The sequence below is a fragment of the Balaenoptera ricei genome, chromosome 21 (genome assembly GCF_028023285.1).
Source record: "Balaenoptera ricei isolate mBalRic1 chromosome 21, mBalRic1.hap2, whole genome shotgun sequence".
NCBI lineage: Eukaryota > Metazoa > Chordata > Mammalia > Artiodactyla > Balaenopteridae > Balaenoptera > Balaenoptera ricei.
In genome coordinates this window covers 32,903,316-32,973,423 of record NC_082659.1, presented here as the reverse complement: position 1 = coordinate 32,973,423, position 70,108 = coordinate 32,903,316, and the positions used below count along the sequence as shown (strand labels likewise).

Sequence of the window (70,108 nt, the reverse complement as noted above, 5' to 3'; positions counted from 1 at the left end):
AGGTATTTTGTCCACAATAATTATCCCTGCCCCGCCAATGCCATAAGTGGGCACCATTAGGCTTTCTTTTGGTTTAAGGACGACAAGGTCCCTGGCATGTACATGCCTACCTGGGAAGGGGAACACATGGAGAACTGTTGGGTCCCTGACCTTCAGGATGAATGGATTCCTTAGGTCAGCAAATCTGTATGCTGCCAGCTTCTGAGTGATCAGCGCCCAGGGCTGGATGGATATGGAGTATTTTTAACAAACATTTAATGAGCTTGTCAAGTGTGCAAAGGTCTAAGCTGGAGAGCTGGAGCTGGGGGATAAAGATGAACACACCTTGGTCTCTTGCTGTAGCTGCTCAGAGGGTCCTGCAATCCAGCAAAGAAGCATCACCAATGTTCTGCGGATGATGAGGGCTGTTTGACAGGCATCGTTATGCTTCTCAATGCATTACCTCCTTTAAATGCATTCATACAGCCTGATGAGATAGCTAGTAGGATCCTCACTATTTTAGGCTGAGGAAACATGCTCAGAAACATATATACATAGTGTTACAAATCAAATGAAGGAGATCTGGGGGATGGGCAGGAGGTGGCGAGCCGTGGGGGGGCAGACTTAGCCAGACTCCAGCATCTGTGTTACAACTGCAGGGCTATGAGGTGTGAAGACCATTCTAAACCCTGACCCCAGGAGTGAGGTCAGAAGGAGAGAAGCCAGTCAGACCCTGGGGCAGGAGAACAGAGCAGGTAGGAGTCAGGGCAGACCCTGAGGGTGGGCCCAGGGCGGGTGGCAACCTCAGACCCGCATGGCACTTGGTGCCTGGGAGGCACTTGGTCAGGGCTCTTGGGATTTGCTCCTTTTTTCTCATCAGTAAATTCTGGGAGCAGGACCAAAAGAAGCAACGGTGGAGGCTTACCAAATCTGTGGGGTTAACTCAAGCAGACCGAGCCCGGGTCCCCTCCCCATGGGACCTGCTGGCCCCCAGATGTACTAGAGAATCAACCTAATTCCTCCACTTGGAGGCCATGATAGATTTTGATGCAGCCTAAAACGGTGTGGAGAATAAAAGCCTCCCCTGGTGGATCCTAGGATGATGCATGTGTGTGTATGTGTGTGCACTCAACCAAGCTCCCTCAGTCCCATGCAAACATGCGGGGGCCCCCTTTTCTTGGAGGTCAGTGACAGCCCAGCCTCCCATTCACAGGTTGGAGAAAGGGGATTAATCTTCCTGACATGGCCGGGGTGGGAGCGGGGACTTGGGGGCCAGAATCCCTCAAACTGGGACATCCCTGAGAGCAGAGAGATCCTTGTCTTCTTTGGCTGGGTGAATAAGCTTTCGTTATTAAGCCCAGGACATAAAAAATGTCAGGGGGGCTTGAAGAAAATCAAGTAGCATTACAAGAAGCAAATATCATCTCTCCCTTTTCTCCTTCCTGCTTTTTTTGGGGGAGGGGGAGGTAGGGTAGACACGGAGGGGACTCTGTGCCCTTGGAGGAATTTTGCAGTGTTTTCCGAAGACAGACACCTGTGTTCCCAGCAGAAGGGGCAGAAAGGGCAGGCCTGGTGAAGTCTGAACTTGTGCGCGGAACATAATTTATACGGCCAACGGCTTGTACAAACTGGCAAGCTGGTGAGGCCTCACCTTTCTCCAATGGAGTTCTCCTTCACCTGGCTGTTCCTATCTCCCCTGTTCCTCTCTGTTCACCTGGGCTCTGCAGTCACAGCCTGGGAGATCGGGTCCCATCCATTTGGAATGAGAGGCAGGATTGCGAGTGAGGGGAGGGGGAGGGGGTCAAGCCCCCAGACCCATTGGTTACAGAGACTTAGGACCCTGTGCCTGCACCCTCCTGACTCATGGCTGGTGGCCCTCTCCCCACCCCCAGCTTTGCCCCAGCTCCAGGCTTCCCTCTCCTGGACCGCCCAGCCACCTCTTCTCCCGCTTAGCCTAGCCCCGATGTAATCCAAGGTAGGTTCTGTCTCTTTCCTGAAGTCTCCAGCCAAGTCCAGCTAAACGTCAGCCCCACACAACGTGATGCCTGCTGGGCCCTCACTGCTTCTCTTGCCGGGGGGCTGGAACCATCCGAGCTCCATTCGGCTCTCCAGGGAAATGTCACTTCTTCAGAGCGGCCTGATCTCAGCCCTTCAGAGCTAGTCATCCTGTTTTGCCTTTTTCCCCACAGCACTTCCCAACGTCTTAACATCTTGCTTCCTTGTGTGTTTGTTCTTTTCTTGCCTCACTCTACTGGAAAGCCAGGCAAGAAGGCGACTTGATGCCTTGTTCACTACAGTGGTCCCAGTGCCTAGAACGATGCCGGTTTGCCAAAGGATTAGAGATGCTCAGGGCAGCAAAGCGGGCGGAACAGACGCTGGAGCGGTGCAGATCCAGGACTTGGCTTGGGGTTCTCACCTCCACGCCGTGGGTGACCCCGGGGAAGATCCAGCAGCCTCCCTGGGGCTGGACGGCGGCAGCCCTTCTTCCTGTGATTCCAGAGCCCCGGGTGTGGTGGGTACGTTTGGGGCTCTCGGGCTTGGCCAACAGACGTGCCTTGGCAGCCGGTGCCACGCACGCAGGGCACGGGTGCGCCCGGGGCTGCAAGACTCTTTATGGAGCCGCTGGAGCAGGCTTCGTTAGCGAGGGGAGGAAAGGGAAACAAAGGGCAGCCTTCCCAATTATGAATAAGGCAGCAGCCCCATCCATCTTAATGAGACAGGGCGGAAAAAACCAGCGGCTGGGCCGTCAGTACACAATGGGATACAATAGAGACCTGGCTTTCTTTTTCAAAAGGAGGACAGAAAGAGACACAGACAGAAGGGAACAAGCAGCCCAGATTGGAACGCGGGTCCAAGCGTGCACCTGCGCGCCCCTCGTGGAAGGAGTCCTCTGCGCTGCAAACACAGCTGTCGGAAAAGTGCCGAGGGTGCCGTGGTCCTCTGCTGGGCGGGGTGAGGCAGCCTCTCTGGCAAGTGGGCGTGGAGCGGCGCCCAGCCTAGCGAGGGCCTTCGACCCCTGGGTGCACGTGGCCCAGTGCGGACCGGTGGCACACGACCTGTCACCTAACGCGGGGCTCCTTTTGATGCGTTAATCTTTTCAGTTAGTAGCCCCCCTCCTCCTACCCCTACCCCACCCCGGCCACTGTGTCATGTCAAAGGTTTTCTGAGCCCCGGACCTGGGTCCTTCTACTTGTCAGCTGAGTGACTTTGGGCAAATTGCTTAAGGTCTCACCCTCAGTTTCTTCAGAACTAACTTACCTCCCAGACTTGCTGAGGTTCTACTGCGCTCATCTGTGTACAAACGATTGTCAAAGTGTCTGACACAAAGAAGGCATTGAGTAGATCTTCACGGAGTCAGAATCTGAATCTCATCTCAGCTGGCGGATAGGCAAATGAGGTCTCCGGGAGGCTGGGCTACCTTGAGAGTGGATCTGCCTCGTGTTCACCCTGATCGCTCCCCGACCAGCACGGAGTAGCTGAATGAATGACCAAAAGGCCAGAACTATAATAACTTCATCAAGACACGATGCTGATCAAGGGTTGGTCATGCCTTGAAAGGTGGGGAATCGTCCTTCCTTCTGGAGAATGTTCCCTGGAGTCTGGAGGCCCCACCAGCCCTGGGGGTCCCTCCCCCTCTACAGCAGGTCCCCCAGGCTGCGAGGTCCAGCTTGAGCGCCGGCCGTGCTATTCTCCTTCTGGTTGAAATTCTCCATCTGTAGGAGACTGTGGGAAGGAAGAAGGAAAGCAGCACACATGGGCGTCAGAACCTGGATAAGTGGGCGGCGCAGAGGCTGGACTGGAGCCCAAAGCACTCAGGTGGGGCTGCAGAGAAGCTGGTCTCTCTAGCCACGTCTACTTAGGTCGAGGTGTCCTGGGTGGGATAGGGAAAGCATTTCGATGTGGGGGGAAGGGGAGGGAAGAGGGGCAGTTGGGGGGTCTGGTGACAGGCTGCAGAGTGTCCCAGGGGCTGTGCCCGGCAGGGGGCCTACAGGCAGGGCAGGAAGTTCCTGGGGAGGACGGGCCCCAGCACTCCCACGCGGCCGTCCTCCAGAGGAGCCAAGGCTAGATCCCAATTAGAGCCAGGACTCCTGCAGTGATGGCTGTGTGCTGCCAGCACCCTCATTAGCTTGGCAGGAAATCCCTCCAGCCTCGCAGGATCCCGCCACATGCCCAGACACACTCCCCGATGTCCGAACCCCCGGCTCTCCGCCTCCCCTCTCTTGTTGGGTGACACCCCACTGGTCCAGCATTTCCTCAGAACAAACACCCCCAGGACTCCGCAGGAAACGCAGGTCCTCCCTGTGGTGCTCAGGGCAGAGTTCTCACCAGCCCTCCCCTCCCGGGACACAGTCCAGTCCAAATGGGAAAGGAAAGGTGTGTTTCGCGTGGCAAGTTATTACAGGATGAATTCCTGCAGCCTGGAAAGGGCAGCTGTCAAGTGCTCTCCTGATATGACAGGCATATGACCTTCCAAGGCTCCCCTCTTGGCCCCTTCCCGTGGGTGGGTCACCTCGGGCAGAGCTTGTGCCATGCCCGGCCGTGGCCAGGAGGGTGGAGGGGACCGAGGCAAGTTTGCTGGGAGGGAGCTCAGAGGCCCCGCATCCCCCGGGGACCATTGCATGACCCCCGAGCCTGCTTCAAACCCTCCTCTGCTCCTGCCCAGAGTTAGAGCAGGTGGACGAAGCTCAGGGTCTCTTCCTTAGGTGATGCAGAACGCAACGGAAAGATGTCCAGACTGGGCCTGGGATGCCCCGGGAGGGCAGGCAGTCCACACAAAGCAGATGGGGGTGGCGAGAGGTCTTGGGGGGCAGTGAGGAGGTCACGTGCACAAGAGTGAGTAAGGATGCACAGCAAGAACCTTGCACGTAGTAGGAGCTCATTAAATACCTGTTGCTTGATTGCTGGCCCCAGAGTTCTCACACCAGACTTCACTTCTGTGTGGTCTGGAAGATGCAGATATGACTCTATATGCATCGTGAACTGGACAATGGGGGCAATTATCCGGAAAATGTGAGCCGTCACTCACCCCATCCCACACGAAATCTTTTGCAATAATTACCTGACATTTCAAATGAAGCAGGATTTTTAAAAACCTATGTCATCGGGACTAATATTAGAGACTTCACGTTGTTCCTTTTGCTGAGAAAAATAGTTATGCTGGTCTCTTTGCCTATCCTTTTTACTTTAAAGTTAATATCTATACTTTCACTTTTTATTCCCCCAAAGTGATATATGATCATTGTAGACATTTTAGAAAGTGACGAAAAGCCAAAAGAAGATAGTTTCAATCACCTTTGATTCCAACAACCAGAGACAATGAACATTTCAGTGTAGTTATTTTCAGTTTTTTAGCTGTCTTTTTTCCTTCTTTCCTTCTCTCCCTCCTTTCTTTTTTTAAATTGAAGTATAGTTGATTGACAATATTGTGTTAGTTTCAGGTGTACAGCAAAGTGATTCGTTTTTTCTTCAGATTATGTTCCATTATAGGTTATTACAAGATACTGGGTATAATTCTCTGTGCTCTACAGTAAATCTTTGTTGCTTATCTATTTTATGTACAGTACTTTCTATCACTCCCTTCTTTCTTTTCTTTCCAGTCTTTTGGCAAAATTTGAATCATACTGTAGATAGGTTTGTATCCTATATTCTCCTCATTCATTCATTCATTCATTCATCATTAGTTCATTTGTTCATTCAGCAAGTGTCTCTTTCTTGAGTGCTTTCTAGGGACCAAGGCACTGTTCTGTGAGATGCAGTTGTGAACAAAACTGATACAAATCTCTGCCCTTGGGAAGCGTTGGTGATGGTAGGGAGGGAGACAGACAATAAAATCAATGAGAAAAATATGTGGGTGTTAGAAGAGCATAAGAGGTGGGTAGGAAAATGAAGCAGGAAAAGGGGGTGGTCACGGTGGAGAGTCTGGGTGCAATTTAAATAGAGAAGACCTGCCTGAGCAGGTGATTGCCTGAGCAGGTGATGTCTGGGCTGAACTGGCAGGACATATTCCCTCCCGAGATGTCCCATTTTCAATACCTAAGCTTTGGGTGCTTGGAATGACTTTCTCAGGTGCACCAAAAAATCTAGGCAAAATTCTTGTATCTTGCATATTGATAAATGCAGAAGCGAAGAAGAAAAATGCAAAGAGAAGTGCTCAAAGCTTATGGCCGAGTCGTGCATCTTTCCCAGGGGGGATCAGAGCATGTCCACGGCAGAGAAGAGAAGGAGCTGGGAGAAGGCAGGGCTGGTGAGGGCGACGCCGTAGCACCCACTCTGCACTGCCAACGAGGTGGCTCTCTCATCTCCCCATTTGGACACAGTTGTTATAGGAATAAAAAAAAAAAATCACATCAGCGGGGACTTCCCTGGGGGTCCAGTGGCTAAGACTCCAAGCTTCCAATGCAAGGGGCACGGGTTCGATCCCTGGTCAGGGTACTAAGATGCCGCATGCCGCGCGGCACGGCCAAAAAACTACAAAAAACAAAACAAAACAAAGTCACCTCAAAACCGCTGTATCTCTGGTGGTGGCTTTGCTTTTTTCACATTGATCTTTTCACACCGATCTTTTTCACACTGATCTTTGTTAGTTATAATCATCACTAATATTTGCCCTGGGCTTTTGGGTTTTCTGGTGTTTTCGGAGTTCCTAACGCAGTATGAGATGTAAAGTAAAGGAGGCATGGCCAGAGTTTTCTTTCTACATAAAATTTCAAGGTTTGAAGGGGTCTAGAGCCTAAATCGCCCAACTGCCTCACAAATTAAGGTCCTGTGGCTCAGAGGGACCGAGAGGTAGGTCCCTCTGCTTGGTCAGGCTGGAAAACTAGACTCCTAACATCACAGGGTTGATGTTATTACAGCACCATTCCCTTCCAGAAGCCAAGCTGGTTTTTCCTAAATAAAACTCGCAATACTTAAGATTGTTCTGGAGTTAACCACTGGTAGCAGGCCTCTCAAATTAAACAGAGAATCTGCCTTGCCTGTGGTCGGGGTGGCAGCGTGGCCACCTGTCTCAGGAGCAGCGCGGCTCTGACCAGGATGGGCATGGGCCTGGCTGACTGGCATCAGCTGCTGGGCTCTCTCTTGGCCACTGGGATGCTTTGAGAGTGGGTCCCAGGAAGTAGCCTGCGCTGGTGCCCATTAGCCAACCCCTTCTGAAGCCCTGAATATGGACTTTGTCTGGCGGCCTCCATTCTGCTCCGAATGGACTAAAGCCAATCATTTGGCAAAAATCAGCTCAGTGGCCGCCATTGTTCTTAAAGAGGCAGAGCTGAAAGGGCTGTGGGACTAATGTATTCTATTGTGCCCCTTGGGCTGGCCTCTGAGCGTGGGGAGAGGGCTGCATTCCACAGACGCCCCTCCCCCAGCGCCGGAGCTGCTCAGGCAGCCTTTGGGGCCATGGGTGCCTCACCTCCCAGGGAAAATCAGTGGGGGGAGGCACCCCATCTGGAACCCCTCGGGTGGAAAGAAAGGGTCTTGAGAGCAGCCAGGAGCCCAGGAAGCGAGCCAGGGATGGGAGTGGAAAGGTGGGGAGTTTCCACGGAACCAGGCACATCACGCTGGTGGTCCAGCCCTGTCTCCCTCACCCCCGCTCTGCAGGGCACAGGCACCAATCAAGCAGCCCCTTCTCCTCTGCAATCCATTTCCCATCAAGAACATTCCACCTCCGAGGACAAGAGGGGTCACCAGATTTGTTTTGAGCTGCCTACAGATCTCTGGTTCCAAGGTCAGTTATGCCCGAAGCAAGAGAAATATGATGTGTGAAAGATAAGGAGGGAAGGGCTCGGAGACGGAGAGCCTGGGCTGACACATTTATCATATATGCCCTTTTAAGCACAGAGAAGGGGTCTGTGTGAATCTGGGGAGACTACTTCTGGTTCCCTGTGTTTTTGCAAAGCTGGGCCTCCATCCCAGGCTTCCCCTCACCTTGGAGGGCTAGAAAGGACCTCAGCCAGGGGAGGAAGGAGGCAAGGCAGGGTGTGGTCCGCTGGTTTAGGTCTTTCCTAACAAGACAGAGGTTTGGAAGTGTGATTCCTCTGGACTTCAGCACCACCGGGTTCTTCCTCCCTGCCACCCCCTTTAATCTTTTACAAGTGTAATTATTCTCGTGACAGCAACCCCTCAAACTTTGGGGGCGGTATCGGGAGGCTGAGAGCTTCCTTGTTTAGGGTAGTCAGGGGTGGACAAAATGATGGGGTGGGGAGAGAGAGAGAGAGAGAGCTGTCTCCCAGCCTGACAGAACGATGGACCTGAGGAAGATGGGGTCTCTGTGTGCTGCAAACCACAGTGGGGGTGAGGCGGGGTTCTGGGGGGCTTGTTCTGGGGCCAAGTTCCTAGCATGTCCGTTGGTTTCCCTGAGCTGCTGGGCAATAGGTGGGCAGATGCAGCTCCAGGATAAAGCATGTTGTCCTGACGGAGTGTGACAGCCCATCACCCACGCTCTTCCTACCACCACTCCCCCCAACTTTGCTCTGCGTACACTGGCCCCCTCAGCCGTCTCTGATGTGTGTCTTTCTTTCCCATCTCTACGGTTTTAGGGGTCTGGGGATACATCTTAGAAGACCTCTCTTCCCCACAGGACCCAGCTCAGGCAAAGCTTATGTCAGGAGAAAAGAGAGGATGGAGTTAACCCCCAATCTGAAATCCCCACTGATTATGAGGGGGCGATTTCCTCGCAGTGGAGATGGAAATAAAACCCCAAATCTGGGACTGTGGGTGAGTTAAAATTATGCAGGACGCCGAGCATGTCATCCTCCAGAAAGAATATTTTATTCTCCTATCAAGGCGCCAATGATGATGGCAATAAAAGAAAACATAAGTGATAGTAGTAAGGATTATGTGGCAATTCAGGAAGTGGTCGGTTATATATTTATGGACCAAAGTGGCTGGAAAACTTTTCTCACCCAAGGAGTTCATGCAGAACTTGAAAAGCACTCCAAGGCTGAGAGGCTGTACTTGGGAAGTTGTTACTGATGGAGCTTATACTGTGTTTTAAGCAGTTTGGTTAATAGACTACAGTTAAAAATCAAGAACAAGGGGGTTTGATGGACAAATTATGCTTTCCTGGGGGTTGGGGATTATGGCTTTCTTGCAACACTATAAGTGTTAGAAGGACCCATAAAAGGCCATGCTTGTCTAGCGACAGATATTTAATATGATACAGCCTGGAGCTGTTGGAAGATTACAGAAGCCTCCAGATGCGCAGCTGCTTATATTGCAGCGCGTGGGGAAGAAAGCGGGGTCTGTTTGCCCCTGGCTGCTGCAGTCAGCCTCAGGGGTGCCAAGGGGCAGCGCTTCTGTGCTGCCTGCCCTTTGCTTGGTAGCACCCCTACAGCACTGCTTCCTTTAGAAAAGAGAGTTGCCTGTCCACCCTTTCGGCCTGTGAACTTGATTTCATTGTTGAAGGATTGTCTGAATGCTCTGTATTTGGGGTGGCTGACGAGCCTCTCTGTGACTTAGTCTCCTCTTCTGAAAAGTGGGGATCCATAAGCGTTGATTGCTAAATCAAGGAATGCACAGCAATGCGGGTGCCCGTGTGTGACAAATCCACTGACACCTAGAAATAGGTTTTTTCTGCAGCCATAGGAATTGAAACAGGAGAAAGACAAAGCAACTTCCTAGCCTTGGATGAGTTTCTTAGGATGGTACTTCTCAGTCTTAAATATGCATAATATGCATATTAGAACCTTGTTAAAATGCACATTCTGATTGGATATGTCCAGGGTGGGGCCTGAGGTTCTGCATTTCTCACAAGATCCCAGAAGCTACTGATGCTGCTGGTCCGGGGACCACACTGTGAATAGTAATGTCCCAGGAGACAGTAAAACTTGGAATGTTCAGCCTTCGAGCTTACTGTCTGCTGTGAGAGCCTCTAAATGAGAGACCTGTATCACTTAGGTTTGTTTCTAGCTGTATGAACGAGAAAACCCAAATGACTTTGGATTTCAACAAGTGAGGCAGGGAGATTGTAGGTCCCGCCCAACAGGAATTCCAGGGTAAGCCACTCAGGTCATTGCTTATGATCCAGGTTCTTTCCGTCTTTCTGTCCCTCCACTCTAGTGTGTGGTCCTTTATCCTCATACTTGTGGTCTCATGGTTGCAAGATGGCTGCTGTACTTCTTGGTATCACATCTGAATTCCAGGCAGGCAGAAGAGTGGAGGGAGGGTCAAGGTGCATGCCTTCTAAAGTTATCTGGGTTTTTTGGGTTTTTTTTTTCCCCACTGCCCAGCTTGTGGGGTATTAGTTCCCCAACCAGGGATCAAACCCAGGCCCCCTGCAGTGGAAGCATGGAGTCCTAACCACTGGACCACCGGGAATTTCCTAAGGCTGTCTGTTTTAAAATGCTTTCCAGGGTGCCCCAGTTACCAACCTGCACTTACTTCTTACTGCTCAGAGCTGGATCATAGGACCCATCTCATTCAGGGATCCCGTGTCTACATCATGGCAGGCAGTGGGCTAAGTACGGAAGATACAAGGACCAAAAGGATATAGCTTCTGTCCTCAAGAAGCTTCTGGAGGAGCTCCAGACATGTAAACAAGCAAAGAGTATTTGAGGAGGGCTGCTTGGATAGCCATGGTGCACAGGGACAGAGGACTGCCCTGGCCACTTCTAGCAGGGGGACCCTGGGGAGTGGCCAGCCAAGAGAAGATGGGGAGCTGAGTCTTGGGTACCGACTTGGGGGACAGCTGGCCTGATGCATTCTGGGAATGGTACATCTTCTCACGCCTCTATGGGAACCATCCCAGTGCTGGGATGAAGCTGGCACGCCTGTAGGGCTGCACAGGTGGTTTCTGTCTGGCATACAATCTGATCAGTTGTGCCACACTGGGTTTTAAATATTTTTAATATCCCCCCTGGAAAGACCACGTAACTCTCAAGATGTTCAGGCGCTGAAGAGGACCACAGACAGAACTCCTGCCTTACATCCTGGACCAGCTCTCACACAGCCCTCTTCCTCTCTCTCTCCGGGGTGTAGTGAGCCCCCCCTCTTTGCATGGCTCCCAGTCTTTTCTCCCCTAGAGCATTTCTTCTGGTCATCCACATGCTGCCAGGTCGGCCACACATGCTTTGTTGGCAGCTGCCTGCACAGAGCACTGTAGTCTCCTTGGCAACCCAGGACAGGCCGGGTCACCCTTCCTTGCAGCAGTTCCAAAGCCCCCACTTCTGACCCCTGCAGGCACCCGCTACTCCATCCCACTCTTCTCTGGTTCTAGGACTCACAGGAAGACACCTCATGTACCTGCCCATGCTCCAGACCTATCTCTCCATCGCTCCCTCTTTCAAAACCGCACTGCTGGTGGCGGTCCCGCCACTCTGAGCCTCCGGGTCTTCTTCTGAAAAATGGGAATAACGAACCGCTGTGCCAGCTCAGAGGCTTCCTGTGAGGTCCAAAGGCGATAATGCGGGTAGACTGCAAACTGGGAAAGGCTGAAGAACGGCAGCTCACTACTGGGGCTAGGGGCTAGGGGCCGGGGGGCAGTGTGCCTGAGCTCAGGGGAGCAGGGCCTCTAGGACGCGATGCGTTATTCAGGCGGAGGGAGACTGGGAGAGGAGACCCCCCCCCAGCCGCGGATGGAGATCAGGGGGTGCGCGCCTTCAAAGCACATGTGTGGTCACCACACCTGATGGGCGTTCGCTCATCCTCTCCCCGCACCTCGTTTATACCAAACCCATGAGAAAGGCGGCTCGGGGCTCCTTGGGGAATATGTCCCCGTTGACCGTCCCCACCCCATCCCCGGAAGCAATCCCAGCGATTTACGGGCCTCCCGAAGCCTGTGTCACTTCACTTTCACTGCCCGGATCACCAGAGGGGGGCGTTCCTAAAGACCCATTTTCCCTGCTCTGTGATGTCCAAGCAAAGCCCGGAGCTCTGAGCCAGGACCTGGCACTAGGTCCCACCCTGCGGAGCCCTCTCCAGCTTCTCTTTGCCCCTCCTCCACTCCCAGGTGCTGTCAGAGGCTCCCAGGAACCCCGGCCTTCTGGGTACCAGACCCTGTTTTTAACAGGGTTGTGTTAGGATCAGTGTCCCCGCAGGATTTGCAGGAAGTTCTGTTCTCCTCCGGAAATCGGCCAGTACATTCACCAGCTCGCCCACCTCCCATGCCCATCTGCAACTGAGCAGGCTACTTGGTGCAGGCCCTGGGGAGAGGTGAGTTGGATATGTGTCTGTCCCCAAGGCCGGATGTGAGGATCAGAAAGATGCAGGAGAAAGGCTCAACCCGCCATTGCTGGCTCTGAGGATGGAGGAGGGGACCAGAAGCCAAGGTATGTGGGCAGCCTCCAGAAGCTGGAAAAGGCAGAAAATCCCAGGGCCTTCCGAAGGGACACAGCCCTGCCACCACCTTGATTGTAGCCCAGAGAGGCTTCTGACCTCCCAAGCTGTAAGATGATAATACATCTTACAAAAGTCCCACACTCTGTTTACAGTCTTTGTATAAGGCGCTGAGGATCAGTTCCTCTGCAGACGGAGAGAACCATGTGAGTTATTCATTCTTACTTACTGCCTTAGTTCTCAGGAAACACAGTGTAAAATCGATGCTCTCTTAGCCTGGGTCTTTCACACATCTGCCTCTCTCTACTACATATTTATGCATTTATTGGGGTGCAGAGCCTTATTGAGCACTTACTGTATGCCTGGCACCATGCTAGATACTGGGGATGCAAGGATAAAGGAGCCAAAATAAGATCCTGACCCTCCAAGAGCTCCCAGTTGTGTAAAAGACACCCCAAAGCAAGCAGTTATAAAAGGTCAACGGGAGGAGAGAGCGGTTAATCCGACTGGGGTGGAGGAGGGAGGTGATGGGCCAAGAGGGGGGTCAGACAAGGCTGCTGGGGGGAAGCAATGCTAGAAGGATGAACAGGTGGGTTTGCCACATAAAATACAGGATGCCGATTTCAATTTAAATTTCAGATATACAAGAAATAATGTATAGTGTAAGTATATCCCATGCAATATTTGGGATATACCTATACTAAAAAAATTTTTTTTCTTGTTCATCTGAAATTCAGATTTTACGGGGGTATCCTATATTTTCATTTGCTAAATCTGGGAAGTTTATGAGCTGGAGTTTGTACGAAGGTGAAGGAGGGTGTTACTGACAAAACAACATGTGTAAGAGGGAGGGACTTGAGGGACACTGGAGGGCAAGATCCTGATATTCTGCTGGAGTCTGGGCTTTTTCCTGTGGACAATCAAAAAGTCTGTGAGGGTTTTAATCAGAGAACCAGCCCATTAGAGATTTTAAAAAGTTATGTTAAAAATGTGTGTTTTAGTTCCTTCTTTTCTGGAAGGTGGTATATGAATTCTACAATGTATATATATCTATAAATAAGGTAGTATATTCATAAATGAATACAAATTGCCAAGCCCAGTCTGACAATGCCTCTTCTGGGGAGTGAGAGGGTGGGTCTATCTGAGCAGTGGGGCAGGCAGGGGCTGTGTGTCCGTGGCCTTGAGGTAGATTAGGGTGGGCACTGATGCTTGGGTGGGCTAGGGAGGAGAAATGACAGGGAGCAGAATTTCCCTTCAGGAAAGGAAGAACATTCTAATGAAGTTGCCTGAACCTGGTGGCTGTGTCCCCAAGAAGTGAAAGGGTCCAGTGGTGGTGGCTCGGTGCTCAGCCAGCCCCCATCAAGAATGGTGCAGAGGTTCGGGGACTTTCCTGGTGGCGCAGTGGTTAAGAATCCACCTGCCAATGCAGGGGACATGGGTTCGAGCCCTGGTCCGGGAAGATCCCACATGCGGCAGAGCAACTAAACCTGTGCACCACAAATACTGAGCCTGTGAGCCACAACTATTGAGCCTGCGCTCTGGAGCCCGCGAGCCACAGCTACTGAAGCCCGCGCGCCTAGAGCCCGTGCTCTGCAACAAGAGAAGCCACTGCAACGAGAAGCCCGCGCACCGCAACGAGGAGTAACCCCCGCTCGCCGCAACTAGAGGAAGCCCGTGCGCAGCAGCGAAGACCCAGCACAGACATAGATAAATAAATAAATAAATTTATTTTTTTAAAAAAATGGTGCAGAGGTTCACCAATACTGTATTGGACACTTAAGAATGCATTTGGAGCGTAGCTCTTATGTTAGGTGTTCTTAGCACAGTAAAAAATGAATAAAAAGAAAGATGCAGAGGGGTGCTTGCCCGGGAGGAGGTGGGGCTGGACTATGCCTTTAACTCCAAATGTTTATGATTCTTCCCAGACATTCCCAACCCCAGACAGCAGGTCAGGCCAATTCTTGAGTCAGAGGGGATTGGGAACCTCCGGGCATTTGCACCTCCACAGAGGCGGAGCGGAAAAGAAGCTTGTCCAAGTGAGAACATTTCTGTGCTTTGTGGTGTCTTGTATGGAATGCCAGTTTAAACGTTGCAGACTGTAGAACACAGGACTGTGTGCCTCCCTGACACTGGATGTTGAGAATCCACATACTTTATTTCCTGAGGTAGCAGGGCAGGCATTAATAGCCCTGATTTACAGATGAGAACTCAGTGCAGAGAGTCAAGTGTGGGTCATCCGGCCTGTAAGGAGCAGAACTGGGGCCATACTCCGTATATCCTGGGTCAGAATGCAGTCCCATCACCACCCAGCCACAGGCAGGAGACCCTCCGCCCTGCACTCCCACTCCAGGATGATGGAGAGGACGCTGAGTGTACCTCTGGAGAGTGTCATCAAAATCACTGATGATATGATAATGAAACAGAATGGGAGAAACCGGCCGGAAAGGTCCACCCCGCAACCCTTGTTTTTTTGGAAGAGGGCAGGAAGGAGCTCTGTGTGTCGGCACCGGGGAGGCCCCGCAGTGACCCTGCGTGGCCTGACATTCAGCTTTGGGCGACCCGGGAGACTGAAGAATGCCCCCTTAAGCTGGGGCTATGAAGCAACAGGGAACACACTTCCACTTTTTTGAAACGAAAAACACAAGTTTAAAGGTGTATTTTGCCCCTGTTCATTCAAGGAGGAAAGATGTGCCTGGCTCACAACTCCCATACTGGAGACCCCTGGTTTCTGAGAGCTCTGTCATGTCAATAGCATGTTTAAAGAACCTTTGTTCTAGAACTTTCTCCTCCACACACACACATTCTTGCCACTAGGGCAAGGGAGACTGGGCTTTGAAGTGCAAAGTTTTGACAATATGACAAAGCACACACACAAACCCAACAGCTGCATGCACCTCTAAAATATGAAGTCTTCAGGCTGTTCTGCCTGGTGCTGTTCTGGGGGAGGGGGAGGGGGAAGGAGGAGGAGAAAGAAGAAATTGTGTTTATTCTTAAAAAGCAGTAGGTCAACTTAGGGTAAATGTTCAGGTATCAAAAACAATAGCTAAAGTGTTTAAAATTTATTAGTTTAACAAACTTGCTAAATTATATTATTCAATTTAATGTAAAATTTATTAAATGATAGCTGTTCCACATATTTTTTAGAATTTATAATATTTGTACTGTTTCAGTAAATTTTCACCAGAGTTGTCTGCTCAGAGCTAATCATTTATTCAATTTTCCACTTACCCTCTGAATTTCTGGATTTAGAAATCATTACATCTCTTGTTATATGTGAGATGACCTTATAAAAATTAGTGCTAGCTTCCTCCTCAATTTCAAGAAAATCAAGACATTTTCTTTAAAAACATTTTAAAAGATTACCTGGGCAGTCATGCTCAGTGCAGTTCCAAACTCCACGGACACTGATTGGTGGTGGGCAGTCATTCTCCAAAATCCTAGGTGTGAGTTAAAGTCTGTCAGTGAGACTGAGACTTGAGCCTTTCCTTTCCAGCTGGGCCTTGAGAGGAGCCAGAAATGTACTGAGTTTAGGATTCTGGGGTCTTACACCCACACTCCCTGTATTTCTCAGGACAATCATGTCCCTGGCTTACCCCAAGAGGCCTCTCGCTAAGGCCATTTGCGGGTGATCAATGGGAAACAACCAGACCTAGGCTAGGCCCTCCCATGAACGGATTTGTGAGATTTACTCCTGACTCGAGACCCCCCCCCCCGCCCCAGGACTGGTGGAGGTGTAGTCACTTGGACTAGTTTCCAGAATTTTCATGGTGGGCAGACCCAAGTCCTCCCACCATTTGGGGAAACAGTGCAAACATGAGTGAGAGCTGGGCAAAGCCTGGATCCAGAGGTGACAGGATGTTATCTGCTAACACAACTCTTTGCAATGAGTGCGTAAACAGACACATTTGTCTTGGGACTGAGGGCCTGCCTGGAGGAGAGAAAAGGACCCCTACCAAACTGCATTTTTCTCTAACTGCCCCTTGAATTGAGTCACAGTTGCCTGGTTTCCTGAGGTCTATTCTCTGTCTGTGAGGAATGTCTTCCCCAGCTTCTGGGGCTGAGCATTACCAATTGTTTAGGGATTAACCCTTTGCCACCCAAAGTCTTGCTCTCCCGCCATCTCTTTGCCTCCACGCTGCCCCTCTTGTTTTAATGCACCTTTCATTAGCTTAGAAATGACAGAGAAGTTGACCATCGGCAGTTGCTTCCTGTGTGCACAGTGGAATCACCATCTCATTAGGGGCACCAGGGCTTTAAGAAAATAGCCTCGCTTCTTCAGAAACTCTAGTCGTTTGACTTGGAATCTGTTCATCAAGAAATTTGGTCTGCAGAATCCAAAGCAAGCTTCCCCAGAGCTTTACAAACAAGCTGGCCCAGCAAGGCAGCGCCTTCTCCGGTGTCTGCCTTGAGCTCGGAGCTCTGTGGCCATTTGCCACCTGGGGTGGTGCCACACTGCTCAGATGTGGTCTGCAGCATTCTTGGCCGCCCTCCACCCCACATTTCAGGACACAAGCAGTGTGGAGACCCAGTTAACCTCAGGAACTGCTGTTGCTGTCTTCTGCCCCTGGGGTCAGTCGTGGTCACACTTCAGATCCCTGAAGTTTGAACCTCCCTCTCAGGGTCCCGTTTGAAACATACAAAGAATCCCCAGGAACTCTGAGGTGGCAGTGGCAGAGGGACTTCATTTCCTGGGGGGCTGGATGGGAAGGGTGGGTTGTTTCTGCTAAGACTTCCCTCTTGCCTCCTGCTTTAACGGAACCCTTGGTTTTTGACTTGAGGTTCCTGGGCCAGCTCTGAATGTAGCATGTGTGCCTGAGTGATGGACTTGATATTTACACAAGCCACGCTGATAAGTGCACATGTGTTTTTAATGTTTTGGCTTTCTAGACCACAAACATGTCAATGTGCATATGCATGCACACACAGACGTGCTCTTGGGCTGGGCCTTGAGTAGGGCTCTTTTTTTTCTTCTTCTTTTTCTTCTTTTAAACTGTTCTCCCAAAGTTAACACCTTTGTTAGCACCCTTTCCTGCCACACTGCCTCCGGGTTGTCGGAGGGCCATCATCCGGTTATCCCACCTGGAAAGGCGCTGCCTTTTTAAGCCAGCAAACAGCCCGACGACACCTTCGCCTGGCCCTTGCGGGAGCCGAGCCCCACGGGCTGGGGATTAAAAAGCAGACCTCCCTCGCCCCAGCCTTCCTGAGCCCCGGTCTGTCGGAAACGGCCCATCTTCGTCTGCAGCCACAGAGAACAACACCGAGGAGGTGGGCTGCTACGTAAAGTTAGGGAAAAGTGTTTAAAAAAAAAAAAGTCTTGATTATCTCATGGACTTGCAAGTACTCTTAAGGTTCCTTACTTTCCTGCCATCCGACTCAAGTTAAAGCAGCATTAAACATCGTCTTTACCCACCGCACGCTTCTCTTCGTCCCCAGTCTCTCTTCCTTTTTTCTTTTTTTTTTTTTCTTCTTTTTCTCGTTTCCCCCCCCTTCTTCCTTCCTTTATTTATTTTTTGGTTTTGTTTTTTAAGGGGTGTTGACCTGCGCTGAGTTCTAGTGAGCCGACCCCTCCCGCCCGCGAGCCGATTGGCCGGCCACGCGGGTGACTGACGGGCGGGCCCGGAGCGCTCGCGGCGGCCGGCGCTGATTGGCCGGCGCGGCTCGGAGGGCTCGGCCGCGGGAGCGCCGGACACTCGGGTCCCGCCGCCTCGGGAGCCGGGCCGCACTCGGGCCGCGCGCTCGCCTCCCCGCGCGAGCTCCCCAGGGTCGCCCCGCCAGCGCCGGGCGCGGGTGCGGACGGCGCCTTTTGTGCCTAGGGGCTCCTGGAAGTTCGCGGCGGGACGCGCGCGGGGAGGCGGCCGAGGACGCCCCGCGTCGCAGGGGCCGGGGCGCCGAGCATGGGCGGCGGGCGCTGGGCCGCGGCGGGCGCGCTGCTGGCGCTGGCCGCCGGGCTCCTGGCCGCGGGCTCGGCCAGCGAGTACGACTACGTGAGCTTCCAGTCGGACGTCGGCGCGTACCAGAGCGGGCGCTTCTACACCAAGCCGCCGCAGTGCGTGGACATCCCGGTGGACCTGCGGCTGTGCCACACCGTGGGCTACAAGAGGATGGTGCTGCCCAACCTGCTGGAGCACGAGACCATGGCCGAGGTGAAGCAGCAGGCCAGCAGCTGGGTGCCCCTGCTCAACAAGAACTGCCACATCGGCACCCAGGTCTTCCTCTGCTCGCTCTTCGCGCCCGTCTGCCTGGACCGGCCCATCTACCCGTGCCGCTGGCTCTGCGAGGCCGTGCGAGACTCGTGCGAGCCCGTCATGCAGTTCTTCGGCTTCTACTGGCCCGAGATGCTCAAGTGCGACAAGTTCCCCGAGGGCGACGTCTGCATCGCCATGACCCCGCCCAACGCCACCGAGGCCTCCAAGCCCCAAGGTGAGGCGGGGGGGTCCCGGGGCTGTCCGCGCTGCGCCCCGGGACTGGGGACGTGCTCTCGGCCGTGCCCGACCGCCTTGAGAGCTAGCGGCCCTTCCGAGGTGGTGCCCGGCGGGGCGAGCCCCGCGCGCACCCGGTCCGGGTCCTGGAGCCGCTGTCCTGGGATCCAGTCTACGCTGAAACAAAGCCTTAGCTCTGGCTCCCAGGAGAGCTCTTCTGCCCCCCGCGAGGGAACCGAGTCCCTGTCGGAGTTTTGAACCCCCCAGACGGGATGCGCCGGGGGAAAAAAAAAACCAACCCAAACCCCAAATCTGGGAAGCTCAGAAAGGCCGAGCAAATGCTAAGGTGCAGCTTTGTTTATTTTCTTAGGTTTGAGGAGGATTTTTTTTTCTTTTTTTTTTTAAACGCTTTCCTTAGCTAGTTATTCAGCCAAGTAGGTCCAGGACTGGTGCAGAAACTGGCCGAGAAAAAAAGTTTAGAAATTGCGAGGCTTTCTGTTTCTCTACCCCTTTCAGTTAACAGCTTCGGGAAGGTTTGGGCGGGGGCGGGATGGAAAGGCTCTTCTCCCTCATTCTTGCATACCCCCTGCTTCTCTCATTTACACAAATCCTCAGGTAATTAGAAAGATAAAATTGTCATTAGCTCATGGCTCAGCTCCCCTTGGGGAGCGAGGCTCCGCAGATTGGAGGCTTTCCTAACAGCCCCAGGGATGAGCCGGAGTTTCTTCTCTGAAACCCCTCCCCCTTAAAGGGCAGTTCTTGGTTGGGGGGGGGGGGAGGAAAAACCATCCCGGGGAGGCAACAAAACAAGTTAACAAGCAAAGAAGCCAAAACAAAACCCCACAGAACAAACCAGCCAACGAAAACAACCCAGCACTGTGGCCTGACTTTTAGAGGAGTGAATGCAACCCTAAATTCTTCGGAAGCGGAGTTGCGGCTCACAGAGGTGGAGGTCGTCAGGGATGGGGAGCCGTACCCAGGGCGCTGAGCAGAGCGGCCCGCATCCCAGGGGCTTTTGAGGAACGGGTTTAGGGTGGGGGGGGAACCTGCTGATTGCTGACTCAGCACATCTCCAAGGGATGCCAAAGCACAAATGTCCCCCGAGGGGCGTACTCCCCAGAGTGAGGCCGGGGTAGTCCCGGGAAAGGGCACCCCGAACTTTGAATGCCCTGGCTTATTCCAGGGAAGGAGGAGATGGCCCAGAGGGGCGGGTGTGGGGTGGCAGGTCTGGCGGGTGGGCAGGGTAGCGGCCCGCCTTCAGGGGCAAGGTCTGGGTCCCACTGCTCCCCCCATCCTGGGGAGCAGAGTTCACCTTCGGGGAGGCGCAGCCCTTTGAGAACGGGAGCTGAGCCGTTACCTGGAGCGGACAAAGCGCGTTGTGTTCTGTCCGGGTGGAACCCACGGGATTTTCCTTCTCCCCGTCCTCACTGCCGGCGGGCAGACTAGCCCAGCCCTGCCCCCGGAGGCCGCGGCCAGCTCTGCTGGGGCTGAGTCCACCCCCACAGTGTCCCTTTCTGGTACCATCAGCGACAGAACCCTTCTGAGGCGGAAGCCTTTCCGATGGGAAAGTAGGGGTGCTGGCTGGGCTGCCTACTTATGATACGTGCTGTCTTCTTGGAGCCTTTGACTCCTTGGCTGCTGTCCCACTTGGCTGCTCCCAAAGTCTGCCCTTTGTACCATCTCCTCTCCTCCCTCCATCCCAGGAGTGCTCAGGTAGTCACCGTCCTGAGACCGGCTGCACACAGAGAACAGTTACGACGGGACCAGTCCCGTGTGGGACTTGGGACCCGGTTCTCCCCGCCGTGTTTTTGGTGACAGGCTCTGCGGGAGGCTCCGCTCCTGCCCAGGACTGCGGCCCCTCAGTGGGAGGGACCCCTTCTAGGAGTCAGTCCTCTGGGGCCGCGTGGCCATTGACTGTCAGCTGAGCCCAGAGGTGGGAGGGCTGTGTGTGTGTGCGCGTGTGTGTGTGTGTGCGTGTGCGTGTGCGTGCGTGTGTGTGTGTGTGTGCGCGCGTAGGGCAGGTGGAGACGGACCAAACTCCTGGTCCTCGTAACCTTACAGCTAGCTGGTGGCTCCAGAATCAGAACTGGTACTTTTGGAGGAGACCAAGTATACATGCCCTACTTTTATTCTTTATTTCTTTTTATTCTGTAAAATTAAAATGGAATTTTCGAGGCAGCAGCATATCTCTGCGTGCCGCAGGCTGCTTCCTGTTCACATACTTGGACAAGCACCGTTTGGGGGTATTGGGCAGGCCTTTGGGGCCGCATGTTATTAAAGATAAACTTGATAATGAGAATGAGTCAGAAGGCACTCCCCCACACCCCCAAAAGGCTGATGCCCAAGCTGCTTCAGCATCTGTTATGGGAGAGGAAAAAGTGTTTGTTTGTTTGTTTGTTTTCAGGAAAGTTATTTCTAAATCTTGCACTTGCATTAGACCTGTACATTCCCAGGCCGATAAATTGTCGTTCCTCCTCCCAGCCAGGTTTTACTGACTCAAGCTCTGCGAACGAGCACATACTTTTAGTTTTATTTTGTTGTTGATTAGGCATGTTGTGCGTTAAAACAGCCTGGCTGTCTTAGTCACAGATTGCAGAGGCCACGGTGCGCTCATCCTTCCCGGGGGCCTTCCTTAGGGTCCCTTCCCCGTACTGAAGAGCTGGCCAGGGAAGACCTGCTGTGTGCTGTGTGGGGTGTGTGCCATGTGCATGTGTGTGCATTGATTTTTAAAAATCCACTTACTCTTGATTCCAGTGTTGGACTTTCCCCTCCCCTCCCTTAAATATTGATGAAACACAAAACCTTTTGGTTTTTGGTTCTTTTGCTTTAAACATTATTTTAAATACATCTTAAAACAGCCATTTAGTTCTGCCTCTCCGATGGATGACTGGGTGGATTTCTCCTGCTCGGGCCGCCTGCAGGGCCCCCCAGCACAATCCAGAGACGCCACAGATGAATGTCGCCCACACAATCTAGAGCTGCTCCACAGTCGGCTATGAGAAAAGTCGAGGTGGGTGGGGGAAAGCCATGCGAACACACAGAGCCCACCCCAGCCAGCTCCTGCCCGCCTGGGAGACGCTGAGGGCCAAACGTAGCTGATGGGACTGAGAACAACGCCCCTGTGGTGTCCAGAGCCCGGGGCCGCCAGTCGGATCGGGGAACTCAGAGTGTCCAGACAAGGTGATGTGAGTGAGCAAGCGGGGACCCGGTGTTTGTATTTGGATAGTCCTGCCCTGCTAGTTGTTTGGTCAAGGTCACATTCATAGAACTTTGCAACATGATAACTTCCACTTAAAAAAAATAACCCAAACAAGGAAAGCCCCAAAGCACAGTCCACACTCCCGAAGTAGGTACCGCGGTCCTTCCCATATTGCGGGATTTCCTTTCCGTTTTTCTCCCCATGGAAGCAAGAACCATGATAAAATTCTGGGTGAGTTTTTCCCTTTTGTCAGAAACATGACCTCTGGAATCCAATCTTAAGTTCTGGCTGAAAAGCAAATTTCCAGCATCCGGGCCAAAAGATAGCCCCACGGTCTCCTGCTCGGGGTGTGGCTGTGGTTCTTGCTGCGGGACTCTGGATGGAGTGCGGCCCTGGGCACAGAGTAAAGGTGGGACAGGGATCTGTCAGTAAAGACTAAGGTGTACGGCCTCTGCTGCGCCTCTCAGGGACCCTGCTTGGAAGTGGGGGGGGGGGGTCGCGCATCACCTCCCCGGCGCTGGGGACCCGCTGCGTCCTGGGGGCGGCACTGACCCCGGAGGGCTGTGCAGCTCCCTCCTCATCCATCATGGAAGGCACTGCCTGTTTCTCTGAGCCACAGAAGTGCTCGAAGGTGAAGGAGATGCCGCCAGAGGAGCCACGAAGAGGGAGGGGGAGGAGGAGAATGAAGAGCCTGACTCGGAGCGAAGGTCACTCAGCGCCCCGTCCTCCCTGGGGGTGACTGGCCCCCCAGCGTGGCCGGGCATGGCCTCCAGTGCTGTGCCGAGGTGGAGGGCCCTTAGAACGTGCTCGTGCTTTCCTCCATCATGGATAAAACTCCAAGTGGTCTGGTAGATGATGGAGGTGACGGTGGGATGGCGGCGGTGGTGACAAGCCGCCTTCCCTTCTGGCGATTGCACTGGGCCGCTCTCTCCCTGCCCTTCCACGGAGCCCCCTTACCTCCCAGGGGTCCCTCCAGCATCGGCAGCGTTTGGCTGGGAGGACCCGCTGGCCCTGGCCTCCGAGGCCTCCCCCTCCCCCGGGGCTCAGCTGCCCCCAGTGGCCCCCATGCCTGCAGCACACACATCTCCTCTTCAAAGCCCTTCACAGTGTGAAAACGCCTCCAGAGGGTCTCTCCCCTGTCCCGCCAAGTCCTTCCCTTTGGCAGCAGGGCTGGTGCCGTTCCCAGCCCCCACCAGCTGCTCCTGCTTCCCGCCCCCCGGCAGGAGCTCACTGCAATAGCCCTTCTGGGGAGGGGTGTTCAGGGCCTGCGGTTGGAGTTTGTGAGTCTGGCTGATTTTCTTTCTTGGCTCCTAGAGAGCTGGTCAGATGGATCGGCTGTCTTGTGGGGAGTTTGGGAACAGGAAGGGGGCAGGAATCGGAGGGGGGTATTTCAAGGAGAGGGGAGAAAGAACAGGGGACAAACGACTGGGGTAGAAGTGTTTGGTTACAAGTCAGCTTTTCCTAGGGACCCACCACATCCCATCAAGCCACGACTCATAGGACCTGCCCCATCCAGCCCCACATCGTGTTGGTTTTAATAGTTGTACCATATTCAACAGCTCTAGTCCCCAAATTTTCAAGAAACTACGCGTCTGTTTTGGCCTCCAGGACTCGTCTTTTCTCAAGTTGCCCTATCAGAAATTCCAGAAGACCTTTCCTTTAACTCCTTTCAGCCTGGTCCCTGGGCTGATCTCGGCCCCAGGGGCGGATCCTCCCTGCGTTCCACCGCAGTCACTCAGCTCCTGTTCTCCCCTTGCCCTTCCTAGGCACGACGGTGTGTCCTCCCTGTGACAACGAGCTGAAATCTGAAGCCATAATCGAGCATCTCTGTGCCAGCGAGTTTGGTAAGAACGTCCCTGGCCGCCTCCGGGAGGTTGGGCATCCCTGATTCCTCCCGGTCCGCATCCCTGGTGCAGAGCCTGTTGGAGCATCTTTTTGGAGATGTGTATTCTCTCCCTCCATCCTCCCCAGATGGCTGCTCTTCTCAGGCAGATGGAAGACCAGATAGGGTGGGAAACCGGCCGGTTTTTATGAAAGTCAAACTTGGCTTCTGTTCTTCCGTGTGTGGGATCACTGGGCAGGTTTGGGGGGGGACCTTCTCGAGGAGTGGAGGGAGGCAGGCTTGGGGAGAGCTGTAGAGGAGCTGGGGGAAACCAGGCGGCTTGGGCTGGCCTCTCGGCACAACTCTTCTTCCATCCGCCCCTAGGTGTCAGCACCACTCTGCCCAGGATCTGGGAGGGGCGCATCCGTGTGCTTAGGGCATTGCTGGGGTGGGCGGGTAGTGGGTGCAGTGGCTCTCAGGTCCTTCCAGGCCAGGAAGCTGACAGTCCCACAGTGAGGGGTTTTCCCTCCCTTCTTCGCTAATCACTCTGGGCTAAAAGGGAATTCTGAATCTGCACTTGCAGCCCTAGGAGAAGGGCTGGATGTGGCCCCGGGGGCTGATCTCAGGGAGCCTTTCAGGGACGGTCCCTGGTAGTCTGCCCCGCAGAAGACCGAGCTTCAGACACCTTGGGAGGCTGTCCTCTGGAAAAGTAGACGTGAACTGCATCCTTTTGAAGGGCCGACTCCCTCCAGCCTGCCTCTATTTTATATGGATGCTGAGAAGTGACTGCAGCCAGGCCTGCTTTGCCAAGGACAGGTTCTCACGATTCTGGCCGTTGTGTCCCCGAGGCTGGATTTCTTACAGAATTCCTCCCAGGGAAAGCATGATGGTAGGTAACGTGAGTCTTTATGTCCATCCAGGGCTACCTCCTCTGGGTTTTCACTAACCAAGCATAATAAAGTACGTGAAAGGGCCTCATGCTGGCGAAGTGCCGTGTTGGAGAGCTGCACACATGTATGTGTGCACATGTAAGCTGAAGGCAATGATACATGTGACAGGTGTAGTCTCAGGGTATTTGTCATTGTGACTGAAGGTGGGAATTGGCGAATTCTGACCCTCTGCCATGGAGAGCTTCTTGAGAATGCACATGTTTTTAGTGCCCTATTTCTGCATTAAGTATCTCTCCCTGCCTTCTTGGTTCTTGGTGAATGACCTCCGGGACGATTTCGTCTCCCAAGCATTCCACTGCTTGTGTTTGAGTCACATCCTTTGTTCTGGTTGCCATTTTAAATGAACTCAAATAAATTGTAGAGGGACCTGCAGCAATGTTCGCAAACTCTGAGGACCCTTCCGTCTGGCGGCGGTGACACTTGCTTGTTGAGGCTCACACCCTTGCTCCATCAAGGGGAGCCCAACGCCCGGCGAGGCTGGCGGGTCTCTGCGGCAGAGTCTGCGCGGCCCCAGCCTGTCCGGGTCACAAGCTTTCCTTCCGCAAACGGCACGAGATTCCTTCCCAAAGAGGCATTTGGGCATCAAGAAAAAGGCCAGAAATAAAATCTCTCAGAAGTCCTGATGAGAAGCCTTTTGCTGCGTGACTGGGCGGGGTTGGCAGGAAGAATCTGCTCCGGTGTGGCTCATCCCGAAGCATCCTTCCTTGCGGGGGGCCGGGGGCAGTGTGGTTAATACTCAGGGGCCGCCTTTAGATTTCACTGACCCTCTTCCGATAGTGTAAATCACCACACTCACTTTTAGAAGTCGACTCCCTGACGTTTCAGCAAATCCAGGGAATCGTATTAGAGCCCACTCTGAAAGGTAATATATTAGCTGATGTTTTACGTTCAGATGACTCCTTCTGGGACTGCGTGTGCGGAGGACGCGACTCAGATTCAGTGTGTCCAGTCATTGACTGAGCCACGCGTCCAGTCGGTCACTCAACATTTCTTGAGTGCAGAGCTCTGTGCTAGATACCATGTCCTCAAATACGGACCTAGAATAGATGAAAATTTCACTAAAGAAATTTCTTCACCCCGACCAAATACGAATCGGTGATTTCCTAGAGAATCGTGGCGTCATAGAACTCACCGCCTGAAGGGGGCGCTGTGGAGACTCCAGGCGAAGGATGTTCGTCAGCCGTGAGAAGAGAATCTGCATCTTCCTGCTGAGATTCTCAGTAACCCACCAATCTGCATTTGTTGGGGGCTTTAGTGGCGACTCGTTAAACTAGAGCCATTCGCTAGACATGGGCTGAAGAAGCAAACCTTGGGAAAGAATTTGACTGTGAAGGTTGACCTTTGGGTGAAGGGGAAAGGTCTGGAGGGGGCTGGGGTAACCCCCCTGGGGAGGGACATCCTCTCCCCGCGGCAGTGGCTCCCTGCTCCCTGCGTGCAGGCGCCAGGGGTGTGTCTTATTTTAATAACCAGTCAGGGCCTGGGCAATCTGATTAGCTGTTTGGGACTGTGTTCCTTTCGCCCGGAGATTATCTCCTTCTTGAGTTCCTAGAACTTTTGAATTCTCCTGGATCCTCCAGGTCATCCTATCAAGTCCACTTATTTCACAAATAAGGCGTCTGACTTGTCCCACTGGAGTTCTTTTAACTCGCTGTCACGCTGCGTTCCCCCCTTAAGAGAAGATGAACAGCCGCTGGGCTCCATCCTGGAGGCATTTATCTCCTCCGTGCTTGGGTGTCCTGGACGCCAGCCTTCTTTATCTGGATGCAGGAGAGACTTTTATGGGTTTTCTGTGTGTCATGGTCTCATAAGGCAGTAAATAGGATTTTTTTTTTCCTCTCTCTCTCTCTCTCTCTCTCTGCAGGGGCTGAGCTCAGCTCTGCCCTTCTCGGCACCCTGGAGAATGCAGCCTTGTTGAGAAACTTGCTTCCTAGCTCAGCTCATTTCAAGTAAGGGAGGTAGTCAGCCACGCTGATGGGATTCAGTTAAGAGACAAAGAAATGCAGCAGGGCAAGCTGACACACAGCAGAGAAGAAAAAGAATGCTTTACTCCCTACTCTAGGGATCAAACTTTGCTTTAAGCGGCCCTGACATTCCCTGTGGGAAGACATCAGGTTGTTGGAAGGCTCCCTGGGAGCTCCAGGAACAAGGGGTGCTTTCCTTCTGGGTCAGCATGCCCTCGCCCTCTCCTGCCAGTGCGTCCTTAGACCCCTGCTGCCCCCGTGGAGCTGGGCCTGCCCGGCCCATCACCGGCTCCCCGGGCGGCGCATTTTTTTTTTTTAAATAAATTTATTTATTTATTTATTTTTGGCCGTGTTGGGTCTTCGTTGCTGCGCGCGGGCTTTCTCCTGGTTGCGGCCAGCGGGGGCTACTCTTCTATGCGGTGCATGGGCTTTTCATTGCGGTGGCTTCTCTTGTTGCGGAGCACGGGCTCTAGGCGCACGGGCTCAGTAGTTGTGGCTCGCAGGCTCTAGAGCGCAGGCTCAGTAGTTGTGGCGCACGGGCTTAGTTGCTCTGCAGCATGTGGGATCTTCCCGGACCAGGGCTCGAACCCTTGTCCCCTGCATTGGCAGGCGGATTCTTAACCACTGCGCCGGGCGGTGCATTTTTAACCCTCTGGCAGGTCTGCTTGGTTCTCTCCACCCCTGCACTGTACCTCCTCAGTTCAGAGCACATATTACCACCCCCCCCACCCCCCCAGCAGGGAAAAGCCTCAGTAGAAACACCTGTGGGCTGATGCTCAGGAATGCAGCTGGATCAGCCTGGATCAAGCACCAGATGTGCGACGGCCAAAAGTTAGATGGTGCAAAGTCTCTGGATTCAACATGGCGGCCAGGCTGCCTGCTGTGCTTCAGTGAGGACACCCGGCCCTGCTGCGTGTTTTCTCTCTGCTTTTCCTGCTCCATGACAACAGGGTGCTGCTGTTCTCCCTTCGACAGGTCCATATATTATCTGCAAGCTGCCACACTAATAATCCTGCTGTTAACAACTCAGCACCCATAACTGTCTTTCCTTCAGCTCAGCTTATCCCAGTGATGGGGGATCTGATTTATAATGGCTGTGAGGTTAGGATCCTGCCTCTGGCCACTCTCTCTAGCTTCTGGATCTGTAAACACCCTTAAGCTTTCCTGGTAGAAATGTGTGGAATAATATACTTCTGCTAAGACAGTTCAGAGCTTCCTCTTGTACTGGCTTCTCCTTTTTTTTTTTTTTTTTTTGAGAGTTCAGGTGGCCACTTCTTTAGCCCAGTATTTTCTGGTTGTGGAAAAAGATTTCTTGGCCCCCAGAAATTTTCCTTGCCTTCTGGAAGCATTTTTTTTCTCCATTTATATGTTTCCTCATAAAGAGTAAAACTGTACATTGCAACGCTAAACTGAGTCAAAAAGGAAAGAGAAAAAAATTGGCTCTCACCATTAGTGTTTGGGAGTATTTCCTAGAAGAAACATTCTCGCGGTTTCTGGACCTTCACTAATTTGTTCTCACTCTGGCTCACTCTGCTTTCAAGGTGTTTTGGCTGGGCTGCTGTTTGGAGGTGCATTGTTTGATTTCTTGCAAAAAGGAGGCTCAGTGTTTCCAAACTAAACCTTGGGTTTCCTCCCACAGAGGAGGAGATGGTAGCTGCCAGCACAGTAATTGCAACATCTGTAAGCTGCTGGAGAGCACGATCTGTCTCTGATACCATATTTTACCTAACGTTAAGGCACCCATTGATTGCGAGATGCACCATCCATCATGTGAGATGCCCCGCCCACAGAGAAAACTTACTTCACATTAAAATGTGAAGAGAATCTGTGTCTTAGAATGAACAAAACAAGGCCTGTGTGTAGTTCAGTCGTCCTTGGTATGGTGTCTTATCCGTGGTAGGCATAAAATAAAAGTTCATTGGACGTGTGTGTGAATGACAGGGCATGGTAGGGAGATGGAAATTGGCCTTTTTTTTTTTTTTTTGAGTGGTTTAATTTCCAGTTTATTTTCTGTTAAAGTAACTACAACCTGGTTTTATGTTGTATCATCTTAAAATTCACAAAGGTGAATAATATAGGAATTTTTGAATCCAAAAATATTATAATAGAAAGTACACATCTGAGAACAAATCCCAGGTTTTCTACAGTGTGCATGGAAATGCCTTTCCTTAATGTTCACAATTGTTAAATGGGAACAAGTACATTTATCTCACAAGATTGGGTTGTATTTAAGTGAGAAAAACAATGTAAAAATTATTTAATATTAAAATGTTCCCAGATGACTAGAAATTGGGATAATTTAGACTTACTTTTTAACTTATTGTATGGGTAGCCTTTTTTTGACCTAACCATTGTATATCCTCTTTTTTCACTATTATTCCATTCCACTAGTACTTATGGAAAACTGGTGAATAGACAAAGGATATTATTCTGGCAGTAGATGCACCTTGTAGGCAAAAAGTAACAGAGCATTGGTTTTATTTTGTTTTCCAGTTTTCTTTCTTTTTTTTTTTTAAATGAAGTATAGTTGATTTACAATGTTGTGTTAATTTTGGCTGTACAGCAAAATGATTCAGTTATATATATACATTTTTTTAATATTCTCTTCCATTATGGTTTATTATAGGATATTAAATATAGCTCTCTGTGCTATACAGTAGGACCTTGTTGTTTATGGCCTTCCTTTTTTATAAAAGGAGAAAACTTCTTTCCAAACGAGTATGTGCAACTTGTTTATTAAATTCGAGGGAAACTGCATCCCTGTTTTGGGTGACTGAGTGTATATATTAAAAAATAAAAAAAAAAAGCCCTAATATCTAGAAATCTAGTTCAGTCTAAGTAAAATTAAATAGACATGGAAGAAGGAACTGTAATCCCGGGGTGGAGTTGGTAGGCTGAAAACAACTGGTTTTTATTGTCACTGAAGGTCTCTAAAATACACAGCCCATCCACAGATCTGGAAATAGTTGGAAGGAGCCGTATGGCATTTCACATTCAGGGAAACACGGGGTCAGAGCTTTAAGTGCCCTGGAAATGCCACTCCCAGCTCGTGGCCTGTGGCCCATCCTGCATCCTTCGCCCGTGATGGGGGTGGCTTGTTCCGTGCAGAGATCACTGCTGAACCCTTGAGGGCCTTTGAAGCCCTCCAATGGGCTGGGTGGGTCATGGTGGCGATTCCACGGCTTCCCAGTGGAGAGCTGGGGGCCTGGCTAGGGGGGAATCAAGCCCCGGGCAGTTTGGGCTGAGATTCCATGGGGACCACTCTGCACTCTGAAGCCATGTTGAGGCACCGCGAGGAAAAGCTGGGAAAAGAGCCAAATTTCCCCCTGTGGTGAGCACTCTGCACATTTAATTCTCTCTTGGCTGTACCTGGCAGGAAGATTCTTACATAAGGCAAATGTCAATAGCAACACTTTTCTTTAGCATATTTGGCCCTGAGAAAGTATATTGAACTGAGAAAGGACCCAGAAACCCAGGATCCTCGGGTGGAGGCGGCACCCCTGGAGCTGAGTTCATTTCTCCCTCTGCCCCTATACATATGCCGGGCAACACTGGGAAATCTCAGAACCTCTCCAGGCCTCAGTTTCCCCGCGAGGTGACACTAATACCCAGCATCGGTTTCGGTGGAGCAGATGAGCCGGTGTAAGGAACCCAGCCCTGGGCCCCGCACACCCGCTGGACTCGCTAGCTGTTCATCCCGGGGGTCTGGGAAAGCACGGGGTGGCCCAGCCCTCTGTCCCCAGCAGACGAGGCCGCCCTTCACTAAAGGAGCAGGGTGTGCAGCTCCAAGGCTCTCGGTTGGCACCTCTCCCGAGCCGAATCCTGTTTCCAGCCCTTCCCTGTCTCACATCCTGCTGGAGTCGTTGCTTTCTTTGACCCAAGACACGTAGTGGGGGGAATTGTGACTGCTCCCTCTTTGTCGATGAGTCCAGCTCCGAAGAGGTTATTCCTTGGGACGGTCAGTTGCCAGACCGCGGGGTTTGGGTGCCCTTTGACGCACCCTCCAACCTGCCATCCCGTGATTCTCCTGTTGAGTGGCCCCGCCTCACTGCCTTCCCTTCCTTTTTAAAAAAAACTTATTGTGATGAAATATACATGACATAAGATGTACCCTTTTAATCCTTTTTAGGTGTACAGCTCAGTGACATTAAGCGCATTCACACTGTTGTGCCGCCATCGGCACCATCCATCTTTGGATATTTTTCTCCATCCCAAACTGAAACCCTGTACCCAAACGCTAACTGCCCTTCTCCCTCCCCCTGGGTCCCAGGAACTCCCACTGTACGCTCTGTCTCTAAGGCTTTGACTATTCCAGGTACCGCGTGTAAGTGGAAGCCTGCACTGTTTGTCCTTTTGTGTCTGGCTTATTTCACTTAGCATCATGTCCTCCTTATCATTTGATGTGTATATAAACGGTCATGGAGAAGGGGAGCCAAGGGAAGGATTTACCCTCAAGTTCACCTCTGTTCCCTGGAGCCTTTCTGGGGGTGGGTGGAGAAGGAGGGGGGTAGAGGATGAGCTGAGACAAGGGGGGCTGCTCGCCCATTTCTTTGGGTGCTGCCTTGCTCCTCCGTACCCCTTTGTCATTCTGAAGATCTGCTGAGCTGGATGGGACCTCAAAGATCAGCCAGTCCAGGGCGCTCAGCTTACAGATGGAGGAAAATAAGACTCAGATAAAGGAGTTCGTCATCAGATTGCCCAAGGCCACTCTGTGCCTCGCATCCCTTACCGTTTTTGTTCCCAGAAGCTCTTAGCTGGGTAGCCAGTCTGGATTGCACACCCTTCCTCCTTCGTGTCCCCTCATGCCCATCACATTCCCATCCTGCCAGGAATGGGAGAGGAATCTCTCTGGGAAGGGGCACTGGGTGCTCTCAGAGTTTGCCGGGTATAAATGGACTGATGTCTGTGCCTGACACAGGGAAAGAGCTTGGCGATCATTGGTTTCTTTGTGAAGAGGCAGGCGGTGCTGTTGAATAGAAAGAACATAGGCTTCAGGCCAGACAGACTTGGATGAAGTCCCATCCTTATAAGCTGAGCAACCACGAGAAAGTCTCTTAACCTCTCTGAGCCTGTCTCTATCACCTGTGGATGGTGATTCCTGTGTGACTGTGTTGGGAGGAGAACTGGGTCAGTCAAGCATGTTCAGTTCCTGGAACATGGTGCCTGCTCCAGCCATAACCATTATTATCTCTTCTTATTGGAAAGAATTGTTTCAGGATGGAAATTGGCCTCGGTAGGAGGATTCAAGCACTAATAAAACCAGCTTGCTTGGCACAAAGTGTTAGGAAATGGAATGGAATGTCCTGATGAATTTCTGGTTAGTAGAGGATTAAACTGGAGAAATCTTTTACAAACCCCACTGGGGAAAACTTTAAAAGGTTGATGCGGCTTCAAGGTGCTGAAGTTCACAAAACCAAAACCAAACCAAAACCAAACAAAAAGCAACCCTATAAATACTAGAAGTTAGACAGTCCGGGCTTTAGTGAAGACACCCTAAAGTCACTGTGAAAACTGGAAGTCATCGGACAATGATGACCGTAGAATATGTAGAGCTTGGATTGAGTATTTGCTAATTCTAGGACACGCCCGCTGAACTTTGTTCTTTTGTTTTTGAGTGATTTTTAGAAATCTTATTCTTTTTTTTTTTTTTTTTTTAACACAAATTCATTAATTCAGACAATTCAATAATTCTTTACAGTCTGATTCATGGAAGGTTAGGGCAAGGCAGGATTTTATTTATTTATTCATTTTTGGCTGTGCTGGGTCTTCGGTTTGTGCGAGGGCTTCCTCTAGCTGCGGCAAGCGGGGGCCACTCCCCATCGCGGTGCGGGGACCGCTCTTCATCGCGGTGCGCGGGCCTTTCACCATCGCGGCCCCTCCCGTTGCGGGGCACAGGCTCCAGACGCGCAGGCTCAGCAGTCGTGGCTCCCGGGCCCAGTCGCTCCGTGGCATGTGGGATCCTCCCAGACCAGGGCTCGAACCCGTGTCCCCCGCATTAGCAGGCAGACTCTCAACCACTGCACCACCAGGGAAGCCCAGAAATCTTATTCTTGATATGAGTTTTTCTGCTCATAATTTATTGGGTCTAAGAGAGACCTTAGAGTCCTCCATGTTGTCCCCTTTTCCCAAGCACTGTCTCTGGGGCAGTTTTCACGTTTTTTCCAGCAGCTGTGATATTTGTGATATGCACGCCCGTGAGCCAAAGAAATAGGCCATATTCAGAAGCAAGTGAGCATTTAAGTATTGGCAGATTTCTTCCAGTTTTTCAGGAATGAGCCAGAAGCTCCAATCTGTATTTATTTTTCAAAGGAGAGCAAATGGCCAAAGAGATGTCAGGCCTTCGCCCTGCCCCAGCCTGCTTGGAGCAGCCAATTAAACATGCATTAGCTTTGGAAGGCTTCTCAAAGCCCTATAGATTGCACTTGAAATCTTTGTTTAGTCTTTCAGGAACACTGTCACATGGATGATTTATCAAAGAAAGTTGTTTATCTGGCAGTAAAATAAACTCCGGGCCTGTTCAGACGAAGATTTCCCGTGAATTTCTACCAAGGTAAACACTGGTAACTGGCAGATTGCAAATTCTGTGTGAAAGCCAGACGCATACAATAAATATTTGAGCTACAGATTTGCTGTGTCAGAGGCCCGGCCTGTCACCAGCACTGTCACTCCTGCCGTGCCCCGGAGGACCTGGCCCTGCAGCCGGGCCGGTGGGCTGCCAGGCCCAAGGACTGGCAGGGCCCCTGTGTGCCGGAGCTGCCCCTGCTGCGTGGGCCTCTCTGGGCTCGAGTGCCACTTAGTGTGGCACCGGGAGCTTCCTGGTTCAGAGGGGGCAAGCCTCAGTCCGGCTTCCCTCTGCATCACACCGACAGCCCGTCCAGAAGTGGCCACCTTAGTTTTCTTTGCAAATAGACATTTGTTGAAGCAAATTGGCAGGAGGCTGGGGCGTGTTGAATGATTTGGGAGCCGGGGCCGGGGCACGGTGGTCGGGGGTGAAATCACCTTGAAGATTCTGCTGAGCTTGAAGGATGGGGGCAGAGGGCTGAGATGCTTTCCCAGGGTCTCTGGCTCTGCTCGTTGGGGGTTGTGAGAGCTCCATTTAGGAATAAAGGGGGCAGATCCAGCCCTGTGAGGGCGGCACAGGCACGTGTGCCCAGGACCTGTCTGAGTCAGGGAGGGAATGAACGGATGAATGGTGATGATGGAATGAGAGGAAACAGAGCCTTCTAGGTCTTTCTGAGGGAGACAGTGCAGCGGCTATTTATAGCGACTTTTCAGGGAGGGGCTGCTGAGTTCTATACTGCTTGTTCTCAGATAGCCCTGGAGTCTGGAGCTTCTGGATCACCCTGGCCTTGGGGTCCTCATGGAAGGCTGAGTTTGAAGGTGTTTGTGGGTACCACCTGTTACTTAGGCACCATCCTGGGTCCTGCTCATCCTGATTTCCTTGGTGGGTCAGGGAGGGGAAGCAAGGACCCTAGAAGAGATGATGTCACCTGCGAGGGCTTTGGGGGTTGGGGTCAGGGCTCACGTTTGAGGATTGAGAGGAAATGGTGTTGGTCTTTCACGGCTGGAGGAGCCGCGGGTGTGTAAGGCCCGGCCGTCCTGACAGCTCCTTAGGAATTTATGTGCGGGTAATGGATGCTTACTGGCCTGTGGGTATTTAGGGGAATAAAGGCGTATTTCTTTAGGGCAGGAATTAAGGGAAATCCTTTACAACAGATTCTGAAAGGCTGTCTGTGAGTTGGAAAGAGATGCCAGAATAGTACTTTGGCAGAGGGGAAAAATTAGGAACCAGCTTCCCTAAATGATGCTCTCTCTCATTCAGGCAGGATAACCAGAGGGGTTTTCTCTCTACTGTTTTCTCCGGCCCTTCCGTCAGCATCTTCCCTGGGACGTTTCCTTCTGGGAGTTCCTCAGACGTGTTCTCTGCTCTTTGTGAGCCCTTTGAAAATGAGTTCACACTGGTGTGTCTTTCACTGCAAATCCAACTGGCTTCTGGAGACGGCTTTAGGGCTGAAGGAAGTCCCTACCTCCGTGGCTATGGCCGCAGAGCTAGAATCGGGGCCTGGGATAAGCACGTGAAACCCTTCAGGCTCCACTGGGGCCTCTTGGACCCAGGTCTGTGTCTGTGGCAGGGACGGCCTGTGTTCCTTCCTGTGGTCTCAGCTCCCCATCAGGTCCTGAACAGATCTGAGGACCTGGAGGATGAGGCAGGCCGGAGCCAGGCTTGTCAGTCCCTGTTCTCTTGCTTTAGTGCCGGGTTCCAACTCTCAGGCCTGTAGGAGGGCAGGGTCTCCTGCGGGGGCTGGATACATCCAGGGCGGCTCCCTAGAGGAGGTGAAGGTTAATGGAGAAAGTCAAGGAAGGCATCCTGGTGTCAGGAGGTGAGGGCTGGGAAAGGAGTTAAGACTCGAAACAAATAGTACTTTTAAAAAAAAAATTTTTTTTTAATTTATTTTATTGAAGTATAGTTGATTTACAATGTTGTGTTAATTTCTGCTGTATAGCAAAGCGACTCAGTTGTACATATATATACGTTCTTTTTCATATTCTTTTCCAGTATGGTTTATCATAGGATATTGAATACAGTTCCCTGTGCTATACAGTAGGACCTTGCTGTTTATCCATTCTCTACATAATAGTTTGCATCTGCTAATCCCAAACTCCCACTCCATCCTTCCCCTACCCCGTCCCCCTTGGCAATGACAAGTCTGTTCTCTGTGTCTGTGAGTCTGTTTCTGTTTCATGGATACGTTCATTTGTGTCATATTTTAGATTCCACGTATAAGCGAGATCATATGGTATCAAATAGTACTTCTTAAATTGACAAAACCCGATTTGGGTAAATCAGCACAGGTAGAGAAGGTCATCTGTTGGTTCTGGCAGCTGACTCGGCGTCCTGTTGGGACTCGCTTCGGCCGAAACCCGGGGACTCAAGGGCTGAGTTGAGGTGTGAGGAAGGAGGTGGTCTTTCTGATTCCAGCTTCCCTGCTGGTAGGATGCTGGGGCCCCAGAGGGTGCAGCAGCTGGAGTGAGCAGGTGTGTTACAGGGGTGACCCAACCAGCACGGCTGTGGGTCCGAGGCAGGGATCCTGCTGGCGGGGCGGGGCTGCAGGAGGAGTGTGGGTGTGGCAGTCTGCTCTGGGCGACTGAGCCTACGAAGACAGCCTCTAACTTCCTGTCACCTACAGCGGCTTCCACGAAAGGGAGGGGGCTGACTATAGAGAGAGTCATGGCCTGGCCTTTGTTCTGAGATGCGGAGGCTCAGATGCCCGCAGCGTGCCAGGTGCCAGCGAGCACCCAGCCTCTAGGGTGACAGCTCCTTTACTCTTGACATGCATTCGTTTAAAAACAGGCATATGACGTGTGCGTGTGTTTTCTTTTGAAAAGTCTAACCATCGCAGAAGGTGGGCAGTCTTGCACAGATTTGATCCTACAGACAATTGTTGGGCTTCTGCTGAGGACACGGCCCTGCTTATACTTTTAAGCTACGTATGCTGACTTTGGGATCGACAGACATCCAGAGGCAGGAGTGTTCGTATTGTTTCTTCCTAGAGCCTGGGAGGAGGGGAGTCCCCACGGTCAAAGCCAAAGAGCGCGGCTGTCTCCTCTCTGCAGGTGCTCTGCCCTTGGCGAGGAAGGTCAGACCTCAGGCAGAAGATAGCTTTCACCTGTGCACATCAGGGGAGCTTTTTAGTAAGGGCAGTTCCATCCATCCTTTTGTGTGCAGCCTTTCAAACTGCATTCTCAGGGAGAAGGCCTGCACTGAGCTGCCTTGAGGAGGCGAGCGGCCCACGTTATCAGGCCTCCATCCAAACGTGGTGGAGGTGGAGGCGGGGGTGGGGTGTTCGGGGGGCGGGGTGTCTCTAGGTGACCTCATAGGAGGACCAGGGCACCTCACGCTCCCTCTTCCTGGAGCCAGCTTGAGGCCAAAGCTTCATGTGGGGGCTTCCCCATGGGGCTTCTGTTCTGCCCCTCGGGACCTGGCACCCACCAGTTCTGTGCCAGTCCATATGGTGTTCCCTGCCCTTGAGAGGGCAGTGAGTGGTTGACCCAGTCCTGCGTTTGCGTTAGAGATGTCATAAATGCCGGCGGAATTGAAGGCTGTACCACGTGCAGACTCAGGAGCAGTGAGTGCGCACGACAGTGGTCGTGCAGGATGACCGCGGTGTGCTTCCTACCTTCAGAAGGCTTACCATCTGGAGGGGACAGAGGGGAGAAAACAGGCAAGTATAAGATCACGTCATCAACGCTGAAATCCCTGTAACAGGTGAGCACGGGGGCCATGGGAGCGCAGGCGAGGGAGCAGGTCTTCCCGGGGAGGGGGCGGGACAGCTGCAGACAGGAGGTGCTGTCCACTGAACGATTGGTTGGAGCTTCTCACCAAAAAGATGGACATAGGAAGCATAGGAAGCATATTCTAAGTGGTGGACCCCTCAGAGACCAGGACACATAGGCATGACGCCATCTGTATATGGGGGAGTGGTGATTCTCTTTGTGGACGGCTTATAAGGCGTATGGGGGCGGGTATCTAGAAGTGAGATTGACAGCGTAGGCCAAAGTCAGCTCAGGGCCTTGAATGCCATGCTGAAGAAAGGAACATTTGTCTTGTTGGCAATGAGGGGCGTCAGGAGCCTATTTTAAAGTGAAGGGCTTGGGTGGAGAGCGGAGAGAGGAGGGGGAGGGGGAGGAGGGGGAGGGGGAGGAGGAAGGGAGAGGAGGAGGAGGAGGAGGGAGAGGAGGGGAGGAGAAGGAGAGGGGAGGAGGAGGGAGAGGAGGTGGGAAGGGGAGGAAGAGGAGAGGGAGGGGATGAGGGGAGGGGGAGGAGGAGGAGGAAGAGGGGGAGGAGGGGAGGAGGGGCTGGGGTAGGGCGAGGATGAAGGGGGGGAGGAAGAGGGAGAGGAGAGGAGAAGAAGGAGGAGGGAGAGGAGAGGGAGGAGGGGCTGGGGGAGGGGGAGGAAGAGGAGAGGGAGGGGCTGGGGGAGGGGGAGGAGGAGGGGAGAGGGAGGAGGGGGAGAGGAGGGAGAGGAGGGGGGGAGGAAGAGGGGAAGGAGGAAGACTGAAGGAGGAAGTGCTCATTCATCCAAAGTGATATTGTGCAGAGCCTCAGGTGTCGGGTGAGAGGTTTGGGGCACGAGGGCCTGTGGGCTCAGGGCAGCGCTGGCCGGTGCCGGGCCACCCACTGGAAGGCGCCGCTGTCGGCCGCTCTGATGCGGTCTGCACGCGGCTCGGGCAGCCGGGCAGGCCATCTGCTGCGGTCAGGGCCCCGGGAGACCTCCGTTGGGGCGCGCGGAGCAGGAGCCCGAGAGTGTCATCAGCCCACACGCGGGTCACTGCAGAGCCGGTCGTTCCCGAGAGCGGAGGTCGTTAGGAGCCGTCGTAAACTCCTGACTTGCTCTCGAGACCTCGTTAGCGGGCGGGCGGGCAGCGCGCTCGGCGCCTGTGGACCCAGGCCTGTGATGGTGGGGCTGAGTCAACCCAGGGGCCTGGGGCCTCCTGGAGGGGGAGGCAAGAGGGGCTGCGGCCACAGGGGGCGGGGGCGGGGGAGGCCTCGGCTGTGGTGCGAGTGCGGTTTGTGTGTGTGGGTAGGTCTGAGCGCGCTGATCTGTGCACAGCGTGTCTGCCTGGTGAGCGTGAGTGCCAGTCACCCCTCCGGGGGCTGAGTCTCCACGGCCGAGGTCAGGGGCCTCCTTTCCCCGTCGCTCCAGAGAGAGGCCTTACAGAACCCGCCGCCGATTCCCCAGACTCGGGAAGGCTCTGGAGCCTGGCAGGGATTTCTGGGCAGCGGGCACGCCCAGGGCCATCTCTGCGGGTCGGCGAGCCCTCCTCCAGTCCCTGTGTTTTGTTTATTCCTCCAGATGCCAACCAGGCCGATTTTGTTAGGTTTCAGTGTTTGCAGCAAGTCCATTTAGAACTGCTGCTTCTCTGGGCGACAGCCACCTCCTCGGCAGATTCCAGCGGTTCGCAGGGATTGTTGTGAAGGGCATGGTGTAATCCCTGGGATATAAAAAGTCCATCCGGAGGAACAGGCATGGCCTGAGGTGTCATACAGGCCTGAGTTCAGGGCCTGGTCCCACCACCTACTGTGTCAGCTTGGGCAAGCCGCTTCACTGCTCCGTGACTCAGTTTACCCACCTGTACACAAAACGCAACAATAAAACAAACTTAAAAACTTCTGTGCAAGGAGATAAAGTGGGATGTGACAGACAATCGCCCCAATCCTGGAGTCCTGCGATGTGACCCAGCACTGCCACTCGGCCAGTCAGTGACGTCTCTGAGCCTGTTTCCTTAAGCAAGTTGAAGGGGTCACCCTGGGTGACCTCTAAGGCTCCTTCCAGCTCTGAAATCTTATGGTTTTGTTCCGCAAAACTCTGTGACTTGGTTTCTTGATAAATATCTTTCCTGGCACCTCCCTGCTTGCCGGGGACCTGGGTCTCCATCTCGGGCGCGTGTGGAAGAGCTGAGAAGTGAGTGGGAGGCCGTCGCGGAGGAGCTGGGTTGGGGTGCAGCTGTGGGACCCCCAGCCTGGGAGCGGCACTGGTCCACGGCAGGTCCGCATCCCCTGATGGGGCCTGGCTGGCTGCTGGGCGCCCCGACCTCAGCCCCTCTCCTGGACGTGTTCCCCCGCACTTCCTCAGAAACCCAGGGACAGTGGGGACCCTCTCCACCTGTGCGGGGAAGATAACCTGATGGGAGACCAGTTTGCAGGCACGGTGCGGGTGATTTCCAAGGAGGACTTTCCAAGCCTCAGAACCGATTTTCAATTCCAGCCCCACGATTTATCAGCCACGAGACTCTGGCCAACTCCAGTTCTCTGGGCCTCAGCTTTCTCACCTGCCAAATCGGGATAATTGTGTATACTTCTCAGAACTGGTGGGTAGACCCCATGAGATTGTACCGATGTGTCCTGGAAAGGACACACTGCAAATCCACCCCGAGCCTGTGACCTTGGCCGCGGTCCCACGTGCCATCTTACAGTTCTGCTGGGCAACCCCGCATGGCCGCTTTTCCCTAAAGCATTTCTAACCTAAGCCACACACTTGGCTTTCCTTAAGAAAGAAAAAATAAAATGAATGCATTTTACAGATAGACCAGATCTGAACCAGGATACTTAACGGTGATGCTTTTCTCAGAGGAGCTTGAAAGTAATTTTAGAGGCTATTAAAATACACGCTGGGGCTTCCCTGGTGGCGCAGTGGTTGAGAGTCTGCCTGCCGGTGCAGGGGACACGGGTTCGAGCCCTGGTCTGGGAGGATCCCACATGCCGCGGAGCAGCTGGGCCCGTGAGCCACAATTACTGAGCCTGCGCGTCTGGAGCCTGTGCTCCGCAACAAGAGAGGCCGCGATAGTGAGAGGCCCGTGCACCGCGATGAAGAGTGGCCCCCACTTGCTGCAACTAGAGAAAGCCCTCGCACAGAAACAAAGACCCAACACAGCCATAAATAAATAAATGGATGAATGAAATTAAAAAAAAAAAAAAAAAATACACGCTGTTTTCACCCCCCAGACATCTCTGGGTTCACAAGGGGAGCAAATCTTACCTGAAGACTAAAGTTCAAAGCATCAGGTGGAGAGGACACTCAGAACGTCTGGGACTGAGACTTTGCGTCAGTCTTGTCCCCGAGAGGGGCCAGCGGCCATGGCAAGCCGGGTGCAGACAGGGCCCATCTGGGAGCCTCTGTCCCTCAGTGGCAAGTGACCCGGGGCTTTTACTGACACCCTGTGCACTGGTCCTCTGCCCTGATGCCGGCGTGTGGAATGCGCACTCAGCATCCCTTTGGCCCGTGGTAGCCAGTGGTGGATACTTTGTGCGGGCAGCGGCTGAGAAGTGTCAGCGGGCAGGCCGTGGGCAGCACCCCTGGGTGCTACAGGGTCAAAGTTGGGTGTTTCCCGCTTTCTCTGGGGCCTGGTGATTCTCTTCCCACTTCCTCCTTCAAACGACAAGGCTGTTTGCCTCTCCGGACCACAAGGGCCAGGAGGACAGTGGTTGAGAGAGCTGGGACTGGCTCGTCCAGCCAAGGGAAATCGTGTGCTGTGTAGCTCAGGTAGAACCTGGCTTGCTGAGGAAACAAAACCTTGACCAACAAGGTGATGGGGTCCCCCCTCCCCAGGGAGCTGTTCACAGGTGGGATGGCCTCTTGCCTGCGAACCCGAGAGGCCTGCATCTGGCAGGAAGCAGGAGGATGACTTCTCCGGTCCTTCCAGCCCCACAGAGTCCGTGATCCGCAGGGCACCTGCTGGCGGCACTCCTGCTGGTGGCTTCCCCAGGAAGGTGGCTGTGTCGGAGGGCGAACCTTCCTTCTCAGGAGGACGTCGGCTGATTTTCCGGAGGAAGGTGGAGGGACAGCCTGGGGCCTGGTCGAGTCACCCAGCAACCTGGGATGCCAGCCTCGAGTCCCCGCCCTCACGCGTAGACCCTTCAGGAGGGAAGGGCCGGCTCCGGTGCGCACAGTAGAACCTCGAAGCTGGTCCGAGTTGTGTGTCTTTGTGGCGAAGACCAGATGGCTTGGAGCTCCTGACTCCCGGGGACCGGTCCTCCGGTTGCCAGGGAGGAGGCCGACAGACCTGGAATGAAGTGCAGGCCCGGGCGGGCCTCCCTCCTGCCCTTTCCTTCGTGCAGACGGGACATCTGGTCCACCCCCCGCTCTGGGTATCAGCTTTCCTGGGGACTTGGCTTTCCCAGTTGTGTAACTGTGTGTGTGAGGCGTTGGGGGCAGCGGAGCCCGGGACTGGCTTCTCTGGAAGGAGGGGGTCCATGGCTGGTGTGGGTTTGCTTGTGACTGACAGCTCTTCGCCTGCAGCCTTCTTTCCTTACAGACCTAATGTGTCTTCTGGCAGGTTTCCTTGTTCTGATTACTCGGGCCCCGCAGAGCACCGGTGCTTTCCTTTTCTTTTGCTCACCATCCCCATCGTGGTCCCCCCTTTCCGAGCGGGTTGGGGGGTGGAATCCGGTCTGGACCAGCTGAGAACTCTCTGTGTTCCTGCCTGGCCCCCGGGGCCTTAGAATGAGGAACCCCAGCCAGAGTTGAGAAGCTTCCTGCTCCTCCCTGGGAGCCCTCAGCGTGGAAATTCCAGGGGGGCCCACACCCCAAAAAACTCTGGCTCAGGAAACCGACACGCAGCTACTTGTGCAGCGGCCTGAAGGGTCGCTGGCGTTCCCCCCGGCTGTGGTTGTCACAGGGGTGTGAGGCCTGGGAGCCCACTTCCTGGGCGGCTCTCTAATGAGGGAACGCGTGGGAGTGCAGCCTGCTGTCCAAGCCCCTGACTCACCCCCAAAGGCCCCCAGAGGAAGGCAGGTCGGGGACTCACGAGGACAGGCCCCAGGATGGCTCAGTAAGAGTTTCCTGGCCCGGAGGGGCTGGAGTGCTGGGCCGCAGCCTGCTGTTCTGCCTGATGGGTGGTCCTGGGTCAGAGTGAGGGGCCAGTTTCTCCTTGAAAAGGTGGGGGGACTGGCAGAGGGGCCTCTGGCCCCGGCTTTCCTCCGTCACTGCAGCCGCGTTTCTTGCAGGAAGTGACAGATCTGAGAGCAAGCTGGGGTTGTACTTCAGCCCGGCTGCAGCTTGGTTTTCCGGTTTTCGGCATTTTGTCGTGGCCTTGGAGCAGGGGGAGGGTTGCTTGCATTTGGAGAGGAGGGAAGGGGACTGTGTGATCACATGGGGTGGGAGCCCGAGGGGCCGGGGGTCCTCTTTCTGAGACAGAGTGTGTGTTGAAGGACAGTGCTTGGGGATCGAGGCGGGGGGCAGCGGGGATCCTGGTTCCAGCTCCTGATGAGCCCCTGTTCGCTGACCTCTGGAACAAGACTTTGGCTGGATGGCCTCTTAAATCCCATGTCGCTCTCAGAATGTGCTCTGCGTCCTACCGTAGTGTTCTTTAAACACACACACCACGAAGCAGAACCTTTCTTCAAAGGAAATCTTACCCTAACCTTCATCATAGAAACTGGTCCACGGGGGCCTCTACGCTGGAGGAGGGGGGCCTGGACCTGGGTTGGCTTGGCCACTTCTTACTCGCGGTGCATGACTGACCCTTACTCTTTTAAGAGGTTCCTGGGCGTGTGGAAGGGTGTCTGACCTCAAGGAAGAAAGGCTGTGATTATCCGATGAGACACTCACTGTGTACTTTCTTCCTGGATAGACATCGGGGCCTTTACCCAGTGTCCCCTGGCCTGTCCCCTGTGAGTATGGATGATGACATTGCCACCCACAGCGTGTGGCCCTGCCAGCCTGCACTTGCTGGGGTCCACCCGCTCACCAAAGGCGGGGTGCTCTCCAGGGGACGCTTTGGGGAGGCCCTGCTCCAGGGCCCTCTCCTGGCTTCTGTTGGCTGCTGGCAATTCCCGGCGTCCCCTGACTCATGACTCCCATCTCCGCTCTGTCTGCACGTGGCTCCTCCCTGGTGTCTGTGTCCTTTCTTCTCTTCTTGTAAGGACACCAGTCGTTGGGTTTGGGATCCACCGAATCCAGGGTGGCCTCATCCTAACTAATTGCACCTGCAAAGACTGCATTTCCAAATAAGGTCATATTCTGAGGGCCCAGGTGCACGTGAACTTGGGGGCACGCTACTGAACTCACCTGTAGGGCTCTAGAGCCAACCTACCTGAGATTGAGTCCTGGTTCTCCGTTACTTACTAGCTGGTGTCTTTTGGAAAACTGTAGCCTAAATCCTCTTGTCTTACAAGGTGAATGATAGTTGTACCGACTTTACCAGGTCTCCGTAAGGCCCTTAAGGATGGTGCCTGACACTTGCAGTCAGTACCAGGGGTCCCTAAGGTGGACTTGGGAGGTGGCAGCAGAGGGCGGTGGTCGTCAAAGGCGTGATGGACTCGCAGACAAAGAAAGCCGGCTTCACGTGGTGAGTACCAATGCGCGAATCTTGGAAGGCATTTGTAAGGGAGAAAAAGCCTTGTTGGTCTGGAGCACCTGGCCTGGCAGAGAAAATTCTAGATGTGAGATGGTGGCCTGCTGAGCGCCGTGTCACACACAGCAGGGCCTGGCTCCTGGTGGCCCGTGGGAAGCAGGGAGCAGCTCCAAATACAGCCAGTGGCTCTGTTGTTTAGCTGCTGGGGGCAGGGGTGTTACAAGGCTGATTTCTAACATTGTAGGTGAGCTTGGGAATAGAACCGCAGAAAACCAAGAGCCTCAAGGTGCAGTGTCTAGAGCCTCAGAGGTGAGAGGATGTCTCCCCTCAGCCAAGCCAGGGAAAGTCAGTTGCAGATGTGGCGCAAGGTCGGCTCCCAAGGCATCTTTGGAACAGGTTCTAAACGGTGGAGCGAGCGATCGTGGAGCCCCCCTCTGTGCCCCTGGCCTGCAGTGTCCCGAAGGTCTCCAGCACATGGATGGATTTGCCCCAGCAGCTCATCTGAAGCACTTTAGAAAATAAGGACCTTTTAAAAACCATTTATTTGTTGAACGTGAGGCACGAGAACGTGAGGCACAAAATCTGCATTCACAGGAGGGAGGAACTTTGGAGAAATCACGACTGGGGTAGATCAGAATGCCAGAAAACGGCCAGCAACGTTGCCCAGGGGGCCTGGATCTTGAAACCGCATCTTTCCTGACTGGCCAGCAAATGAAATTCTTCATACAGAGGGTGTGTCAGCCCCTCAGGCTACCAGTAGTAATTAGTCACGCGTGCAGGCCATGTTAAGGATGGTTTCACTGCAAACCCTCAATTTATGACAAATTGGCACTGTAGCTGTTGGGTGTATGGTGTCTATACATCTGTCCACCAAAGATCAAAACGGGTGCTGACAGGTGACCAGGTGCCTCCTACGTAGTACCAGCTTACCTGCAATGGCCGGGTGGTGGCCGTGAGCTCAAGCATTCTGTGTCCTGAAGTGGCTGTGCTGGTGCCGGAGCTCTGATCGTAGGCCGGGTGACATTCGTCTTCCACCTTCCCTGGTCGGTGGTGGTGACATCAGTCCCCGATGCCTGGAGCATGAGCAGAGCGGTGACCTCCGTTCTTGGGCAGATCCGGGGGGACCCACATAGCCGCCTGACTCCTCCTGCTTCGTCCCATCTCTGGGGGGACAACTGGGGGCAAGCGAGTGTGTGGGCTCAGAGGGTCAGCGCTCTTGACCTCTGCCAGTGAAGGGCACACCTGGCCAGGGAGCCGGAAGCTGGGGAGCAGGACTGAGCCAGAGCCATCGCCCGGAGCCCCGGGGTCCTGACTGTCTTCAGCAGGAAGGGATGCACCGCACACGGGGCGTCCTGGGGCCCATTAACCAAAATCTGTCGGTTCCGGAGCCAGGAGCTTGGTAAACACGTAGGAAGCACTGGCTTCCTGAGTGATAGGCGTGCCTTGGCAGTTGGCGCGCCGCCCCAGGATGTGGTCAGACACCTGCCGCCCAAGAAGCTCTGTCCCCGTCATCTGGGTCCTTGCCCATCCACCGGCTTCCCCAGGGGTCTCCTTTGGACCAACTCAGCCCCGGGGCGCAGCGGCTTCTGCAGCCATGGGGAAGTTTGTTTGTTGATGTATTGATTTTTGTTTCCGTCTCTTTTTAATAAGTGGTTTTCCTGGAGAAGCAGAAAAGAGCCCCAAGTGGGGCACCCCATCCCATCGCTCTGTTCCCCTTGCCCGCTGTCCCCCAGGCTCTGGGGACCCAGATCTGACCCCTTACCTGGGTGTGGCGCTCCAGGTGGGTGGAGAGAAAGAAAAGAGACTCAGTGAAGTCAGAGGATCTGGAAGCAGGACTCGGGACACCCAGCTCGGGGCCAATACCACTGGCCACGTTGCGTGCCTGCTTGCTGAGCTTGGCGGGAGCAAGGACCCTAGACAGTAGAAACGAGGCCAGCTTTCAGTTTATTTTATCTGTTGTTTTATACAGTTTTGAAAGGTTCCTTTCCATTTACAAAATATTGGCTACATGCCCTGTGTTGTATAAGACATCCTTGAGCCTATCTTCTCCCCAACAGTTTGTACCACCCCCTTCCCCATCCCCCATCATGCCCCCCCATTGGTAACCACTAGTTTGTTCCTATATCTGTGAGTCTGCTTCTTTTTTGTTATATTCAGTAGTTAGTTGTTTTTTTAGATTTTTAAGATCACATATAAGTGGTATCATACAGTATTTGTCTTTCTCTGACTAATTTCACTTAGCATAATGCCCTCCAAGTCCGTCCATGCTGCAAATGGCAAAATTTCATTCTTTTTCATGGCTGAGTAGTATTCCATTGTGTGTGTGTGTATACCACATCTCCTTTATCCATTCATCTGGATGATTTAGGTTGCTTCCATGTCTTGGCTATTGTAAATAATGCTGCTATGAACATTGGGGTGTATGTATCTTTTCAGCATACATAGTGTTTTTGTTTTTGTGGATATATGTCCAGGAGTAGGACTGCTGGGTCATATGTTAGCTCTATTTTTAGTTTTTTGAGAAACCTCCATCCTGTTTTCCATAGCGGCTGCACCAATTTACATTCCCACCAACAGTGTAGGAGGGCTCCCTCTTCGGGAGGAGGCCAGCTCAGAACTAGGACTGGGTGCCGACTCCCATTAACTTTTCAGGTTCTTGGCTTCACCCAGACCTACCTGAGGCCAAGACAAACTTCACCTTTGGGAGGCCAGAATTCCTCTCCATCCTGATTGGAGATACACTGTAATCCTGATTTGGATTACGTTGTAATCCAAGGGGATACACGTCTGTCTCTGGTGGGGCAGTGCTGGGCGGGTGACAGGAGAACGTGTGCGCTGTTGCCCCTCCCTGGGGCTTTGGGGTGAAGCCGGGTGCTGCCCCATCTGATGGATGGGGAAGGTGTGCACGGTGGGCCGGGCTCGGTGCCCCCCAGGCCAGGGTCAGGCAGGCTGCTAGGGTGACTGGGCCTTCCGCCCTCCCTGCTCTTTGTACAAAGCCTAGAAAGACTGAAAAAAAGAAACCGAAACATTCAAGTGCAGTCAGCTGGGTAGCTCCGTGGGTCAGGAACTCGGAAGAGCAGGAAGAACCTTCATGTCGGGGGAGGGGTGGGCTCAGGTCTAGGACCAGCCCCTGTTTCTGCCTGTGCCGTCCCGTGATGGTTAGAATGAACGATTTTGGACATGGGCTGTTTTTTTGCCCTCTTTTGAACTTGGTACTTGAGAGATATCTGTGACGAATCAGAGAGGTACTTCCCTTTCCGAATCCTTTTATACCTTGAACGTCCTTGGGAGGGAAAGGGGGAGAGTGACTCCTGAGTGAGGACGTTCCCTGCCCCCAGGCCCCATCGGCGGAGGACGCCCTAGGACACGGGTCTCCTGTTCTGCTTATTACGCCCGGCGTCACTGACATCACCGGGCCTCGCCCTCCTCACTCCACTGAGGGAACGGGACGTAGAACGTAGGGCTGTGTCAGAGGCTCCTTCCAGCCCGATGGTTCTGTGTCCACTGGACTCTGCTTCCCAGCCAGGGCCGCGGAAGTGTGGGCAACCCTGCAGTCAGACAGGGTGCTGACCCTCTGACCTCTGCACCTGCCTGGTAGCTTTGGGAGCCAGGAGAGGGAGAAGAAGAGCCTCCGTTGCCCTCTCTTCCGCCAGGCCACTCGTCACCACCTCCACGCCAGCCACACCTGTGAAACACGCACCCACCCTTTACACACGGGCCACCTCCTTGTTAGGGTGGCTACCTATCCTGTCTGCCCGGGACAGTCCCGGTTTATTCCTGTGGTCCCAGCATAAAAACGAATGGCCCCTCTGTCTCCGAAGTGTCCTGGTTTGCAGGCTCAGTTGTGTTCCTTTCGCTTCCCTGCCCATGACCGGGGCTTTTCCCTGCTGGCTGTCCCAGGAAACTTCAGGGGGTAGCAAGGAATTTAATTTTTTGTTTGTTTGGGAAATCTGGTCGAAGGCACACAAGGTTAATCGATGTTTAATTTGGTGTCTCGTGGGCTTTCTGTGAAGACCTGCTGAACACCTGCTGGAAGAGTCACTGAACTGTAAGCTGTAAACATCTTATTTGCCCAGAGTAAGATAAGACTTACTTCTCTTTGGGATAATTTTTTTCTCACTATAAAAATTAAAAAACCCGGAAAATAGTGGGAAACACAATAAAGAGCTTAGACATCAGCCGTACTCAGAGTGCCCAGAGACAGCAACTGCTGATATTTTGGAGTATTTCTCTCCTCTGCGTCTTTTTTTTTTTTTTTTTTTTTTTAACATAATTAACATGTTATAAACTTCTCACTTTTTTTTTTTAAATTAATTAATTATTTATTTATTTTTGGCTGTGTTGGGTCTTCGTTTCTATGCGAGGGCTTTCTCTAGTTGCGGCGAGCGGGGGCCACTCTTCATCACAGTGCGCAGGCCTCTCACTGTCGCGGCCTCTCTTGTTGCGGAGCACGGGCTCCAGACGCGCAGGCTCAGTACTTGTGGCTCACGGGCCCAGTTGCTCCACGGCATGTGGGATCTTCCCAGACCAGGGCTCGAACCCATGTCCCCTGCATCGGCAGGCAGATTCTCAACCACTGCACCACCAGGGAAGCCCTCCTCTGCATCTTTGATGTGCACAATTTTGCATAGTGATTGCTTCCCAAATTACGTGGCAGACTTTTCCACGCCTAAAATTGCTCTGCAGTTTTCCTCACCCTAGCAGAGATTTTTTTTTTTTACTTACTGTTTCAACATATCAATGTCCCTTTTTTTTTTTTTTTAAACTGAAGTCAAGTTGATTTACAATGTTGTGTTAGTTTCTGAAATGTTCTCTTAATTATAGGTCCCATGCAAGGGTTTCACAGGCATACCTTTGTTAGGGACAGCGACTGGGGTTGGTTTGTTGGAGAACATTCTCTGTGTGTTAGGGAAGAATTAGTGAGACCCAGCCTGCAGCGGCCACCGGCCCATGCCTCACGCGAGAGGCCGGGGTCACCTGGACCTTAGCTGAGCGCTGTCTGTGCTTCAGGCGGCGGATGGCGATGGCCTCGCCTCCACTCCTCCTGGCACAGTTAGCGTCCCCTCGGGATCCATGGAACCTCGGCCCGTTTCTTGAGCCATCCTGCCTTAGCCTCCTGACCAGCAAGCCAGCTATCAGGAGGGTGTCCACCCCACAGGGTTGGTTGCTAGAGAATTCGGTGAGTTAACGTGTAAAGGCACCTACACCAGGGCCTGATCTGCCAGGTCGCCGTTGGCCGTACTTGTTGCCGCTGAAGCAGAGGTCTGAGCGAATGATACCCGTCTCACCAGTGAGGCTGTGAAGTTCAGGGCAGACCGTGCTGTTTACATCTCTTCGTTCGCTTGCGTATCAGTGTTAGCTGAGCTCTGGGGTGTGTGGGACACCCACTAGGCCAGGGACAGAGGTGGGTAGGTGGGCCAGGCCTGCAGGCTCACGGTGGGAGGGGGCTGAGAAGGCACACTCACGGGTAATTACCACCTGTGCTGAGTTCATATGCAGACGGCGGGGGTGGGACCTTGAAGGTCAAGGCTGGGCTGGGCTGGGGAGGCTTCAGGGAGAAGATGATCTGTAGCTTGGCCGGAAGGATGGGTAAGAAAAGCATACATTTTGTCTGGAGCACACCCTCTGCCTTCAGAGGGATCAACTATGAGAACAGTGAAGGGGTGATATCAGAGGTGTGCCTGCTGCCGCTTCTCAGAGGCGTGACTCATAGCTGCTTCGGAGATCTGCCAGCCGAGGGGTCAGGGCACTCCCAGGCCTCTTCTCCCATCGGTCAGATGGGATAGTGTGAAGACCTGCCTGCCGCCATGCTGGGAGATGCTTTCTGGGGGCTGTCTTTAAGTTTAGACAACTCCACAGTCAGGGCCAGGCTCTCGTGCCATTGTGTTCTCTGTGGGCTTGGGCTGTGACCACTGTCAGCAGGGTCCCTGGGCGCCGTGAGCAGGCGAGGGCAGCCGGTGCCATCTGAGATAGAGGATACTTTCCCTTGGATGATCTATACTGGATTTCAAGACAGAGAAAGGAAATATGAAGACTTAGACAGATTGCCCGTGCTGGAATGGAAATTGAGATTAACTGGTCCAAATGGCTACACGAAGACCCAGAGAAGTAAAGTGATTTGTACAAAAGTTAGTGATGGAATCCCGACCAGGAGCTGGAGTTGTCTGATTCTGGACTTAGAGTCCTTTACTCTGAAAGGTGCTGCCTCTTGCTAACAAAGCCTCGGTTTTCCTGACTTTGCAAGATTCCACCTCTGCGGGGTAGGGGCCCCAGAGACCTCAGCGATTCTGAAAATGGCACTAGACCAGCTTGCCCAAGGTCAGCTGGGTCTTGGACCTGCCCGTGCTGACTTCAGCCTGAGTTTTAATGAGTTTGGAGGGCTGCCCTGGGCTTCCAGTAAGTTTAAACACCATCCAAGAAAGCATCCTCAGAATGCGGCACTGTGAATAACCAAGGTGACAGACCAAAAAGCCCCCCTCAAACCCTTTGGACCAGTGGTTCTCAGGTGTGGTCCCCAGACCAGCAGCATTAGCATCACTTGGGAACAGGTTAGAAATGCACATTCTCAGGCCCCATCCCATTACTGCTGAAGCAGAAGCTCTGGGGGCAGCCCGGCAATCTGCATTTTAACAAGCCCTCCCGGAGATCCTGAGGACCCCTCTCTGGAGCATCTCTCAGAGCCAGGGCTAGCTCATGGCTTTTCCGATTCTTGGTTCTGAAACCCACTCCCCATCGTCTTCCTTCCAAGAGACGATTGCGCACTCCAACGTGCCGTGTGGGTTGAACACTGGGGGGTGGAACGGAGGGGAATGGAAAACCAGTGAGCCCTTCGGCAGGAGGACTGTTTGCCTTGGCCGGTTGGCCCAGACTTGGAGCCAAGGTTCCATTAATCCTTTTGACTGACTTTATTTAAGCAAGTCTCCTATTCTCCTCTGCCGACTGCCTGGGGAGGCATGGAGGAGGGATGCGGTCCTCACTGGGAGGAGAGGGGCCCAAGCCCCTGCTGCCTGGGCCGCGGTGCACACGTCTTCCCGAATAAACCCACACCAAGCAGCCCTTTGTTCTCAAAGTGGGGTTTCCATTTTGCACCATTAGCTTCGATCAGTGGGGATTTAACACAATCCATGAAATCAAGCACTTAGGCAGCGGGATTCCGATGGCTGACACCGACGCCGCCGTGCTGTGCGCGTGAGTACTTGTAAGTGGGTTGGGAGGGCATAGAGCTGCAAATTCCACCCTTCTGCCTACCCATCCCCCCACCTCCCCAAGATGTCTGGGATCCAGAAAACAGGACAATTTCAATTAAATAATTTGTCTCAAATAAGTCACTCAGGAGCATTTTTTACATCTGCTGTTTTTTTGTAAATGAGAAAAAAAGAAAAGCTGCTTTCAATCTTTTTGTTTGTTTGTTTTGTTTTGATTTTTCTTTTTTTCCCTTTTCTCTCTGTAGCGTCTGTCCTGTAACCAGTAGATGCGTGTAAGTATGCAGCACGTGGTTTGTGGTCAGGGAGAGAGTCTGAGTTATTGTACCAAGCGCAAGCCCCTTGCTTTGCTAAAGGAATTAATGATGCAAACACTGGCCCCTGCTGGGAACGGAGTTCTGTTGAGCTGCCTTTGCAGGGCCTTTGTCAGCAGGACTCATTTGGATCCCGATGCCTGCAAGCCAGCTTGCGCGGTGCCCAGACCCTCTGCTGAGTGTTGGAAGGAGCAGCAGTTTCTCCCAGCCCCGCCCTTACCCAGCGCTGTTACCAAATCTCATTTGCACAGTTGGCTTTGGGGACGGCGCTTTCTGCCTCAGGGTTGCCCACCCAAGAGATTTGTGAAAATGGGGCTGGGACGTAGGAAAGCAGGTCCTCTCTGTCTGCTTAGTGAGGTCTTGCTATCTGAACAAGCTCTTTCACCAGGAGGCAGGGTGGGAGGAGGGGTGTAAGCTGAACCCCCAGGGCTGATGGTCCAGGCGCCCACCTGTGGGCTCTTCCTGGTCCTGGGGTCTGGGAACAGGCCACTCGGTAAGGAGTTTGTCCGTCTTGCCCCCCTGCTGCTCAGATCATCTGTTTGGGAACTTCAGCCCTGTCTGCCAGGGAAAGTAATTTAGGAAAGCAAGCAAGTCAGGAGTCAGACTGTGTGGTGGGTTACCTGCCCCAGGAGGATTTTTTATTAGCACCTCTTGGAGACAGTATATCTGACTGCTGGTCAGTTGTCCCTGGAATCTGTAGGGACCCCATGCTTTCCTGCTCCTTGCTGGGAGGAGCTGTGGCTGGGCTGAGAGGCAGGGAGCTGTGGGCACCTCCAGCCTCGGGCAGCCTATTCAGCTGAACCAGGTTTGACGTCCCTTTGCATTCAAAGTAAATAATCCGAATTCTAACCTAATTGGTTTTTTATCTGAAAAATGATCGGCTTGACAAGCTCTATAGGCTACCCCGTCTTCCCAAATAAACAGTGGAAAAAGTAGAATTCTTAAACAAAACCCTTCCTGAGAAGCCCTAAGTAACGCCAAGCTGCTCCAGCTGAATGGGGAGTGAAGGGCCAGGAAATGTAATCTTTGTGTTTCTTTTAAGAGCTCCCATTTTGTGATTCATTGACATTTTATATACATTTCAGTTCTTTACTAGACAGCAAGCTTTTTTAAAATCTAAGTTTTTTGCTTCAGAATAAATGCAATTTAAAATGTCAAATAGTATTAAAAGGCTTTTAACAAAAAACTGCAGGCCTCTGCCCCATGCCTTCCAACCACTAATTCCCACAACCCAGAGGTAATAATTTTCAGCTATTTTAGCTATGTCTTATGGTAGATAGCAAAAGGGAGTAAATAAACACCATACTTAATTTTAATTTTGATTTTTAGACATTGCTTATTGATTTTCTATTACTGAAGACAAAGATCTGTCTCACTTTTGTTTCTTAATTTTAATTTTTACACAATCTTAATTTTTAAATTCGTTTTAATTTTTAGACACTATTTATTGCTTTTCTATGATTGACGATAAAGACATCTGTCTTATACTCTATTCCCTCTTCTCCCCATTCTTTTCCATATAGTTATATCACACTTCTGGTTAAATTGACATTCAGCGTTTAATTTATTATAATTATGTCAGTATTATCTGCAGCTGAGCCGTGTAGTGTACTGCATTTATATTTCCTTTATTATACACCATTTTGTTTTCCCTTGAGATAGTAGTTGCCTCATTTTATTTTCCTGGGTCCTCACGTTTGTGTTTTGAATTCAGCCCCAGACCTTCCTGTAGATGTACATCCGTCCCTCTTTCCTCCTGTTTCAGTCTGGACTGGTTGAGCTTTACGCCGGCCACACAGTTGTTCTGGAGAAACCATTCTAAGACTTCCATTGCTTTTATCTTACGTTAGAGCTTTAGTTTCCTGCTCCTGGGTCTTGTGCTGCATTTTTGGAGCAGTTTCTTAAGAATAGACACATGGAAGATTTTTTTTATAACCACTGAATGCCTGAAGTTGTCTTTATTCTCCTCTCCCACATTGACTGTTTGGCTCAGTATTGAATTTGGAAATTGTTTTGGCTTCTAATGTTGCTGTTGACCAATCCAGTACCATTCTGATGCCTGGTCCTTTGCAGCAAATGTAGCCTCTCTTTGTCTCTGGAGGGTTTTATAAGTTCTCTTTACCTCTGGTGTTTCTAAATGCTATGATTCATTGACCTGGGCACTGTTTAATCTGAGAACTTACATTCTTCATTTCTGGAAAATTTTTCTTGTATTATTTCTTTGGTATTTTCTCCCATTTGTTTTCTTGGTTTTCTCTTATTCAGATGTTGAACCTCCTGGTTGGATTCTCTCTTTTATCTTTCTTTCTCCTATTTCCATCTCTTTGTCATTTTGTTCCAACCTTATCTTAAAGCACGTGTGTTGCATTCTTTATTTCTGCTCTTACCTTTTAAAACTTCAAATACTCTTGGTTCTCTGAACATTCCTTTTAATAGCATTCTGTTCTGGTTTCATGAATACAATATCTTCCATTACCTTTGTAAACAGTTTTCTTCTGTGCCATACCTTGTTTCTGTTATCTCCGATTTCTTTTTTTCCTGTGTGTTTTGTACGTTTTGGTCTCTTGTTCACATTTAGAGGCTTTCCTTTAAATGCCTGCTGATCCTTGGCTGGCCATTGGAGTTTAAGAGTAAAGCACTAAATTGGAGCTCTTTGTGTGTATGCATGGCCTGTGATTTGCTGGGCCTCATTTTGGAATTTTGTTAGGGGAAGCTGTAGGTCTCTTCTTTGGGGCTACTGGTTTCTTTAGATAGAAACCCCACAATCCTCTGACTGGGGGTGTTGCTGTAGTGTTCTAAGACCTGAGGGTCTCACTCTTCACTGTGCAGACTTTCATTTAATCCTTTGGTGTCGGGGCAGCTCCTCCCCACCCCGTCCTCCTGTGAGTCTGGTGTCCACAAGCCCAGTCTGTCTGGGTTCAAACCTTCTGTACAGAATAAACGTCTTGGCTGCTGCTGGAGTTGGTGAGGGGCAGTCATCTGGGTTTATGGCCAGGCTGGTGGATCTGGGTGCCCTGATGCAGACGTCTCGGTTCCTATATTTAATACAGTCTCTGTCATCGAGTGCAGAAGCACCCAATGGCCCCAGTTCACGAGCATGTCTGGGTCCTGCCATGTGGATCTGCTGCTTTCTTACTGTCAGCTCCCTCTGTTAGCAGCTGGGTTTCAGCTTTTCTTTTCTCATCAAGCCAGGGCCCACCATCCATTTGCTTTCTATTATACTAAATGTGATGTCCTTGTTTCTTTACCATTTTCTTGCATGTGTTTATAACTTTTTTAAAACTATAATTTTAGAGGGGTGGAAATGATTGTGTGCTCAATCTACTATGTTTGGCTAGAAGTGGCCAGCGGTAACTCTTCACAAACATTCCAGACGCTTGGTGGTTGTCAGGATGGAAAACCTTTTCACTTCCCATTGGTTTTGAGCTCTCTGGGAGTCTCCCTCACCCCCCCTGGGATCGTGGCTCCCACAGGTCGTCAGCAAACCCCCCCCCCCATTGCCAAGGCTAGCAAGCTGGTCCCACACTCATTCTTAAACTCTGCGGCATTGGGGATGAAGGAGCGTTTCTTCCACTTGAAGCACCTTCCCCCTGTGCTTTCTGAGACGCCGAGCTGCCTAGTTTTCCATCCGTGACTCTGATGACTTTGCAGGAACTCCCCAGTGGAGGTCCCTCCTTCTCTTCTCGTCTCTGTACTTTATTCTTCACTGCAACCGTTATCTGTAATCAGATGAGTCACAAAGCTGGGGACTGACTCAGCCCCTTCGGCACCTTCCCTGTCTCAGGGCCTTTCTTGCACTCCTGCAGCGGTTCCACACTGTCGATCGTGTAAATGCCTGGCCCTTGGCCAACAGTGGCCTCGAGTCCAGGCTCCCTGTCTGGGTAATTGGAAGGATGGCAGCCCCATTAGCATAAGCAGATCAGGAGAAAAAGGCGGTTTTGAAGAGAGTGTGGGTTTGGGATGAGTGTAACAAGCTTCCTCTGCTCATTTCAGCCTCAGAAAATGGCCAGGCTTTGTGGGGAGGCTACCAAGGGGGTATCATTTGTGGGCAAAAAATATGGTTTCGGTGACTGCAAGTGGGATGAAACTTTCAGGGTCTAACCTGAATAGAAGGGGTTATTTATTTTAAGGTTGCGGAGAAAGACCCAGACGGCCCCTAACTGTGACCTTAAGTTTTGAGTTTTTAAAGTTTCTGGTCTCTGCATCCTCGCTGGCCGTGACCAGCAAGGTGAAAGGCAGGAGTCATATCCTAGTGTTGGAGGGTGTTCAGTTGCTGCTAAGAAAAAACACAGAGAAGGGTTTTGTTTCTTGTTTTGTTTTGTTTTAGTTCAGGGTCTGGCTGTCACGGGTAGCTGAGATCAAGGGCCTGAGGCAGGTGTAGAATCATCCCCCTGTGGGAGACAGGCTCGGGACGGGGCAGAGAAGGACGGAGACAGGGTGGGCGCAGGAGTCTGCCTGGGATTGCCCAGCACGGGCCCTCTGGATGCTCGACCGGCCAGGCCAGCAGGCAAACTGCACTCCACGCTTTACAGACTTGGGGAGCTCTGATCCAGGTTCTGTGGCCACCCAGTTGGAACCCAGGACCTGGGACTCCAGCAGCACCCCAGTTGTGAGCCCAGCTGCTGCCTGCTGGGGCTTCTCCCCCTGCCCACCAGCACCGGTTGCAGCGCAAACACATTCCATGGGTGAAATCCCTGGGGTCCAGGCTGTCTGCATGGTGGAGGCCGGGTGGGGGGAGAGGAAGTGGTGATCAGTCTACCCCCATCCCGTCCCAGCAGCCCGTGGATGTATGTGGTGGGAGGCTGCATACATACCCACAAGGCAGGGGGAAATCAACCTGGGATGGCTAATCGCCTATCCAAACATTGTTGGTAATCTGCATCCCTAAAATAAACCCCTGAAAGATGGAAAGATGTTAGTAATTTCTGGCCACATGTGCCTCCTCCTTCCCTACTCTCCCTACCTCAAAAAAAGAAAGTGAGCCAAATGGCAAGAAACAAAGAGTCTAATGCAGAACACATTTCCATCGTTTGCTTTTCCCTCTCCCCGCCATGCTCCCACCTATGTAAACTAAATTCCTTGACACGGTCATGGCAAAGGAACATTAATTTTTGATTTGAGTTGTGATTAAAAGCAACACAATCAAAAGAGGGAAATAGTTTCCACTGAAGCAATAGCATTTGAAACCCCGTCATGGTATAGTAGGAACCAGCGTGGTCTTTGGGGTCAGGGGTGGGTTCTAGTCCTGAGTCTCTTCCTACAAAGTGTGGCCTCGTGTTGTCCCTTAACCTGAGTCCTTCTCCTTGATCGTCGTCAGTAATAACAACGGTTGCTGTGCGTTAAGTCAGGAGAGCCGCACAGAGAGCACCTGTCCTGTGCTTGGCACACAGTGGGTTCTCCAAAAAAATGATGGCTCACCTCTCTGCAGAAAAGAGGCTGCCCAGTTGTCACTGGAAATGCATTCATCCCTGCCAGTGATGTAATCGATCCCAGCCTTGGACCTTGGGTCCCGTGACACGTCGGGGCACTTCTCAGAGGGTGTCTTCACCGCCTTGCCTCCCTGCAGTCCCCGGCCGCCTTCCTTGGGTCAGTCGGTTCTCGCAGTGCGGAGGGCGGGCAGAGATGGAGCCCTGATCTGCCCGGGCCTGGGCGGGGAGTCTCCTCTGGCTCAACCCCCCGGATACATTTCTAGATGAGCAAACTATAGACTCGCCCAGGTGAAGTCTTTTCTCAGGTGACCCACCAGGTACAAGGATGGTAAGCCGACAAGGGGAGCTGAGCCGGGGCGGGAGAGGGAGCGCTGCTTGGGCAGGTCTGGGCGGAGGTCCCAGAGGGGTGGTCTCTGCTGATTCCTAGTCGCGGCTTTCTCACCTGCTGGTCCCCCTGCCTCTGCCCTCAGGGTGGGAGTGGGTGCAGGAATCAAGCAAAATCAGAGGCGCTGGGCAGTGGCTGGTTCTGTGGGGCGGGGGGCAGTAAAGAGAGGAGCTCACTGGGAAACTGTGCTCAGCGCACTCCCGTGTGCACGGGGCCTGGGCCAGCCTGCGAGGTCAGGGCTAACCATCTGCTGCTTGGGCCAGTCTCCAAAACCTCCGCCACCCTTGGGAGTGAGGTCTTTCCTAAGGGCTGCGGGCCTGGGGTATTTGTTCCCTGAGGCTCGGTGGCTGCAGATCTGGAACTCCTTCCGTAAGCAAAAGGGATGGGATTGCATTTGATTTCCTGATTTTGACACATTCACTGAAGCTTTGTTCCTAGGATTTCTCCTAATTCTTGGGGTGGCCAAGGGTGTGCTTTCTAATCAGCTAAAGAGTAAATAATAAAGCCTTCACTCTTGCGGTGTTCCCTTTCAACCAGGAGGAACTCTTACCATTTCGTAAGTAAAGTCATTTTGAAATGTGGGTAAACCTGGGAAGAGAGCCCGAGCCCTTTTCCCGTATTGTCTTGGTCCGTTTAATCAGCACTTGAAATGTCAGCGTCATTATAAAGAATTTTGCAATTTGTCCTGGACAGCACGGTGATTATAAGTGCACATTCAGTCCGTGGGTTTAGTTTAGGGTCAGTGACTCTGGGCAAGTAAACGTAACCCTTACGCCTCAGTTTTCTCATCTGCTAAATGGGGGAAATAATTGCACCTTCCTCGTGGAGGCATTAGGTTTCACTGAGGAAGTGCATGGAAAATACTCAGCGCTCTTGAGGGCATCCAGATGCTTTCCTAGTCATTAGCTACTGTTCTGTAGCTCGATTCAAGTCTTTCCTCATGGAATGTGGGTGGAAGCTTTGAGTTATTCAAAAGAGAGGGCTTGGTGATTTGGAATTCACAAGAATTCAAGGGATGGACACATCATCTGGTGACCAGAATCTAGAAATGATTTCCAACTCCTTTGGAACTCTCCAGGGCTGGCGAGGCTTCGAGGGGAGTTGACCGTTACAGGGACGCTGTGTTTGTGTTTCTGGTGCATTTCCAATGAATAGAACGCCTCCACGCTAATTCATCCTCACCAGTTAACCCCATGAAGCCAGCACTAGAGTGTGTGGTCCACACACTAACCCTGAAACACTGTTGACTCAGGCTCTGTAGAGACAAAGAGGCCAGAAGGCAGAGTTGGCAGAGGGCTGGCTTTCCCTCTCTGCAGGGAGCCGTGCTGAGAATGGAAGCAGCCCAGGTACCATGTGAGATTTAAGGAATCACCACCTGGATTTATCCATCAGGCCCTCACCAGGACTTGCTCGAACGGGTCGAGAGGTCAAAGTCGAGTTTGGTTCTGTGGGTCTACACGGTGGGTAGGATAGCCCATTAGTGGCGCCATCTAGTGGTTGATGAGTGATGGACAGCACGTCAACGGTACCTGCTGTCTGAATGCCCTGGAGGCCCAGTGGTTGGAACCCTCGTTTCTCTGATGACAAAGTTGGACGCTGACGTTTGATGCAGTCAGCTTTCCCTTGCTGACTGCACACACATAGGTTCTGTCTGCCTTCTTTCCAGGACCCAACTGACAAAGAATTTTAGGTCCTTTGGATGTTATTAAAAAAACTAAACCAATAACTTTCTCCTTAAAACAAACAAACAAAACTCAGGGTAAGTTTTTTCTTTGAGTGCTGATGTTGGTAGCATTCGATTATGTGGACTTGATTGGATTAGATGATCCCCTTCTTCTCTTAAAGCATTGTATGATAGTCTTGAGTCTTGGAGTTTTAAAAAAGAGACACATGATTTGGTTTTGAACATTTATTTGAGACTCTCACGGTATCCTGTGGCAACCATTGAGATACCATCAGATACCGCAAAACCGGGGGCCGGAATTGGTGCGTGAAGGTGAGCTGAGACCTTGGTCCTTATTATAGAATAGACAGATAGAGCCTCCCTCCTTTAGGTGCTCTTTGCCTTTTATGTCTCCTGCTTTTCTGCCCGCAGGTGGGTTGTGGTTTCTGATGAAAAGCCGTGTTCTAAAACTCTCTCTCTCCCTTCTCTCCTCTTCCCCTGTCTGTCCTCCCCCTCTCTAGCGCTGAGGATGAAAATCAAAGAAGTGAAAAAGGAAAATGGCGACAAGAAGATTGTTCCCAAGAAGAAGAAGCCCCTGAAGCTGGGGCCCATCAAGAAGAAGGAGCTGAAGAAGCTGGTCCTGTACCTGAAGAATGGGGCCGACTGCCCCTGTCACCAGCTGGACAACCTCAGCCATCACTTCCTCATCATGGGCCGCAAGGTCAAGAGCCAGTACCTGCTGACGGCCATCCATAAGTGGGACAAGAAAAACAAAGAATTCAAAAACTTCATGAAGAAGATGAAGAATCACGAATGTCCCACTTTCCAGTCGGTCTTTAAGTGATTCTCGTGGGGTGGGTTAGGGGGGAGCGGACACCCCTGGACCCTCGGCGGTTCACACCCCCTGCTCCTTCGAGGTGGAGGGCATCGTAATCCAGCTACTTTGCCCTTGCAGCATTTCCCACCCCTCCCTCCATCCCCATGCGCCAGACCCCAGTATAGCCGATATTTAAAGCTGCATGCCCAGATGAGGAAACCCATTTAGATCAGGAAGCTTCTGAAGACCTACAGTGTGGAGCAGCACCACCCCAACCAGAGACACAGTCACTACAGAAGAAAACGCTGCCGGTAAAGAAAGGGGGTTGGCCGCAAGGGAGAGGCGACAGCAAACGTTAGGTTCTGCCACTCTCTTTGTGTCGTTACAAATTGCTTACGATCTATCAGCTAATCTACGCCTTTGGAAATAGAAAATTCTAACTGTTGGTAAGATGCACGGCTTTCAGTTCCAGAGGAGTTTCTCTTTCTCTCCCTCGTGGACAGAAACAGACACACACCACACTCAGAGAGTGACAGTGCACAGGAGAAATAGTGAGAACAAAGGGAGGGGCCTGCATTGCTTGGCCCTGTGGCCATGTGTCATCTCTGATACGAACCAGCCAGTCTCAGATGCCCTGGAGGTGGTCACCGTCAGCCTTAGGTTTGATCTCACCTCCTGACACGTGGAGGGCGGCACGGGCCTGCCTTGGTGTGACAGAGGTGATGATTCGTAGACTGAGAAGGCAGCGGTGGTTTTCAAAAAACAGAGTTAAAGGAGAAAAACAAAAAATTGCGAACAGTCAGCAAATTGCTAGTCTAGGGTGAATTGTCATTGGGTAAAGAGCTTAGCATTCTAATTCCCTTGTTTGTTCATTTCACGTTGTTTTAAAGCAACCAACAGACCCACTTACTTTTCAAGGTTTTAAAAAAAATCTCCACTGAGCATTTGAAAGGTGTGGTAAGACTGGGATCTCTTGGTGCCTTTGCGGCAACTTTCTAGCTGAGTGGCCGTCTCTCTGAGCATTTCCAGTGGGAGGTCGTTTCTCCTGGTAGTGTAGCTGTGGGTCCTCTTTCCTGAGGGGTTCTGCGTTGCCTTGGCCCAAACACAACGCTAATCAAAACTCACAATACATCCCATTCCTGTCTTTCCTGTGAAGAAATGGATTCCTTTGAACTTGATTGCCTAGAGATCAGAGAAATTCAGAATAGCCTGCCTGCCTGTCCTCTGCACTTAAAAAAATGTTTGTTTGGTTTTTTTTTTTTCATTTCTGCAGAGGGAAAGTTAAGCTACAAGGGTCCCCATCCAAGGAGGGAGTTTAAAAGGCAATGCAGCTCTGGTTTTCCCCCAAGGGCCCTAAGATAATTCTCAAAGCCATTGTGTTTAATAAGTGATGTACATAAACCCATTCACGGAAGCAACTTGACTCCTCTTGTTCAATGTATAGGAAATAATTCCTCCCAAATTAATTTCTCCCTCAAGCCTGATTCTTGATTCTCTGTAACACCTCGAAGATTTAACGATTGTCCCTCTGGGCAAATGTTTATACCCAATCCAGTGCTTCAGTGGGGCTGGAAGGCGTCACCCGCATGGCCCCTGCCTGACACAGAAACAGTGGAAGATTCTGTTAACTTCCCAAAACTCCAGTCTGAAAACCAGCCTGCCAACTTCATTATGTTCCTGAGGGTTATCCTGATCTAATGAACCCCTGACAATTAGTGACCCATCATTTAATACATTTTTCTTTTTTTGGTTCTCTCTGACCTTTAATCATAAAGTGTTGGGGATCTTAAGTGATTTGCCTGTAATTTTGGATGATTTTTTTTAAAATGTGTATATATATTAGTTAATTAGAGATATTCTACTTTCCTATTGTCAACTGAAATTCAGAGCAATTTCATGAGTGTATGGATCTGGGTCTTAGTCTTGATTGATTAACTCAAGAGTTCTGTGCTCATGTGTGTCTGCTTGTTTGGACAGAGTGGGTCAGGCAACAAGGCCTCTGTCCAGGGTGGAGGCCTTGGGAAAGGCTTTGTGTGGGCCATAGCAGTTACCCCAGGAAGGTTATAAATAACAGGTGGAGTCTCTAAATGGGAATTCTCAGGTAGGAAGCAGTAAGAGAGTTCAAAATAAATTGGAAATGTGAATTGCAGTTGTAGAGTCCAACCACAGAGTCCCGGGACTGAGTTTCCCTGTGGACTTGGAACAGCCTTGACTATTACACATCAGCCATTGCAGGGCAAAGGGAGGCTCTGGGCCCAAAGCTGCATTTGGTCACAAACCTTTGTTTTTCTCAGCAAAGGAGGTAGCAAAAACGATGTGCAGACTCACAGGCTTTCTCATTGGTTTCCAAAAGAGGTCTGTGTGTGATTTGGTAATTATTGCTAGTGCAAAGGTCGTATTCGTGAAGGTTTAAATTCATCATTCTGGGTGGAATCCAGTGAGGTCATGGGCAGAACTCAGCTAAATCTTTGAAGAATATTAGTACTTATCTTAGAAGATAGAAAATGAGGTGAGAATTCCAAGAACACTTTATTTTTAGAGCATCCTGTGTCACACTTGGCTTTGGGTGTCGGTGAATTAGCACTGAGGGCTCCCTAAGGCATCTGGGTCTGTAAATTACAGAAACCCCATTGCCCAAACCAAGAGTCTGTCTTTCTCATCAGACTCCAAGTAACTAGTTGCTCTGCTGTAACCCCTTGGATGTGTTGGGCTCAGGCGTTCTGTTTTAGGAGAGACTCTCGTGGCATAATGTGCTGGCCCTCCTGACCTTTCACCAGCAGATACACAGGACACAGACGAGGTTCCTGTTTCCTCTAGTTCCTCCACGTAGCACTCCTCTTATAGAGTCTAAATCTCTTACAAAAGCTTTGAATACTGTGAAAATGTTTTACATTCCATTTCATTTGTGTGTTGTTTTTTTAACTGCATTTTACCAGATGTTTTGATGTTATCACTTATGTTAATAGTAATTCCCATATGTGTTCATTTTATTTTCATGCCTTCCTGCCATGTATCAATATTCACTCGACTAAAATCACTCAATTAATCAATGGTAATGTGCATGGTGACTTTTTCCCGCCAGTGATGCACCATTCACCCTCCTCCACTGCACACATACCCCTGTCTTGATTTTTTTCGGGCCCCAGTTTAACAGCTTTCAAATAGTAACTGGGCATGGTGAGCCAGAGGAGTACCTGGGGGGCCCTGCAGACACCCTCTCCCCATCCCACGTACACCACCTGCTCCCATGAATCATTTCCAGAAGTTTCCCCCGTGTGTGTGTTTCAGATCAGAGAGGAAGTTAAATACTTGCTCTCCAAGAATGTATTTTTCAACCCTGCCTGCGTTTCTTTTCCATGTTTTTGGTTTCACATGATCTTTCCCCTCCAGCCAATTCTATGTTAAAATTCCAACGAAAATTTGAAAACTCTTTGGTACCTGGAGTCTTAGACCCACATGAGCCTTAGAGGAGACCACGTCTGCCCCTTTAATTTACAGATGGGAAGCTCAGATGTGAGATGGCTAGGGTTTCCCAAGGAGGGTGGGGCTCCCAGGTCACTGGCGTTGCTGGAACCAGAACCCAGGGCTCCCAAGTCCCAGTCCCATGGGAACAAGGTCTGCATTACAGCTGAGCCTCCCTCTGGACCCAGACTGTACCACTTGGCGAGCCCAAGCTGTCCGATATGAGGCTATAGGCTGCTCTAGGCTTCTTGCCTAAGGAATTCTTCGCTGTGACTTTTAATTCTGTAAGCGAAGACAGTGACAACTTCAGTTCATGTCTTGCCCTGACTAACAAGGCACTTCCAGACCTCAGACAACTGGCACTTTTACCCAGAAGTGAGCAAATACTCCAAGTGACCCCAGACCACACCTAAGCACAGAGGCACCATTTTTAAGGCGTGGTATGAGGACTTGTAAAAATTCCACTAAGTCGTGCTAGGGTATCAAAAGATTTTCCCGTACTAGTGGACCTGTACCTGGAATGCCAGCCCAGCCAAGGAAAATACTGGCATTTCCTTTTTATTCCTCTGTGGTTAATAAGAAGGAAAATCTCTTTTAGGCTGAGCGTGGATATCGTTGTCACCCCACTGAACCCTACCACCACAACCCACATGTTCTCATTGCTCTTTTGCATTTTTAAAAATCAAATCAGTATAACTGAGTCATTTTGCTGTATCGCAGAGACTGGCACAACGTTGTAAATCAACTACGTTAAAAAATTAAAATTTAAAAAATTAAAAAATTAAAATAGAATTATAAAAAAAAAAATCAAATCACCAAAAAGATGATGAAGTGTGTTCAAGGGCATCCTGGCTTCAGCAGCTGGCGTCGCCCTGGAGTTTGGTGTGTTCCAAGTGTCAGGACTGCCAGAGCCTCGTGACTAAGAGAGGGTGGCGGTGCTGAGAACAGCCTTACCCTCAGGCTCTATAGCACTCACACCTCTTGAAGGAGTTGTACAGGTGCTCTCCAACTCAGGGCCAGAAAGAGATCAGGGTCACAATGTTATCCAAGTTAGGTGGGTCTTATTTCCAAGGCAACGACAGATCCAGAAGTACTAGCAATTCACTTTCTCTCTGGAGGAAGAGAAATCCGTACCAACCATCCAATAGTACTCAGAGGAAATAGGGAGGCTCATTCTTAAATTTTAGCATGTGTCACCGAGGGGAGCTTACTAACATGCAGCCTGTCTTCCACTCCCAGAGATTCAGATTCGGGAGGTTTGCCATGGGGCCTTGGAATCTCAACTTTGAGCTAGTGCTCTAGGTTTTCCAGATGCCAGCAGTCCTCTGGGTCTTTGCATGACATCCTAGTAGGACATACGTGGTGGCTTGGAAATGAGAGGCAGACGATTATTTTGGTATCTCTTTTCCCTACTCACACACTTCATATTGCTGCAGCCCTTTCTGAAGTTCTGTGAGTTATTCTTAACTAGGTATAAATTAACAGAGGTAAGTTAGATACACGAGGGAGGGGATGAACCTAACTTTACTGCCGGGTGCATCGTGCTCTCCAAGGAGTACTTCTCAACCTCTAATATGCATATCAATCACCTGGAGACCGAGTTAAAATGCAGGTTCTGATTGGATAGATCTGAGGGCGGGTTGGAATTCTGCATTTCTGATTGGCTCCCGGGTGAGGGGCGGAGCTGGCGCTGCTGGTCCGCTCAGCAGTGTCCTGACTCCCTGCACTAATAATGACACCTCTGGGTCCCCACGCAGCGCCCATCTCCTCGGAAGTCAAAATATGAACCATGCTTTGGGGTGGAAAGAAAATCAAACTGGGAGAGTCGCAGTTAGAAACCCAAAGCTCGGGGCCCATCCTCTCCATCCACTCGTTAGGGTTCTTTGTCCTAGCTCTCCACGGTTGATTCTCCTTTCCTTTTTTTTTTTTTTTTTTTTTCTTCCTCAGCAAACTATTAGCCATCCAGACCTGTCCCGTCCAGGTCTGCCTCTGGACCTCCCCGCCATCCCTCCCCCCAGCCCCGCCCACTGGGGGGCCTTGGAGTTCACCTCCCGATGGTGTTCCCCTCCACCGCCAAACAGAATCAGAATTTGACAACAGAACGGGGACTTTTCATGTTCCGATGTTCACATCTGGGCAGCTTCAAGCTCAGGTTATGGGAGAGGCCACGAAAAGAGGGGTGGCGGGGGGAATGAAGTATTTGGAGGGGAAATCCCACCTCTTTGATAAATTGAGGACAGCCTGCCGAGCAAGGCTGCTTTACCGGGGGAACAGGCGTGAGGAATTTCTGTCAGCAAAGGCCGAGGAAAGCTGCTCTTTGTAGGTTTGGAGAAGACAGGTACCAGAACAAGCTCCGAATAGCACCCGAGAGTGCCTGTGTCTTTATAGGTCTGTGGACTATTTAGATAAGCGGGGGCTGTACTTAATCACGGAGAGAGTTGTTTGCTTAAATAAAGGGAGGGAAGGTTGCATGTGTATGTTTAAGGAGAGGCAGAGGAGGTGGGAGGTAGGAGAAAGGATCCAGCAATTTTTCCACAGCTGAAACCCCACCACGTGGCTTTAATTAGGATGACCTTCCCATCACCTGAGCACCAGAGTTGGTGGATGGGGCGGGGGCGAAGGATTCGGAATTCTCACGGTCCTGTCCTCGGCGTTTCAGCTAAGCTCTGCTGTAGGCATCCATGAGATGCAAGGGATGGCTTTACCATTTCTCTTCCCTGGATTTCCTGAGTCCTGGGCTCTGAAACTAAGCACACTGCAGAAGCCTGCCCATCAGCTAGCCAGGTGGGATCCTGGGCTAGGGCTGCTCTGAGATTCCTTGGATGTCAGGACTTAGAGATAAATAAAGCCATCAAACCCCAGAACTGCACATTTGATTTCCTTTCAAAAAAAAAAAAGAGAGAGAGAGAGAATTAGAAAGAAAAGAGGAGATGCTTCTGAAGTGTTCTGTACATGATCCCACCTCTGTTGCACTTTTTAATAATTCGCACCAGCATCACCGTCACTATTTGTACCTGGGAATGGATTGGGGGTGGGAGGTGCTTTAAGGGCCTTGGTTTCCATTTTTGCTGTTGAGTCCTCTGGAGAGTTTATAATTACCAGATCTGGGTAATTTTGCCTCTTTGCCTAGAAGATTTAGCCCATCAGCTGAAGGAATAAAGGCATCGCATGCCAAAACCCAAGTGTGTGTTTCACAGTGTGACCCAGAGACAGCCAGGGTGGGTTCCACAGAATTGACTGGATCCCTGGGGGGTCAGCGCTCCCTCCAGAGGCTGGCAGCTGAGGCCACGGGGAACCCAAGTCTGGCTGCCCATCCCCGCAGGTTACTCAGTGACTTCTAGCAACAGTAGCTCCCCTCTGGCATCCAAATCAGGCCCTGACCTGGGCCAGGCCTGGGGGAGGCCCCAAGGCCCCTGCAGAGAAGGAAGAGGAGTTGGAAGACTCAGCGTGGAGCCAGCTAAAGGAAAATTGCACCCCAGTCTGTAAATGGCAATTAATGTCAGCAGGAAGCCTCTCTAGCTCTGCCCCTGATTTGCCAACTACTGTCACATCTAAACTCTCCAAGCCCTCTCCTAATTCTCTAGAGCCGACCCCTTACTTTTGGATGTCTCCTCTCTTCAGGCTGTTTAAGATGTGGAGGCTGGAGAGGGGTGATGAAGGCATCCCACGATGTAGGGACAGTTGAGATGGACAGCCGGACCCAGAGACTTACTTTTATTTCCATTTAGTGAGTTGGAAGGAAAGAACTCACCTTTAAAACCCTAAGAACTAGCTTGACTGTGCTGTGACTCTTGATGAAAAAAAGGACAGCTCGTGGTCAGTTAGGCTCCTAGCAAAATATTTGCGTCCTAGACCCTCCTCGCTGTGATCTGACCTCCAAGCCTGAGCTCTGCACTGGGGACCATTCTTCTCGGGTCTGAACGCTTCCCATCAGGGCTCCACTGAACCTACAGCAGGTCCAGAAAAATCCTCCCCTCTTTTCTGACTCACTATTTCCTCCCCGCCTGGTGGATGGAAATGTGTTTGTTCAGGAGAAGTGGTTTCAACTGCAGGGGAAAGAGATCCAGTTTTAAATCAAGTCAAATGAAATTCATGTGTTTCAGAAGCCCCCCCACCCCACACACAGAGTCACACATGGCTCCGCCCCAGAAGGACCGTTTTTTCAAAGTGCAAACAGCTCCGGGTCTCAATTTGTTGCTATCTTTTTTATAATCACTGTTATGTGTTGGGATGATTGTGAGTGGTGCTGGGAATGTTTGTTCTCATGTAATTGCTTGTTTCCTACCGAAATTTCCATGTCAGACCCTTTCATTGTTCTCATTATCACTCGCCTCCTATTCTGCCTGCCTGCCTGTCGGGGAGGCCATCACAGCGCGGTGAGAATTGTTGGTATCCATCATGAAGCCGGTGTTCCCCACCCCTTCCCCGGGCAGGCCGTCAGGCAGCTGTCACCCACCAGCACAGGAATTCAAGGCTGTGAGCCCCTGCTCTGTCCTGACCAGACAGGGTCCTGGGTGCTGAGCCAAACCTGGGGACAAGGGAGACGTGACAAGGGCCTGGCCTGCCACCTGATTTGGAATTAGGCTAAATGCACCCCGACCAAGTATTTCAGAGGAATGTGACCCCTGTGTTTCTCACTGTGTGCTTAACTCATTAAAATGTTGATTTACAAGGGGTGGGTGATATCCAAACAAACCTCAGGGCCTCTATTCCAAGCCAACCATTTTTTTTCCTTATGACTTTTTGTGAGTAGGGTAGGTGGGAAAAAGGAATCAAAGATCTTCACTTTGAACTGGGAAGCGACGTTCCATTAGGAATGAAACTTGACCGAGGGGCAGGAATGCCGACCTTTGGAACCGAGCGATTCTCTAGTGGAAAAGCCAGGCGTCTCTAGACCTGATCAGAACCACCTGGACTTGCTCACGGCCCAGTAACTGTCTAGGCAGCATAAAGCATTTGAACTTGACCTGTGCTGGAAACGAGCCAGAGTCCATGAAAAGAGAGGCCCGCGTCTGTTCATGGGATAAACGCTTATCCGCAAGAGCGTTCGAAATTCCAGGATGAACACTTCACACTTTTCTCTTCTTCACCTGAAATTCCAGCGACCACTGCCCATGAACACTAATTTACTCCTTCAAAAAGCCCAACCCTTCCAGGAATTTAGGGTGCATTTTCTTATGGGTTACTCATAAAGCCTGTTTGGAGTGGGGCAAAAGGAGGATGACATTATACATTTAGCCAATGGAGAGGGTGTAGGACAAAAGGGAACCCTCCTGCACTGTTGGTGGGGATGTAAATTGGTGCAGCCATTATGGAAAACCGTATGGAGGTTCCTTAAAAAACTAAAAATAGAGTTACCATATGATCCAGCAATTCCACTCCTGGGCATATATCTGGAGAAAACTCTAATTCAGAAAGATACATGCACCCCAATGTTCATAGAGGCACTATTTACAATAGCCAAGACATGGGAGCAGCTTAAATGTCCATTGACAGATGAATGGATAAAGAAGATGTGGTATATATATGTATATGGATATTACTCAGCCATAAAAAAGAATGAAATAATGCCATTTGCAGCAACATAGATGGACTTAGAGATTATCATGCTAAGTGAAGTAAGTCAGACAGAGCAAGGCAAATATGAATGCTATCACTTATTTGTGGAATCTGAAATATGATACAAATTAACTTATTTACAAAATAGAAACAGACTCACAGACAGAGAAAACAAACTTATGGTTACCAAAGGGGAAAGGGGGTGGGGGAGGGATAAATTAGGAGTTTGGGATTAGCAGATGCAAACTACCGTATATAAAGGAGATAAACAACAAAAGTCCTACTGTATTCAATATCCTGTAATAAACCATAATGGAAAAGAATATGAAGAAGAATATATATGTATATGTGTGTGTGTGTATATATATATATATATATATATATATATATATATATATATATATATAAAACTGAATCACTCTGTTGTACAGCAGAAACTAACACAGCATTGTAAATCAACTATAGTTCAGTAAAACAAATTCATCCGGGAGCGCCTTCTTGGGCCACCCAAACTTCTTTAGGAAGCTATGTGCTTTTGTCCATTTCTCATTTCTTTCAGCAGAGGAACTTAAAAACAATTACCCGTGAACTGGTGTGTGGAGAACACATCTCTTTGCAGGGTGTGGATGTGTATGGAAGGCGTGTGTGTGTGTGAGTGTCAGAGTGTGCAGGAGCTGATGACGGGACGTGTGTGCTTGCCTTGGTGTTGGTGTCTGTGTGTGTAACGTGGCTCCACTACCAGACTGCGGGGTGGTGGGTGGTCCCCTCCTCGCAGGCCCCTCTTCTTCGAGCACCCACCACGCCTGATGTATAATGGAACGTTAAGTGGCGCAGTGACAAGTCTCTCTCATATGGGTCACTCTTGTTCCTGGGCTGTCTTTTAATCCCTTCAACCTGTTTGCAGCACGTGAGGTCTAATACTAGTGTAGTATACATTATACCACGCGTTACACGTGGTAATAAGTTATACCCGCATTATACCTGTGTGATACTAGTTCTGGGTCACCCCCCTCCGCTGCCTTGCACGTGGCCTGTACTCGGGTAACTTGTCCACATGGGTAACTTGTCTTGATGGTTAAGAAACAAGAGGGATGGGTGGAAACAGCGCGACTTCCGAATCTGCAGATGGGGGCATGTGTGAGGCCTCCTGGGAGGGAGGAAAGTGAGCGGAAGGGTGAAGAGGGCGGGCAGTGTGGCAGTAGCTTTGCTGTCCCTGCCCGGGAGCGCCCCCCTCACCTCCTATGGCACCATTGGGTTGAAGATGTCTTCAATTAAACTAGCTTTGCTTTTTCCATTATGAGAGGAAAGTGGTGAGTTCATGCCAGTAGACTGGAATGTATTAAAAGTTGGTCTGGCCTCCCAGAAGGTGACCTTCAGCTGCTGGCGTACCGAGGGAATTAGGGAAAGCTGGCTTTCCAGTATTTCTTTGGCAGAGGACTCGGCAACTGACACCGACCAGAGTTAGGACTCATAAAGCACAGAGCCAAGACCCGAATGCTCAGCTCTTTCTTCTAAGATGCTTTCAGCTCCTTATCTTTCAGAGCAGTTAAATGTTCGCATTTGGCTCACTCCCCTGGGGACCCTTTATTGATTTTTAGGATGATCCCATCTGATGCAAGTAATGAACATCTGAACTGGCCAAAAAACCTGGGATATTTTCTCCTAAATAAGTGGCTCATTTTGGATCTTGTATGTGAAGTTAATTCTTTAAGATTCCTTGCTGTACGACGGGAAAATGTGTACCCAGAAGGCAGGGACAAAAAAACACCCAGCATTGAAACAAAACCCAACCAGCAACAACAAACAAAGAAGCCAAAACCCAAACC

At 51.5% G+C, this 70,108-nt stretch overlaps 1 protein-coding gene across 1 annotated transcript; it reads left to right on the top strand.

Annotated features, from left to right (window-relative positions):
- The first annotated feature begins 17,954 nt into the window (after window positions 1-17,954).
- On the top strand, window positions 17,955-62,311 carry SFRP1 (secreted frizzled related protein 1). The gene is made up of 3 exons (XM_059909446.1): window positions 17,955-18,666; window positions 23,631-23,708; window positions 58,966-62,311. Exons 1-3 carry the CDS (start codon window positions 18,141-18,143, stop codon window positions 59,286-59,288), a joined length of 927 nt encoding a protein of 308 aa, XP_059765429.1. The 5' UTR covers window positions 17,955-18,140; the 3' UTR covers window positions 59,289-62,311.
- Window positions 62,312-70,108: the final 7,797 nt, after the last annotated feature.

Coding starts and splice junctions, on each gene's coding strand:
- SFRP1 (XM_059909446.1), top strand. CDS start 18,141: ATGGGCGGCGGGCGCTGGGCCGCGGCGGGCGCGCTGCTGGCGCTGGCC. Junction 18,667..23,630: donor CGAGGCCTCCAAGCCCCAAG/GTGAGGCGGGGG, acceptor TGCCCTTCCTAG/GCACGACGGTGTGTCCTCCC. Junction 23,709..58,965: donor TCTCTGTGCCAGCGAGTTTG/GTAAGAACGTCC, acceptor CCCCCTCTCTAG/CGCTGAGGATGAAAATCAAA.